We start from the raw sequence: 63,786 nt of genomic DNA, 5'->3' as shown, positions 1-63,786 counted from the left end.
AATAGATGAATGGATAAAGAAAGTATGGTACACACACACACACACACACACACACACACACACACGGGAATATTACTCAGCCATAAAAAAAGAATGAAATCTTGCCATTTATGACAACATGGATGGGTCTTAATGGCGTTATGCTAAGTGAAGTAAGTCAGACAGAGAAAGGCAAATACCATATAATTTCATTTATATGTGGAATATAAAAAATGAAACAAAACAAATAAACAAAACAAAACAAAAACAGACTTGCAGATGCAGGAAAAAACCTGTTGATTACCAGAGAGAAGAGAGATGAGGGGGGTGGGTAAGATACGTAAGGTAATTAAGAGGTGCAAACTTCTTTTTTTTTTTAATTTTTTTTTCAACGTTTATTTATTTTTGGGACAGAGAGAGACAGAGCATGAACAGGGGAGGGGCAGAGAGAGGGAGACACAGAATTGGAAACAGGCTCCAGGCTCTGAGCCATCAGCCCAGAGCCCGACGCGGGGCTCGAACTCACGGACCGCGAGATCGTGACCTGGCTGAAGTCGGACGCTTCACCGACTGCGCCACCCAGGAGCCCCAAGAGGTGCAAACTTCTAGTAATAAAATAAGTAAGTCATGGGTATGTAATGTACAACATAGGGAATATAGTCAATACTATTGTAATAACTTTGTGTGATGACAGATTGTAACTAGATTTCTTGTGAGAATTATTGTGTAATGTATAAAAGCACAGAATCAATATGATGTGCACCTAAAACTAATAGGATACTGTATGTCAGTTATTCAATTAAAACAAACAAAAAACCCAAAATACAACATCAACTTACAAGCAGATTTAAAATGCTTAAAATCACACAGACACACAGATGCATGTATAGACCAAATCTTCATTTTATGCTAAATGTCAAGGAAAAGATGTTCACCTGTCTCTTGGTTGTGAAAAGAGATGGAAGACATATCCTAGCAAAGAAAAAGAACAGAGATATTTTGTTTCTTCATAACCCTAATATTTTTGCTTCTTAGGTTGGTTTCCCAGTTTGTGTTTCTTAGAAACAGAACCTAAAACAGGGATTTGAGTTTGAGTAATTTATCTGGGGGTGAAGGAAACACCAGTGAGGAATTGAGGAACTGAGTGGGGGTGAAGGAAACACCAGCGAGTGAGGAACTGAGACAGAAAAAGGAGGTTGTCCAATAAAAGGCTACTACTGTGGACACCCGGAGCTTGCAATAGTTGAGGAGACTCTGAAAGTGTGTTCAGAACACAGACGTCAGAGGTGAACTACCTGAGTGACCAGGGACTGGGGTACTTCTATACCAATTCCTATCAGTCACAGGCTGAAGGCAGCTTTTGGAGGTTGTTAATTCCCCCAGTACTTTGGGCCTTCCAGGCAGGTAGCAGTGAATGCTCTCAGGCAAAGAAATGCAACGTCCATCAGTCTTCAATTTGAAGTGGTAGGAAACATAAACTCACCAAGTGGGTCTTTGTGTTGAAGATAGGGGCTACTTCTTTCGTCTTTTGGATTCCGCTATCAATGTTGGTATTCTAGCTCTCAGGGACATTGCATACCATATAATGACCATTGGTTCAAAGTATACAGAGAATTGTGAAAAGGTGTCCTAACCATGCCAGGTATCATCTCCAAAATGTTTTCTGAACACTACTCATAAGCCCATTACAACATTCAGTCAGCCAGTAGCTTCTGGATGATGTGACATATGGGAGGTCATGTTGGCTTCATGGTCACATGATTTTTCTCCCCAGTCACCGTAAGTGTGTCCCTTAGCCTGAAATGCTGTTAGACAGAAACCCATGATGTTAAAGTAAACATTCTGTGACCTGTAAGTTACTAATAGCCAACGCATTATAGTCCAGAGAGCAAATCTGCATTTGAAACTTGTGTTAATCCCAGTAAGATCAAAACATTAATTGCTTATTACAATATGGAAGGTGTCTGATATAATCTACTTAGTACCAGGTGGCTGGTTAGTTTCCTCAAGGGATGGGGCCACATCAATGGCCCAGAATCAGTTTCTCAGTGACAAGATAAACATTCAGCAGTAGCAGCCCCAGCATTGCAGTAACGGCAAGGTTATCCCATCAGCCATGGTGAGGGAGAGCTCAAGCTGTTGGGTTTTTGCATAGCCTTCTTCCCTGTACCGTGGCTGCTCTGTTCATGGGTCCATTGTGCCGGCACTGAAATGACTGAGGACACAGGCTGGCTGACATCCTGTCTACCTGGTCAGTGATGTCTGCAGCAGGTGATATTGTGGCATTGATATAAGACACAAAGATCTGCATCTATTGAACACACACCCATAACTCCATCCATGTCCTTCCTTCCCAGAGCTCTTTGTCTGTGTTCTTCCAGTCTTCATCTTCTGGGTTCCTGAACAACAGTCAGGCCATTTGCAACATCTCAGAAGTCCGAGTGTACTTTTACCTCAGACCATGTCCACTTGTAGTAGAAACTATAGTGCTTTCACCTCTCTAATTATTGATGTTGGTAATTTGTTTCTTTTCTTTTTTTCTGATCAGTATGGTAAATTTATTGATTGTACTGATCTCCTCAAAGGACCTGGTTTTGATTCCACTGCTTTAAAGAAAGTGTTTCTTTGTTTTTGCTTTTTACTTAATTGATTCCCACTCCAATATTTATTGTTTCTTTTCTTCTGTGTCTTAGTTTACTGTGGCTACTGTAACACATTGCCATGAAGCGGGTCCACATCAAGATGGCGGAAGGGCCACCCTTCCTCTACAGGCTCTAGGGGAGAATTCATTTCTTGCTTCTCCCAGTTTTGTCAGAATTCCTTGGCTCAGGGAACACACCACTCCATGCTACCTCTGTCTGCATATTGTCTTCTTGTCTCTCTCTTTTTCCCTTTCTCTCTGATCTCCTCTACATCTCTTTCTCTTATAAGAATACTTTATTGCATTTAGATCCCACCTAGATACCCAGGATAACCTCTTTATCTCAGGTCTTCAATTTAATTATACCAGAGAAAATGTTTAACCAAATCAAGAAACATTTACAGCTTCCAGGGATCAGGACTTGTAAGCTTTGGAAGGGGGCATGATTCTAGTTACCACATTTTGCTTACTTGGTTTTTTTTTTTTATTTTCAATTCTTTTTCTAGCTTCTCTCAGGTAGAATCTGAAGTCATTGATTGAAGACTTTTCATCTTGTTCTTTGTTGGTGGTGAGTGCTAGACATCTCCTGTAAGTGCAACTTTATATTATCTTATTAATTTTGATATGCTGTTTTCATTCTGTTAAAAATAATTGCTACAGTTATTTTTAAAAATTTAACTCAGAGGTTATTTTTACTCATAGATTATTTTATTTATTTTTCAAATATGTGGGAATTTTCCAAAGATCTTTGTTTTCTAATTTAATTACATTCAGGTCAGAGAATATACTTTCTGTGGTGAATTTGAGACTTTTTGTGGCAATGGATCTTGGTAAATTTTCTAAGTACATTTAATAACAATATGTGTTCTGCTATTGCTGGCCAGAGTCTTCTACAAGTGCTAATTTTTGTGTTCATGGTGTTGTCTAAGTCTTCTATACCCTTACTGATATTCTTCTACTTATTTTGTCAATTACTGACATAACAGTGTTGAAATCCCAACTTTAATTGTGAACTCATTCATATTTCCTTAGTTATATTGGTATTCACTTTAGATATTTTGAAGCTATGTTATCAAGTGTATAAATGTATACAGTTGCTATATCTTCTCGACAAATTGACCCCTTATCATTATGAGCTTATCTTCTTTATCTTGGTAATTTTCTTTGCTCTAACATATATTTGGTGTGATATAATACAGCCACACCATCTAACTTTGTTAGTACCATACTACCTTTGTTAGTATTAGCAATGCTTATCTTTCTCCAGCCTTTCAATCTTAAACTATTTGTGTCTTCCTATTTAAAGTAGGTTTCTCATAGGTGGCATATTGTTGATCTTGCTTTGTGCACAATATGAAGCTTACACTTTATTTATTACACTTTATTTGGAGCTATTTACATGTAGAGTGATTGATATGCTTGGGTTAAAACCTACCATCTTGCTTTTTTCTTTTTGTCTCATTTGCTTTTTATACATTTTTGCTTCCTTTTCTCATTTCTTTGAATCAGTCTTTGGTTGAAAACTACTCCTAGGGAGTGCTAATTTTTAGGGGTCACTTCTGGCTTTCTGGGTAGTAGAAAAGTAGTAGAGAAAGACATCTTCAGGCAAAGAAATGCAGGTGATGGCCGTGAAAGTTGGCTGGTAAGAGTGGGACACAACAGAATCAGCCACGCTATGCAGTGTAACAGAGAGAAACAGTGCACACACTACACTTTCTGAAGTGCCTAAAGCTTAGTGAAGATATGTCCTTAAAGCCTCTTTCTTGCTGACGGTAGTGGAGAGGCCATCTCATAATGCGGTAGGAGTGCCCAGTGAGTAAGTGGCTAAGGCTCATTTTGAATGACTGTTTCTAGGTCAGAGGAAACTACAAATATGACTCAACAGCTGGGAATATGAGGGTAAGGTATTATATTTTCATTTATCGAGACAGCAGTACCTTATAAATCTACCTCTTTGCTACCTCCCAAAGATTAAATGGTGGACACAAAAGGGATTATGCAGCAGTGAATTGAAGAAGGTAGGTGGGACATCAATAATCCGAAGCCACTTCAAGTTAGACCACAGTTACCCACACCTGTATTATTCCTGATGAAATGCATATACATTTTCTAGAGAAGTAAATTTTTTTGCTTTATGGCTAGTGGCTTACATGTTACTTTTTAAAAAAACTTTAGGTAGAATTTGAAATTATAATAGAGGTATAGAGATAAGAGGTATAGAGGTATAGAGGTAAAAACATGGATAAAATAGTAGATTTGAATATAATTCCTTAGTCATATCATGCATGCTATATATACTTTTTATATTCTTTTTTAGACTAATAAAAATATGAATGTTTTTTCATCTGATTAAATATTCCTTCCAACATAATTTCTAAGGTTTGTTATTTTCCAAGTATAAATATGACTGTGAGTAGTGCAAAATTTACATTGCATAATGAAAATACAAATCAATGTAAATTTCACTTTCATTTCAAACAGATTCCTATGAAGAGATTTCTTGTCAACAGATTTTTCTCTGCATATAAAAGCATGCATATTTGAACATATGTATGCACTTTTACAAATAACATAAAGGAAAGCTTACCTTATACACATCTTTACTCCTCACATTTAATTTATTGAATGAATCTGACATATAACATTTTATAAATTTAGGATGGACAATGTGTTAATTTGATACATTTTTATATTGTAATATGACTGCCATGTGGTGCTATTTATCACATTACATAATTATAGCAGGACATTGTTATCTATGTTCATTATACTGAGCATGGGTAAAATACTAGTCTATCCATGTTGTTGCAAATGGCAGGATATTCTTCTTTCTCATGGCTGAATAATATTCCATTGTGTGTATATACCATATCTCTTTTTATCCATTTATCTATTGATGAGCATTTAGGTGTTTCCGTATATAACTTGGTTATTGTAAATAATGCTGCAATAAACACGGGAGTACAGATATCTTCTCAAAGTCCTGTTTTCATTTCCTTTAGGTGTATGTATACCCAGCAATGCAATTCTAGATTGTACGGTAGATCTATTTTTAATTCGGGAGGAGCCTCCATACTGTTTTTCTTGGTGGTTGGACCAAATTACATTCTCACCAACAATGTATAAGGGTTCCCTTTTCTCTAATCCTCACCAGCACCTGTTGCCTCTTTTCGTCTTGATGATATAGCCATTCTAACAAGTATGAGGTGGTATCTGCTTATGGTTTTGATTTTTATTTTCCTGACAATTAGTGATGCTGAGCATCTTTCCACTTGTCTTGTGGTCTTCTTGGAAAAATGTCTATTTAGTTCTTATGCCCATTTAAAATTTTATTTATTTATTTATTTATTTATTTATTTATTTATTTATATTAAGTTTTAATTCCAGTGTAGTTTACATCACGGTGTTATATTAGTTTCAGGTATACAATATAGGGATTCAACAATTCCATATAGTATTCAGCGCTCATCAAGATAAGTGTACTCTTAATCCCCTTCACCTAGTTCACTCATCCCCCACCCACTCTGGTGGGTAAATATAATATATCAAAATCAGCCTATGGAAGGAAAATAAAAAATATAAATATAAGAAAAGTCTCATATTAACTAATTAACTAATATTAACATCTTTAATACTGATATAGTTTTAAAGCAATAATTCAAAAAACTTTAGTGTATACAACTCTAAACATTAACTTCAGAAATTATGAAAATGAATTATACCACTTTCTGTGGTAAATATTCTGTATAACTAAGAGTCTGGTTTTTTGATTTGTCTCTCTTTTTATTTTGTTCATTTTTTTGTATCTTAAATTACACATATAAGTTAAATCACATGGTATTTGTCTTTCTTAGACTTATTTGCTTAGCATTATACTCTCTAGATGCAGTCATGTTGTTGCAAATGGCAAGATTTAATTCTTTTTGTAATATTCCATTGCACATATATATACCATATCTTTATCCATTCATCTGTCAATGGACACTTGGGCTGCATCCATAGTTTAGTTAACAATATTCTTCTGATCCATGAACACGGAGTGTCTTTTTATTTGTATTTTCTTTGACTTCTTTCGGCAGTCTTGTATTTTTTCATTGCCATGTCTTTCACCTCCTTGGTTGATTTTATTCAACCAAGTATTTGATTGTTTTTGATGCTATTGTGAATGGGATATTTTTATTTCTTTTTCACATGTTTCTCATTAGTGTAAAGGAATTCAACTGATTCCTGTATGTTGCTTTAGTATCCTCTGACTTTACTGAGTTGTTGATTAGCTCTTAATTTTTTAATGGCATCTTTGGGATTTTCTACATATAAAGGCATTTAATCAACAAACCCAGAGACAATTCAGTTCTTTCTTTCCAATTTGGATGTCTTGTATTTCTGTCTTGTCTAATTGGTATAACTAGGCCTTCCAGTACTATGTTGAATAAAGGTGGTGTAAGTGAGCATTGTTGTCTTGTTCCTGATCTTAGAGGAAAACTTTCCATATTTCTTCATGGAGTATAATATTAGCTGTGAGTTTGTTATATATGGTCTTCATTATGTTGCTGTATGTTCCTTCTGTAACAAATATGTTAAGAGATTTCATTTGGAAAGGATGTTGTATTTTGTGAAATGTTGTGTGTGTGTGTGTGTGTGTGTGTGTGTGTGTGTGTGTTTATGAGATGATCATGTGATTTAGCTCCTTGATTTTTTTTAAGTTGAATATTTTATAGGTATGTGTCACTTCAAAACACATAGCTCTAACTTATTTAAAAAATTATGTAGCTAACCTTTGAAATATTGATAAAGAGTTATTTCCAATCTTTTGCTATTTTAACTAATGCTGCAACAATAAAGAGGTTTCATGTTAGCTGTGCCATTCCATTCTTAAGACTTTCTTCTTTTAATATTTCTTTAAAAATATTTTACTTTATAGTGTGACTTTTCATGTTTTGAGGCATCTGTAACATATTTACATTTATTCTAATAATTTGCAAGTGGTATAATTCATTTTCGTAATTTCTGAAGTTAATGTTTAGAATTGCATAAAGTTTCTTGAATTATTGCTTTAAAACTATATCAGTATTAAAGATGTTAATATTAGTTAATTAGTTAATATGGGACTTTTCTTATATTTATATTTTTTATTTTCCTTCCATAGGCTGATTTGATATATTATATTATTATCTTTAATACTCCTAGTGGCAAATTCCCTATGTCGCAGAATATACCTACATATAAAATACTGTGATTATCACATTTAATCAGTATTTAATAACTCTCTATACTGAGATGAAGAGTTTGGTGGGCAAGAGAACCTGTAAAACTATGTTTTCTTTCATTTCAATTTTGTGTTAATTATATTACTATATTATTATTAATCATATTAATGTCATTATTGATTATATTATTATTGTCATATCACCATTTCCTGTAAGTCCAACAGCTGTCCAATATTGGGTCCATTTATAAGACCATTTACTGTAATGAATGTAGGGTGGAATGAAATTATGGAGCATTTTGAGAATAATCAGATTGTTTTTCACTTCAGTTAAGAAAAAAAGTCCAGCCACTTTACTAGAATTTTATTCCTTAAGACATATTGTGTACTTTTACCCCATAAATACAGATTATCTTATGTTTTAGTAATTTTTTTACATATGATATCTATCTTCTTCAGAGATATCAAATATTTGTATGTTAGATCTTTATTCCTTAGTAATCATGTTTTGTATAAATATTTTGAATTTGTAGCTTATTCTTATTTTTTAAGTTTTTACTTATTTTGAGAGAGAGAGAGAGAGAGAGAGAGAGAGGGAGAGAGAGAGAGAGAAAGAGTGGGGGAGGGGCAGAGAGAGAATCCCAAGTAGTCTTTGTGCTGTCAGCACAGGACCTGATGCAGGGCTTGAACTCATGAACCATGAGATCATGACCTGAGCCTGAATCAAGAGTTGGACACTTAATGGACTGAGCCACCTGGCACCTCAGTTATACCTTATTTTTAAATTTTATCTTTTTAACCTTCTCAAACATCTTCATGATTCCTTTATGTAGTGTCTATATTACTTTTTTGGTTTATACTTTATTTTTAAATTTTATCTTTTTAACCTTCTCAAACATCTTCATGATTCCTTTATGTAGTGTCTATATTACTTTTTTGGTACCACCACGAAGGAAGTTGAGTGTTCCATTCTTGTAGAAAATGATAATTTGCTTTGAAGCAGGTAAAGGAGCTACATGAAGGATGTCCTTAAAGAAGTGAATACATAGCATTTTGGATAGTATGAAGTTTTTGAAATCTGGTGGAGGAACATCAGGATGAGTTTGAATGTCAGGAAAATAACCTTCCTAGCACAGGCTCTCTAGAGAGAGCAGACTTTGGCGTTTTGCTCACATTCTCAGGAGACTAAACAGCTGGTTTGTGTGACTTTTTTTAAAACTGAATTTCCTGTTTATTTGTGTATAATACAGAGATACTGCAATGTCCATGAGGATTTCTAAGATCACAGAATGTAGGTATGAAAGGGGCATAAAGATCATCCTCCTTGTCTTGTAAAAGACTCAAAATGACTTATATTCAAATAAATAAGAAAGAAAAGAAAGAAAGAAAGAAAGAAAGAAAGAAAGAAAGAAAGAAAGAAAGAAAGAAAAAGTGAGGGAGGAAGGAAGGAAGGAAAGAAGGAAGAAAGAAAGAAAGAAGAAAAGAAAGAAAAAAAGGAAAGAGTGGTTGTACCAAAACTAGAAGCAACCTCTCTATACTAGCCCCTAACCCTCATACCTATATTAGTATATTTAGACAGGCATAAATGAAGACATTTATACCATAGCTGATGCTCCTAACATAAGCCTAGAATTGTCTATATAACTACTGAAAACTTACTGGTATAGCATAGAGCAAATAATCATGACAACGATAAAATAATCACCTGAATACAGTCACTATTTAAATTTTTTTTTAACGTTTATTTATCTTTGAGACAGAGAGAGACAGAGCATGAATGGGGGAGGGTCAGACAGAGAGGGAGACACAGAATCCGAAACAGGCTCCAGGCTCTGAGCAGTCAGCACAGAGCCTGATGCGGGGCTCGAACTCACATACCGCGAGATCGTGACCTGAGCCGAAGTCAGACGCTTAACCGACTGAGCCACCCAGGCGCCCCAGTCACTATTTATATATCAAGCTTCACATATAATTATTGTGTAATATAAGTAGTATATTGCTTTTATTCTATTTAAAGAGAACATAATTGAAGTGATAATAAATGTTATTTAAAACCAGATCTTGGGGCGCCTGGGTGGCGCAGTCGGTTAAGCGTCCGACTTCAGCCAGGTCACGATCTCGCGGTCCGGGAGTTCGAGCCCCGCGTCGGGCTCTGGGCTGATGGCTCAGAGCCTGGAGGCTGTTTCCGATTCTGTGTCTCCCTCTCTCTCTGCCCCTCCCCCGTTCATGCTTTGTCTCTCTCTGTCCCAAAAATAAATAAACGTTGAAAAAAAAAAATTAAAAATAAATAAATAAATAAATAAATAAATAAATAAAACCAGATCTTTTTCATATAAATTATCCTACATAGTGATTGTCACCTTCGAAAACGTTTGATATTTTCTTCCTGAACTAATGAGACAAAAAGTAATATTTTCTTCATGGTGCTCCCTGTATAAAGTATTCCGTATTTGGCATTTTTTATTTCTTATTACTATAATTAATATTTCTTACCAGACTTCAGGGTATCTTAAAAGTAGTTTATATAATGTATAGGAATCACATAAAATAATAATATCTTATTTGGGTTCAAGAGATGTCTAATTTTCTATAAACTTGTCATCACATTTCCACTTTGCTGTCCACCATTTACCAGATTACTTGTTATCAAAGCCAAGACATCAGTTCAGAGTACCACAAACAATATTAAAAAGGGAAATAATAAAGCAAGAGAAAATGTTTGTGCACATATGCCAAACAATGAGGTAATATCCCTAATAAATTGGACAACAGTCTAAAATTCAAAGAAAAAGAAACTAGATAAATGGGCAAAAAAATGAACAGGCAACTCACAGAAATGGGGATCCATATGCCAGAAAAGTATGTCAAAAAGTTTCACTATCATCATTGGTGAAGTAAAGGAAATGAAATTAAAATGCCATTGCAGTGCCTTACAATGTAGATGAAATATTGTTAATTTTCAATGATGGTGAAGTTCCTATTAGGCTTGTACACTCTTATTTTCTGCTGATAGTACGAATACTCCATTTCCTCAAAGAAACTGGTAATATATATATATATATATATATATATATATATATATATGTATGTATAAATTTATATGGCAACTTATAAATCCTTCTTTAGAAATCTGGTCTGGAGAAATATAAATGCAAAAGAATAAGATTACATATATTTCAGCATTATGCATGGAAAATTAAAAGAAATGGTCTATATGTCTATCATTATAATAAAAGTAAATTTTCATGTGTATGTGTGTGTGAAATGCACAGCAAATTAAAAGACCAGATTAGGTAATAATGGACTAACCTGGAGAGAACTATCATATGTAGTCACTGTTAGTAGGAAAAAAACTCAAGCTGAAGATCAAAGTGTAGCTATAATCATTAAGAACAAGGACCAAAGATATATAATAAAATGTGCATGTGCATGCAGGTGTTGTAAATGAGCATAGGGAGAACTCTAAAGGATGCACAGCAAGCTGTTGACATTGATTACTTCAATAGGAGTTGCATTGGAGATAGGAAAGGGGAGGTTTTCTTCATACACATATGCATTGCAGCTTAATCATCCCTTGGGTCCTACTTGGGATCCACTAGGATGTACCATTTTCATCTTATGATAGGTTGCTGCTTTTCCCATTTTACTTTATTTATTGGAGTATCTGATGGGACGCAGGGCCCTAGGGAAATCTTGGATTCATGCTCACATGGTGGCTCTGGGCAAGACTTCGCTCTTTATTACGGCCCACAAACATACCAGGAGCTCTTTCTCAAAAGCCATAGCATTCTTTTTGCCAATGGTATAGAATGGCTTCTGAAGCTCAGGACCAGCAGCATTCCCACTGAGGTTTGTAATAAGCTCCATGTTGCTTTTTTCCCATGACCATCACTTTCCTTATAGATCCTCTTGTATCACGTGGCCCAAGGGGCAGGGCTGCTTGTACTATGCCTGGATCTGCTGCAGAGCCTCTCCTGTTCTGCATCCCACTTAATGCCTACAGCCTTCTGTGCCATTTGGTATCCTCGTTGGAGATCTATTCCTAGCTGTGGAATATGCTGCCTCCAAGACCCAAAGAGGCCTACTGGGACCCTCTGGTTCTTTCTTCATAAATTTTACTTCGAATGGAGTATTCTAGCATACCCCTAACCACTGGACCTGTAAAACTCACCCAACATTTCAAGTTCCTGAATCCTAACAGGTGTTTGTGTGTTTGTGTTCTGTCTCCCACCCTCTGGAGCACAGGTGTGTTGTTTTTTTGTTTTTGTTTTAATACGAAATTTATTGTCAAATTGTCTTCCATACAACACCCAGTGTTCATCCCAACAGGTGCCCTCCTCAATGCCCATCACCCACTTTCCCCTCCCTCCCACCCCCCATCAACCCAAGTTTATTCTCAGTCTTTAAGAGTCTCTTATGGTTTGCCTCCCTCCATCTCTAACTTTTTTTTCTACCTTCCCCTCCCCCATGGTCTTCTGTTAAGTTTCTCAGGATCCACATAAGAGTGAAAACATATGGTATCTGTCTTTCTCTGTATGACTTATTTCACTTAGCATTAACACTTTCCAGTTCCATCCACGTTACTACAAAAGGCCATATTTCATTCTTTCTCATTGCCAAGTAGTATTCCATTGTATATATAAACCACAACTTCTTTATCCATTCATCAGTTGGTGAACATTTAGGCTCTTTCCTTAATTTGGCTGTTGTTGAAAGTGCTGCTATAAACATTGGGGTACAAGTGCCCCTATGCATCAGCACTCCTGTATCCCTTGGGTAAATTCCTAGCAGTAGAACACAGGTGTTTTATCAAGGTCTCCCATGTTCCAGCATCTGCTTGTGTAACCTTCTCTAGCAGCATGATATTATCAACGTAGTAGACATTACAATTAGTATCCACTAAATGTAGTAGGTAGGAGGCCAAATACCTTAGGGGCCACATACCTGGAGACTATATTAAGGAGGGGAGGTGAGTTAATATAGCCTTGAGGAAAAATTGTAAATCAATATTGTTGTTCATCTCATATGAATGTAAATTGTTTCTCATCCTCCATTCTAGGCAGAATAGAAAAGAATACATTTCCCAAGTCATTAACTGCATACCATGTATGGGAGACCTTGTAAACAATCCCATGTAAGGTATGGAGCTGCTATTGGGCCACTATTTGGTTGAACTTTAAGCAGTCTACAGCCATTCTCTAAGAGCCATCTAATTTCTGGATGGCCAGACTGCTGACTTAAATAGAGAGATAATATGATTACTTCTGCTGTATCCTCTATGTCTTTGGTGGTGGCATTAATTTCTTTATTCACGTGTTCTGGAATCCTATCATTCTCCTTGGCTCTGGGAAGCCTGGATGCATAACAACATCTCATACCACTGGCTTCCCACCAGCTGGAGCCCCTCTTATTAGTGCCTCTCTTTATTGTTTCAGTGGAAGAAGTGTCCTCTCAGGGAACACAGTCACATGATACCTTCTTTAGTGGATACCTGATAGCATCATTATTATATCTGTTTTCTTATAACATAAACCCTTTCAACCATCCTAACGTCTTTGAGTCTTTGGGCCCCTTCTTTAATAATCTCCGTTGACAATAATGGTATGTCTACCTCACTTCCTGTCAGTTTTTCCAAGGCTCAAGGAGCCACCCTGATAGTACATTAGGATCCACTCCTGGTGTCTTGCCTACAAGGAAATTTTTGAGTCACTGGAGTTCTGCATCAGTAAATTCTTCCTTATCCTGCTTTATATTCCTCCCTCCCTAAGCACATTACCGTCAAGCTGTATACCATGTTTTCTGGTTCTGGCTGGTACTTGTTAGTCAAGTCCTATAACTCTTTTGGTGAATCATAGGCCAATTCTCCTTAGTAATCAGACAAAACCATCCTGGGTCTTGCCTTTGGTTTAGGTCTAGAAGCTAAGAGGGGAGGTGGGACAAGATCTTGAGAAAAATAGTTATTATCTTGTGCCACACCTCACTCAGGTGAGGGCTCTTTATTGTCTCTGGCAGAGGAAGTTTGGTCTCTTCCAGCAAGGTGGAGAGGGCTACTTTACAGGGTCAGAAGATTTGGGAAAAATGGACTATCTCAAACACATCAGATGTCTTATTCCCTATTCTCAGTGTCCAACTCCTTCCCTATCAGAGCCCTGACTTTTATACAGGAAACTTGCAGAGATTTTTAATTCAGCTTCTTTCTTATTCTATGCCCAATATCAGGTTGTTAGTTTGTGTTATATGCAGCCTGGTCTCTAACTGTAGGAGATGAGGATCTTTTTAAAAATTTTTTTAAATGTGTATTTATTTTTGAGAGAGAGAGAGAGGGAGAGAGAGAGAGAGAGAGAGAGAGAGAGCAAGTGGGGCAGGGGCAGAGAGAGAGGGAGACACAGAATCTGAAATAGGCTCCAAGCTCTGGCTGTCAGCACAGAGCCTAACACAGGGTTCAAACCCATGAACCACGAGATCATGACCTGAGCTGAAGTTGGATGCTTAACTGACTGAGCCACCCAGGCTCCCCACTGAGTATCTTTTTAAATGCTGCCTAACTGACTTTGACATCATAGCATGAATTGGAAATTGTCTCGTCCGACTCTGTTATTTTCATTCTTTGGCATGTGAGAGGCATTTAACAACAACAACTTCATAGTCCAAAAGTTACTATTGCTTCCCACATCTCTCATACCTAGAGATAATTGCATTAGCCAATGGAGGGTTTTTAGCTGTGCCCCATTCTAATTCACTGTTGGCGAGTCTTAGTAATTGCAATGCTTGGGCATGCTAGTGGTTATGACTGCCCCATTCCACCAGCAATGGACTCTTGCTGCCATCTGTCCAGTGAGTGATCTGATTCCAGAATTCTATTCAAGAATCTGCTGAATTCATTGATCAAGTAAGTTACTAAGGTCAGCCTACATTCAAAGACAGGGAAAATAATTCAGTCTTTCAATGGAGCAAGTGCACTCATTTATAAGAAAGGGGTAATTAACTATGTCAAATAAGAGATAACCTAACAAAAGTTGTCAGAATTGCAAAACATAAACAAAATTTAGTACCTATATTATAAATAAACAAAAAAACCTCTTCATTTAATATGATGCAAACATCTGAATGGACTCAATCCACTTGCATGTAGTTCAGTGAATTTATAATATAACATCTATGGAAAATAATTCCCAATAAAATTTTGGATAATTATATTACATGAAGGTATCTTTTAGAAACTGCTTGCCCCAGGGGGCGCCTGGGTGGCGCAGTCGGTTGAGCGTCCGACTTCAACCAGGTCACGATCTCACAGTCCGCGAGTTCGAGCCCCGCGTCGGGCTCTGGGCTGATGGCTCAGAGCCTGGAGCCTGTTTCCCATTCTGTGTCTCCCTCTCTCTCTGCCCCTCCCCCGTTCATGCTCTGTCTCTCTCTGTCCGAAAAATAAATAAACGTTGAAAAAAAAAATTAAAAAAAAAAAAAAAAAGAGAAACTGCTTGCCCCAGGAGTTTTTTTTTTATATATTAATTTATATTAATTTTGTTTTTTTTTTTTTTGAGAGAGAGAGAGAGCACAAGCAGGAGAGGGGTGGAGGGAGAAGGAAGGAGATAATCTCAAGCAGGCTCTGTGTCCAGCATAGAGCCCCGGCAGGGCTCAATCTCATGACTCCAAGATCATGACCTGAGCTAAAATCAAGTGTCAGATGCTTAACAGATTGACCCACCCAGGCACTTCTGATTGCCCTAGGAATTTTAACCCTTGCTTAACTCTTAGAAGTCAAGAGAGAACTCCATTAAGAACAAACTCAGTCTCTCTAAAACTTGAACCTAGAATAGAGTTCTTTAAAGAGTCTGGCTACCAGACTAAAAGTCAGTTCACTTAAGAAAGTACAGCATTTGTAGTATACATATAGGTGAAATATTACTCAGCCATAAAAAAGGAAAGTTTTCCGTTAGCAATGAAATAGGTAGATCTGGAGGGTATAATGCCAAGTGAAATAAGTCTATCAGAGAAAGACAAATACTATATGATTTCACTCATATGTGGAATTTAAGAACCAAAACAAATGAACAAAGAAAAAGGGAGGTAAACAAAAAAAACCCAAAGTGTCATAGACTGTAAGTTCTAAAGTTCTCTCTTGTCTAGCAAGAGAGTGGGACGCAGGAGTCCAGGAAAAGACAAGAGCCCCGAATAAGGGTCCATGTCCCATTGTTATTGGGATCAGAAGGCTTACAAACATGGTGATGGACGTGCACAAAGGGACAATGAATCTGTGAACGTTAACTTGTGGACGTGAGGGAAAGGGGGTGTTGAAGCTATTTGGGGTGGGCAGTTGGGAGGAAGGTTGTTTACAGTGGACAGGAGGCAGCACCTCTGTTTATCTTAGCTAGCTTTGGGGATGAGACAGATAGGAGGAATAATCTCAGGGTTGACAAGGCACCTTTTCTTTTGTTAACCATCTCCACTCTGAACGGCTTTGCCTGCAGCGCAGGGGTCCATAGTCCAATTCACAATTTACCTAACCTGGCCCTATCCTCCTGTGAAAGCAGCTTTTCTGCTGTAGTTCTAAATTGGGAGTGCTTCCACCCTGAATATCTAATCTTATTTATTTCATATACCTATGTATTGGGCACCATTTTGCCGTTCCTATTTGGGGTCTTTGCCCTACCCTCTGCAATCCCCCTGTATTCCTGGCGCCTTTGCACCTCCCTATTCTTGGGGTGCCCCTGCACCCCCTATTTTTGGGGTGCCAATCTGGTTTACCCAAACTTGGGTGTGAGCATTTTATGGCTTTGTATTCTTTATGCCTTGTTAACCCATTGGTGTAAGCCTGGGGGATTCCTAAGCTTATCCCCCGCAACAAAGTTTTATATGTAGACAACAAACTGGTGGTTGCCAGAGTGGAGGTGGGTGGGGGAATGAGTGAAATAGGTGGAGGAGATTAAGAGTACACTTATCATGGTGAGAGAACTGAGTAATGTATAAAATTGCTGAATCATTAAAATGAACACCTGAAACTAAGAAAGCATGCATGTTAATTATACTTGAATTGAAAAAAAAATAGTAATAATACATAATGTGAATTAAAATGTGAGTTAAAAAGTTATAATTATGAAAAAGTAACTAGGCAGAATAAAAACACTGAAAGAAAATTGGCTCAAAATGTTATTATTGCTTGTCTTTGGACGGTAAGATTCTGGGGAATATTTTTTCCTCTTCCTTTTTTATTTTCTGAAATTTATTTATTTATTTATTTATTTATTTATTTTGTTGTTGTTGTTGTTGTTGTTGTTGTTTGGGGAATATTTATTTATTTTTTCAATATATGAAATTTATTGTCAAATTGGTTTCCATACAACACCCAGTGCTCATCCCAAAAGGTGCCCTCTTCAATGCCCATCACCTATCCTTCCCTCCTTCCCACCCCCCATCAACCCTTAGTTTGTTCTCAGTTTTTAAGAGTCTCTTATGCTTTGGGTCTCTCCCACTCTAACCTCTTTTTTTTTTTCCTTCCCCTCCCTCATGGGTTTCTGTTAAGTTTCTCAGGATCCACATAAGAGTGCAAACATATGGCATCTGTCTTTCTCTGTATGGCTTATTTCACTTAGCATAACACTCTCCAGTTCCATCCATGTTGCTACAAAGGGCCATATTTCATTTTTTCTCATTGCCACGTAGTACTCCATTGTGTATATAAAACCACAATTTCTTTATCCATTCATCAGTTGATGGACATTTAGGCTCTTTGCATAATTTGGCTATTGTTGAGAGTGCTGCTATAAACATTGGGGTACAAGTGCCCCTATGCATCAGTACTCCTGTATCCCTTGGGTAAATTCCTAGCAGTGCTACTGCTGGGTCATAGGGTAGGTGTATTTTTAATTTTTTGAGGAACCTCCACACTGTTTTCCAGAGTGGCTGCACCAGTTTGCATTCCCACCAACAGTGCAAGAGGGTTCCCGTTTCTCCACATCCTCTCCAGCATCTATAGTCTCCTGATTTGTTCATTTTGGCCACTCTGACTGGCGTGAGGTGATATCTGAGTGTGGCTTTGATTTGTATTTCCCTGATGAGGAGCGATGTTGAGCATCTTTTCATGTGCCTGTTGGCCATCCGGATGTCTTCTTTAGAGAAGTGTCTATTCATGTTTTCTGCCCATTTCTTCACTGAGTTATTTGTTTTTCAGGTGTGGAGTTTGGTGAGCTCTTTGTAGATTTTGGATACTAGCCCTTTGTGCGATATGTCATTTGCAAATATCTTTTTCCATTCCGTTGGTTGCCTTTTAGTTTTGTTGGTTGTTTCCTTTGCTGTGCAGAAGCTTTTTATCTTCATATGAAATTTATAAGACAAAGATATTTTCCTTTGGGAAAAAAATGAAGTGCAGCATAAGAAATTTAGTGAATAGTGTATGGTGACAGGTGGTGACTACACTTACCATGGTGGTCAGTGAAAATGTATAGAATGTTGAAATAATGTGTTGTACACCTGAAACTAATATAACATTATATGTCAATTATACCTCAATAATAAACAAAAATAAAAATAATGTAAAATTAAAATTTAAAAACAATAAACAACAACAACAACAACAAAAACAAAAGAGATCTGGATCTCAAGTGGTGTCTGTTCGGAATAAAATTCAGAAGCAACTTCCTTTCCAAATGCAAAGAATTCATGACCACTGACCTCTTAGGTGCTTTACTGGGCAGAGAACAGGACTCTGCCCAAATACTGTGCTGAAGTTCCACAGATCAAGTCAAGGCAAGGTTGGCCTTTCAGTGGTTTGAAGTTTCACATAACTGTTTCCCTGAGCACCTTAAAAAATAAATCCACTCTCGGAATATAGCATTTTTCAAAGATGTACAAGTCTTTTATTTAACTCTAAAAACTTGGTGTTGACCAAGGAAACAGGCAAAGCTAAAATAAAACCAAGCATTATATTTGGGGGTCTCAGAACTGCAATTTGAGGGACACAGATTTGGGTAGCAGCCCAAACTGTGTCCTCTCAGAGAACAAAAGTCAAGAGGTTTTGAAGACATAAGAGATGGCTTGTATTTGTTGTTTACAAAGAATTTTGATTGGTGTTGGAGGCAGAAAACCAAACTGAATATAATTTGTTGCTAAGGCTATCACTTAGCAAAGTTGCCTAGTGTAGCAAGTTACAGGTGTTTGGGCTGAATCCTTGGAATATTTGTGGTTTGGCCCCATCCAAAAGTTGATGGTTTCACTGCTGAGGACGCACAAAAGGCCCATCTCCTTTCTGGCCTCCTGGCTCCATTTAAAAACCCCTGGACATACGTGACCTCATTTCATCTCCCATTTCAGTGTCAAAGGGTAAGACTACACATTTTTCGGCCTTCTTCTAACTGTGAGGGTAAAAAATGCTCCGTTATTACTTGTATCCTAATGGCAGAGGCTTACGTGGCAAGAAAGGACCTGGTTTGTTTCTAGAGGCTTGACACAGAAATCTCTAACAAGAAGTCTATAAAATTCCCTTTCAAAAATGCCGGCAAGCAACACGGAGATGTGTATCAGTAAAGAAACAATGGCCTGAAATCTGCAACACTGTGTGGTATCACCAAGGAAAATAATAATTTAAGCATCAGCATAATTTGCGTTTTCATTTCAGTTTACTGCTGGCAATGTGCCCTACTGTTGGGTTTGCTCTAGCCTCAAAAAGTTTACTGTTCCACTGTGATTGTTCCAAGTCACTCCTAATTATTGGCGGTTTCCTTTCCTAGGCTTCATCATCATCATCATCGTCATCATCGTCATCGTCATCATCGTCATCGTCATCCTCCGATGAAATCAGCTACAAATGTTTTTAATTATTGGAAGCATCAGTATTACTACCGTTTATGGAGGAACTGCTATGAAGCCTGTTCTCTGCTAAAATGTTGGCTAACATTTTATGTTTACAACTCTTTAAGGTAAATCCTACACCGAAAGAAAGAAAATATCAACCCAAAGTCTTTAATCAAGCATGTATTAAGAGTGCTAAAATATGGGGAGTAGCTTAAGATGAGTGTTCTGCGGGGAGCAAGTAGCTGAACGATTTTAAGGCTGATTGGGGATGGTCATTTGAAACTTAATTTTCTTCTAAGAATTATTCCCTGTGCAAATTCTTGGAAAGTAGAAGGAAATGAGTCATCTTAGTCATGGGACAGAAGGTAGGAACAGGAAGCTGGAATCTCAGGGTAACAGTTATTGGCTGCTTAAGTGCATTTAGGGATAAGAGGTTGTGGGAACATTTGGAAGCTACGAATTTTGCAGGATAGCTAATGTTTAGTATTGTGATTGGCTGGGATGATTGCAATTATCTCTTGAGTTAGCAGTTAGCAGATACACAGAGGCATTTACACTCTAGGCACTATAAAATATGGGATTACAGTGGTAAGGAACCCACGAAATGGTATCATTGGTAGACTGTGACACGTCTCTTTAGTCCCCCCACTTATCTTTCCTAGTCTCAACCGAGAAAGCACATCCGAAGGATTGAAGGCAATTGTTTAAAATGCATTTGCATGGTGCCCGGGTGGCTCAATCAGTTAAGCATCCGACTTCGGCTCAGGTCATGATCTCCCAGCCTGTGAGTTCGAGCCCCGAGTCGGGCCCTGTGCTGACAGCTTGGAGCGTGGAGCCTGCCTCAGATTCTGTGTCTCCCTCTCTCCCTGTCCCTTCCCTGCTCGCTCTCTCTCTCTCTCTCTCTCTCAAATAAGTAAACTTTAAAAGATAGAAATAAAACAAAATGCATTTGCGATGTTCACATGATCTTTCTGCATTGGTTCTTGCCTGTGCTCTACCTTTACACTTTTATCAGGGCTATAAGTTTGGCTAATGGAACATGTTATAGCAATATTCTCAATAATTTTAAGTGAAATTGTCCTATCAATGCTGATCTAAGATCTTAGTCAATTTTCCTCTATTGTTTTGAGAACCAGCAATAAAGCAAAGACAGTATAGAATCCTCTGTTGAGGGATAACACATAATTAACCAAGAATTAGTCAGTGATTACCCTGAAAGTAGCCACATATAATAAACACGGAGGACACTGACCATTCTCCAAAGCCTCTGATGGAGTAATAAAACATCCACACACGATTGCCACTAACTGCTTACTTTTGAGATGTGATTAGAAACAAAATTAACCAGTAGACAGTTCTTGTACCAATTTGTATACTTGAACCTGAGGACGTTCTTTTCACCTAAGATGTATACAAGCATTGAAACACATTTATGTTTATATCTCTTACTTTCACTAATAAAACATGGAGGACATTATTTTTCTGATAGTCTCTTAGTTTTTTCCTGTAAGTCTAGTAAAGATGGATTCTTAAGTAATCAAACACTTGATAGAGACAACAGAAAGCAAGGAAATAATTCTGATAAAGCCCAGATGACTTAGAAGAGAAAGAAAAACTCTCACAATCTTATCCAGATAGAGCAATAGTCCAAGACACCTTCATGGCTTAGCAGATGAAGGAAAATTAAGTTTTAGTTCTTCGTAAGCACACCTCGTCTGCCAGCCCCGAAGACAGCAGGGGGTGGACACCTGCCCTTTCTTCTCTAACCTCAGCTCTTCTCACTTTCTAACACAAGCGTCAGTCTCTAGCTGTGCGTAGGTGACTAGGCAGGCTTCCCACAGCAGAGGCCAGCCCACCATGCAGCCACTTCTTCCGTACTTTGCAGCAGTCCCACAAACAGGGGCATCGAGGCAGCTGGCATCTGGGGGCATCTCCGCACTCAAGCGGCGGTCCACCAGCATCTACACACAGGCCACCCCTCCCCATACGGAGGTCACGGGCCAACTTGAGATTTCCCTCCTGATGCCTGTTTCCCGAGTCTCCATTCGTAGGTCTCCTAGCTGGCTCACCAATTGTTGGTTCCTAAACTTGGGAATTACCTAGGTAACCTCTAAAACTGGCCGCTGTCGTCAGAGGACAGGAGAGACTGAGGAAAGAGGCAGCCCACATCGTATGGCAGGTGGCAAGTTTAACAAAGAAGAAAACTTCCAGATAATGCTCCTTTGGGACAGCAGCATGATGAGCATCTCTCCACCCTGCCTGCCGGAATCTTTTAAGTTTATTAATTTTTTTTTTTTTGAGAGAGAGAGAGAGAGAGAGAGAGAGAGCATGAGCAGTGGAGGGTTAGAGAAAGAGAGAGGAAGACAGAAGATCTCAAGTGGGCTCCATGCGGTCAGTGCAGGGCCGGATGCGGGGCTCGAACCCAGGAACCATGAGATCATGACCTGAGCTAAAATCAAGAGTTGCACACTTAACCGACAGAGCCTCCCAGGCGCCCCCTTAAACATTTATAAAGGGACCTTAACTGGATCCAGTCACATACGCCATCCAGATCGTCTCAACAACACATTACTCCCTTGAGGCTGCCTCCTTGAAAACAGCTCCCGCTGTGGACAGGTGGGCAGAGTGTACATTCCAAGGACGGTGGGTGGGGGCCTCAGAGCCTCTGATTGCCCAGGTCCAGCTAGACGGTCAATGGGTAGCTACATCCTCTTGACGACCACCTCTAGTCAGCCAGTTAGCTAGCCATTATATTAAGCAATTATATCTTTTTTTTTAGTGTTTATATTCTTCAGAGGGAAAATTTTTCTCAATGTCAAAGTGAAGCCTTTTCCTATAATAGAATTTGCTTTATCATCTTTTTCATATCATATCCTTTCCTTCTCTTGAAGTTTCATAAAGTGTCATTTTCTTTATCTTTTCTTGTTGTTATTGTCTGTTTCCTTACAGTTTTGGTTGGTTTCAAGTAGAAGAAAAGGGCAAAATGACTTTATACTACTTGATTAAAAAAATTAAGTTCATTTATTTATTTTGAGAGAGAGAGAGAGAGAGAGAGAGAGCTGAGGAGGGGCAGCAAAAGAGGGAGAATCTCAAACAGGCTCCACAGTTAGCACGGAGCCTGATGCAGGGCATGAACCCACAAACCCTGAGGTCATGACCTGAGCTGGAATCAAGAATCAGATGCTTAACTAACTGAACTAACTAACGCATGTGCCCCTATTCTACCTCCTTTAAGCAAAGTGTATGATATAATTTAAATGCTACATTCAAATTATTATGGATTGTGAAATATTTTTGCTTTAATTTACACATCGCTCAAAAATGCTTACAGAATATGTCTTCTCTGCAACTCTCTGACACCAGGACTTCATAGGATATAGACCATTGTAAGACCATGTCCTTGACTCTAAAAGTCAGATGACAATGGAGATGAGCTACTGGGGAAATGCTATGGCAGTTTCAGAGGTGGGAGATCATAACTCTTTTAGGGGATCATAGAAGGTTTTTGAGAGAAAGTGGTGACTGAGGTCATCCAACCCATGTGTATTAGTTTCTGAATGCCGTCCTGACAAATTACCACAAGTTTAGTGGCTAAAACAACACAATGTTGTATACACAAATGTATTGATTTAATGCTCTGCAGGCTAAGGAGTCCTACATGGATCTCACCAGGCTACAATCAGGTGTTGGCAGGATTGCATTGCTTCCTGGAATCTCTAGAGGAAAATGTTTCCCGCTTTCTCCAGCTATTAAACCCTGCCCACATTTCTTAGCTGATGGCCCCTTCCTTCATCTTCAAAACCCGCAAAGTTGCATATCTGCCCATGTTCCCTACTTACATCTCCTGAGGAGGGCTCACAGATAATCTTCTCATTCCAAGGTCCTTAAGTTAATAACATGGGTAAAATCACTTTTTACCACGCAAGGTGACATGATCACTGGTCCCTGGGGTTAAGAGGTGGACATCACTGGAGACCATTATTCTGCCTATGCCACTATTCCCTCAATGTGATATTTTCTTGTCTCCTTCATGAAGCTTTATTCCAATCCATTTGAATGTTCCTGCCTCCCTGCCTCTGTTCATCTCCTTAGTTCTACCCGAAATGTCCTTTCAATTTCAGGTCATCTCAAACTTGTCCACCTTTCCAAACCAATCTGCCCATGAAATATTTCCCAACCATTTTTGTGCACAATGACATTTCCTTCTTTGAAAAGTCTGTGCTTTGATTTACCATGAACTCAGCCAGAGGTACTATGAACTTAAAGAAATGAATATCCCGCATATTGATTAACAGCAAGTTTTGAAATACACTAGCAAGACTTCAGAATGAACCTGGTCTGTGGGAACATAAACTCATTGTCCGAGGTACCCCAGAGAGAGTGGTCTTTGGTTTAGTCCAGCTCTTCAGGTCACTAAATAACTGAGGTTTTGATCCCGATTTTAAGCCGGATCTTCTTCTCTCTTTCTGATACTTCAACGTCCAGGTAAATTCTCGAGTCACAGAATGTAGAAATGCAAAGGTCAGGGGCGCCTGGGTGGCGCAGTCGGTTAAGCGTCCAACTTCAGCCAGGTCACGATCTCGCGGTCCGTGAGTTCGAGCCCCGCGTCAGGCTCTGGGCTGATGGCTCAGAGCCTGGAGCCTGCTTCCGATTCTGTGTCTCCCTCTCTCTCTGCCCTTCCCCCGTTCATGCTCTCTCTCTGTCCCAAAAATAAATAAACGTTGAAAAAAAAATTTAAAAAAAATGCAAAGGTCATAGAAATCGTCCCCCTTACGGGAGAGGTGGAGTCTTATTCCTGTTTGCTTGCTGAGCAATGGAAGGATGGAAGCACGTTCCCCTCACCAAACGCCCTCACCTGGTAGGTCCACAAATGTCCACAACCATGCCTGCCATTGCACATAGATTTTGAACTGTTAGGCATGAAATGAAAGCAGTGTTTTTCCAACCACTTCAGCTCTCAGTGAAGAAGGGAGCTTTCTCTGAAATGCTGCGGCATATGTCGTCTTGGATTTATCAAACACTGCTTTGAAAAGTGGGCTTTCTTTTTATGCCTAGGCACTAGTTCCCGCGACTGATTTTAGTGCTGCCATTAATAAGCAATTGCCCTGTGGAAAATGCATTCTACAGATAATTCTCAAGTAATGATAAACGCAGGGGGCACAAACATTATATTAACTATTGTTTTGTCACTGTAGCATTTCAGGGTTCACATCTTGATCACTCTATCTTCAAAGTGTGAATATTTTTTTTTAATGTAGGAAATTATTTGACCTCGTAACACATATGAATCTGGAATCTTTCTTACTGATAATCCCACACCTTGTGTTTCTTACTGTCATTTAAACAGCTTGATGTGTTTTTACTCAGTCGATGAGTCAGAAAAATACTTAAAAATTTTGTAACAATAAAAATGGTAAGCATTTCACGCATTGTGTTGATAAAATAGAGATCACCTGTCAGAATTTATGCCTTAAATAGGTTTATAAACATTACAGGGAATTAGGGGAAATAATTTTATTTCAATGAACAAAATATATTCATCTATTCATGGAAATGTATGGTAACATTGCCGCTAATGATCACGTCAGTTGAGACTAGAGTGGATACTTATTTTTCTTTTGATTTCCATGGGAAGTTCCTATACAATATTTGATAGATTAATTAATCTCAAACGAAGGGCATCTCAGTGCCTCCCAAACCATTATATTTCATTTTTTGTATTATATGATATGATTATATGAATTACACGATCGGGAAATTTCTTCTGCTTCATTTAACCCCAAACATGAATCCTCTGTTCCTATTTCTTTCTGCCATTTCTGTATTAATGATGGTTAAAGAGTAAATGTATCCAATCTCTCATTTGCAGGCCTGTCCTTTATAAACATAAAAATGACTATTATGTGTTTCCATAGAACTCCCCCTTGTAAATAATGCTACCGACATTTGTTGACATTTCTCTTTGTAAGCCTTTTATAAGGGGAAAAGATTAATATACACAGATATGAATGTTGTCTTCATTTCATATGAATGGCACTATCCTCTCCATCCAAACAGGAACTGAAAGGGCTTTATTTCTGTTCTGTTTAGCCGATCCCAAATGTCTATTATCAGGGTCTGAATTTTTCATCATTTCTTACAATCTCACTGGTTACGGTATTCCTAGGTAGGCATTGTTATTCTATCATGTGGTAAAGATGAAATACAGATACTGTTCCCGTTTCAAACACAATTTTAGAACCCCTGGGAAATTTAGATTTGATATTTCGACTGCTCTTTTGATGGCAGAGGGTGCCGAATCCAAAAAGATCAAGTATAAATCGGGCAAGTTTGCACGGTGTCCCAACGGACAGGAACTGTTCCTCAGGAATACCGTTGCCAGTCCAGTGCTGTTTTCCTAACTGCCTCCTTTACAGATTAAAAAACACTTGTAATACATTGAAGAAGCTGTGATAAATATGGGGCGCCTGGGTGGCTCAGTCAGCTGAGCGACTACTTCAGGTCAGGTCAGGATCTTATGGTTTGTGGTTTCAAGCCCCGTGTCAGGCTCTGTGCGGAAGCAGGAGCCTGCTTCAGGTTGTCTGTTCCCCATCTCTCTCTACTCCTCCCCTTTTTGTGTTCTGTCTCTCTCTCTCAAAATAAATAAACATTAAAATTTTTTTTAAAGAAGCAATTTTGTATATGCTAATTAACATTGTAAAACTAAAATGTACTCTTAAATTTCTTACACAGGTTACAACTGACCAGTGAATGACTATGTATTTTTCTTAGCCCCTCGTCCTTTTAGGTATTGTTCCTCTTCTTCCATTGCCCCCAAGATGCTGTGTGATATCTTTCCAGAGAAACAAGTCACCTCTCTCAGGGTTGTACCACACAGATGTGGTTCTCTGCTTTCTTTGTGGTATCTGAATGTTTCTTCCTGACATCCATGGCACATGACTGGTATTTGGCCATCGGTAAGCCCTTGTTGCATGCCCTCATTATGTCCCAGAGGGTCTCTGTGCAGCTGGTTGTAAGGCCTTATGGCATGGCTCTTCTAAGGAGCATGACCTATATGACATTGACTTTTTGCTTACCCTTGTGTGGTCCAAATATCATCAATCATTTTTTCTGTGATATTTCCCATCTGCTTTCTCTTACATGTGCAGACACTTCCGTGACTCAACTTACATTTTCTTTTTGGCTGGATCTACAGGAATCTTCAGTGGCCTGATCATGATGGTCTCCCATGTTTGCATCCTGGTGGCCATCTGGAAGATCCAGATTGCTCATGGGAGGCAGAACGCTTTGTCCACCTGCTCCTCTCACCTGGTAGTTGTCTCCATCCTGTATGGGACTCTTTTCTTATCTCTGTTCGGCCTGGCTCAAGTCCCTCCCTGGATCTCAATAAAGTGATTTCTCTGTTGTACACTGTGGTGATGCCCATGTGGAACCCCCTCGTCTACAGCTTGGGGAATAAGGAGGTAAGATACACATTTGGGACTAAATTTGAAAGGAAAACTTCTCCAGCAGTTTTGGTAATTAGAATTCTGTTGTGTTGTACCTTAGACATTGGTTTATAACATGTCAAAAGAACACTGGGCTGAGAACTAGAAGTTCCCTTTATTCCTGAGTAGTTACCAGGTTACTTATAGACTACTTATATTTTTTCATTAGTCTTCTCCATTATAAAGTGAAGGGGAATACAAAATAATTTACAGATATATTAAAGGTACAAATGTACTATATGCCAACAGAAAGTACAGAGGAACATTTATATAGTCTCATATGTGGGAGGACATTTATTCCAGATTAGCAGAGCAAATGTTGTAAGAGAAAGGTCAACAGTGTTCATTAATAAAGGTTCATACACCTTGTTCTGTTGAACAATGGAAAGTGAGAGGGCTTTTGCAAAACAGGTGACTTACAATAAGGTAATGTCCCGATGAGAAAGTCCTGAACCCAAGTGTACATGTGTATGACACACAGTAGAGACATGGACCAATAAATGGCTGGATGAGCAATGGGTACAGCTGGAAATGGGAATGGCCAAAAATATAAATATACTAAAAATTGCTGAACTTCACAATGGCTGGGAAAAATGAAATCACAATGAGAAGACAGTGTTTCTTTTTCATTTGTCACGTTAGCGGACATCACAACGATTTGTGCAATGCTGGTAAGGTTGCCAACGAATGTTGACCACGACATTGCACTTAGTGACAGTGGCTAAGTATAGAACAGCTACATTTTTAGAAAGTAATTTGATGATTTCTGTTAAAATTCACATACTCGTTGACCTGGCTGTCTTACATTTGGAAATCTGTGCTGTCGCAATATCAACACCAGACATAAATGTTGCAACATCATTTGTAGTGTGGGGGAAAGGAAACAACCTCAATTTGTATCATTAGGAGAAACATACATTCTCTCCTTGAAGTGTTGGGTGGCTAATTATTAAAAAAAGTAAATTAAATATTAGTGTTTTGGTTCGGAGGAAACGTCCTGATACGATCATTGATAGATAAGAAAAAAAATCAAGTCAAACCTTAATCTGTAGAACCTATCACAGTTTATGTGGGTTTGCAACTTCCTCGGGAGCTTCCGCTGAAATCGGCAACCGGCCCCCATCACCAAAGGCAGGGAGAGACCAAAGAGAGAAGCAGGCCACTCCGGAATGGTAGGGAGCAGGTTGAACAGACAAGAGAACTTACTGACGAGGTTGCCCTGGGCGAAGCAGTAAGACCATAGCCCTTCTGCCTCCCGCCCAATCTTGAAAGACTAGATAGAGGCAGTCACACATGCCGTCCGAGCGTCCAAGAACACATCACTGTCTCAAGGCTGTGTCCTTGGGGCAGCTTTTGGGAGCCGAGAAGGCAGGCAGAATGCACGTTCCAAGGACAGGGTCTGGGAGAGGAGCCTCCAGTTGCCAGGGTCCAGATCACAGATCAACCAGAGGTCAGATCTTCTCATTGACCAACCCCCCAACATGTAAAACAAAGGTGAAAAGGTGGGGGTAAAACCTACCTCATGTGTAAAAGACATCGGTGTGTGCCTATGGACATGATCATAGAGAGAATTGTGCAAAGTCACTGGCCACGCTGTTAACATTGGTTACTTTAGTAACATGACATTGAAAGGAGCCAAAGAGAGTGGGGGTGCTTCGTGCTTGTCTGAGTTGTCGGACTTGTTTTGCAACAAATATGCTTAATTTCATAACTAAAATTTACTCTGAAAAGCTGCCATCTGTGTCAAAACTGAAGTCATGAATAAGTGAATGAATGAAAATATGCATAAGTAAATAGATTTAGGCAGATGGACTCAATGACTTCTGGTAAAGCTATTTCTCCATCCTAACACTCTCTGGTTTAATGAAACACTGTTACCTACTGGTGAATGAAATCATTGTCAAAAACTAAGTAAACGCGAGAGATTCTTAGCAACTCTCTGCTCCCATCTCACTTTTTCCCTCTGAGGACCTGTATCTCCCCTCATCCCTCACCCTTCACCCCAGAATCTGTCATTTTTATACAAGGTGGTATGTTTTCTCCTTATTAAACACTTTGAAATGATAAAAAAAAATGCTGAATTCAAAATGACACAATGCAAATGACGCAATTTGAAAAGTAAACTACTAAGTCAATTAATTATTAATATTCAGGTACATTTTATAGTTTATGTAGCACAGCATTTCATACAAAGAATGTATGCTTCTCCTAGTGATACCCCTTCAGCTGGTTTCCTTTTATTCTCCCTACAAATGATGTTGCCACATGTGTATCTGAGATTTATATTTCTGTAGCACAGATTTCCAAATGTAAGAGAGCTAGGTCCCGGATTATGAATGGTTAACTTTGTTAGTTGTTGGGGCGCCGGGGTGGCTGGGTCGGTTGAGCGTCCGACTTCGGCTCAGGTCATGATCTCACAGCTCGTGAGATGGAGCCCCGCGTCAGGCTCTGTGCTGACAGCTCGGAGCCTGGAGCCTGCTTCAGATTCTGTGCCTCCCTCTCTCTGCCCCAACCCACTCACATTCTGTCTCTGTCGCTCTCAAAAATAAATAAACATTAGAAAAATTATAATTTGTTAGTTGCCAGTTTGGTGACATTTCCCAGCACCATTTTACTAAGACCTGATAAAACTTGGGCTTAGGTGAGTCACAGGGAATGTATTTTCATCTAGAAAGATCAACAGTTTCTTCCCGGTCACACTTTGCCTTAAAATGACTCTATCCTGCATCTTCATTATATGACAGGTGTCAGATCTGTCACCTATTGAGATATGCATTGCCTAGTAGGAGAGCTGAAGTGTTTTCTTTGGTCCCAATTGCTTGGTAAACATTCGTGGTGCAGGTGCTATTGAACGGGGATTGGGAGGAGAACAGCAGGAGGCAAGTGATAATTATAAATTTCCTGAATTGCTGTAAGGTCCTTGTCTAAGCGTATGCAAATATATTCAAACCAACTGTCTTCCTCTAGCTCTGGTTATTGCTGTTCTGATCTGCTCCTGTATTCTGCCTACAATTCTCTTCCTGCCATATTCACACGGATTAACTACTTGCTTTTCATATACTGTTTCAGTGTTACCTCCACTGGGGACTCACCCTAAGGGATGATTAGAGACAGTGTCAGTTAGAGCCCGTGTATTGTCCTCTTACAGCACCATCTTCTTTTCCCTTAGACTTTATAGCTGTAACACAGTGCATCTTAAAATAGGTTTCTGTTTTGTTTTTATTAGTAGGAAATGTTCCCAACTGATTCTTCCTAGAGGGCAGGGACAGAAATTCAAGTGCAGGTGCATTTTGCCATTCATTTGTTTGTTCACCCCGGAAGTCGTTAAGTGGTTCTGCCTATTTTGTAAAGAATCGCCAGTTAGTCCCAGTATCAGAGGGAAATTGCCTGTCAGTTAAGGCCTCCACTCACTGAAGTCTCCCCATTTGTAAATTTGGCGCCCAGTAGAAGGCCACTGACTTGTAGGAGGTGCGGTTTCTGAGAGATTAACTGTGATCCTTTGTTCCTCTGTAGGTGATGTGTCTTTCTGATTCTGCCTTCTTTGAAGGTTGTTGTCTTTATTCTTGATTTTCTGTACTTTAAAAAGTGTATGCCTAGGGGTGGTCTTTGCTGGCATTTATTCTGCTTAGCGTTCTTTATGTTGTCATGCGGGGTGGGAACTTGGGGACGGTCACCCTGATGTGGATGGATTCCTGACTCCAGAAACCCATGTAGTTTTTCCTTGAAACGTTGTCCTTCGTGGGTGTATGCTCCTCTTCTTCCGTTGCTCCATCGATGTGGTGTGATCCCTTTCGGGAGAGAAAAGTCATCTCCTTTGTGAGCTGTGCTGAACTGATGTGGTTCTTGGTCAGCTTGTAGTGACTAGCCTGTTTCCTCATGGCCGCCAAGCATGTGACCGGTACGCAGCCATCTGCAAACCCTTGCCGCATACAGTCATCATGTGCCAAAGGGCCCGTGTGCAGCTGGTGGCGGGGCCCTGTGCCACGGGTCCTCAAAGTGCCACTGTCCATGAGACCTTCACTTTTGCTTAGGCTTCTGTGGTCCAAATGTGGTCAACCACCTTTTCTGTGACATTCCCCCTTTTCCCTCCCTGGCATGTGCTGCTACCCAGAAGACTAAGTTGGTTCTTTCCATGACGGCTGGATTCATAGGAATCCTGTGTGCCCTCATCATCCCGGCCTCCTGTATTTTTATCCTTCAAGCCTTCTGAATATCCAATCTGCTAAATGCAGGCAGCAAGTTTTCCCTACCTGCTCCTCCTGCTTGGCTGCTCTAGCCATCATGCATGGGACACTTTTCTTCCTTTGCATACTTCCTCGTTCAAGTTCATCTCAGTACGCTAATAAATTCGATTTTGCATTCTATTCCACATGGATGCCCACGTTGAGTCTGCTCCTTTACTGCCTGAGGAAGACGGATGTAAAAGAGGCATTTAGGGGGACATTTGTTAGGAAGAATTTTCTGCTGGGGAGGGAATTCGGACGGTGCTTTTACCAGTGTTCAGGTGGAATTGCAAAACGTGTACTAAGAAAGAGGTGGACTAGACTTAAGGAGTTGTCAGTTTGAACCTTGACTCTTCCCATTAGAAAGAGGATTAAAAGTTAACGTGCAGCGTTGGGTTCGTTTCCCGTGTACAACCTGGTAATGCGACAGTCTTCAATTTGTGTGTACCTGGATATTAATTGGTAGTTACACTTTAATCATTCTTATTTCAGAGTGTACAGAATCATGACATGCTGGAGTTCTATTTCAGATCTAAATAATTTTTAGACTAAAACCGTGCCATTTAAAATAAATTTCTGTGGAATTTCAAAAAGAAAAAAAGGATTAAAAGAGGATAAATTCTATACCATTTCTGGTTCTCAATGTCTTACTTTGTAAACTGAGGGTAATAGACTCAATGTCATTTATATTACTTTTTTTTTTTAATTTTTTTTCAACGTTTTTATTTTTATTTTTGGGACAGAGAGAGACAGAGCATGAACGGGGGAGGGGCAGAGAGAGAGGGAAACACAGAATCGGAAACAGGCTCCAGGCTCGGAGCCATCAGCCCAGAGCCCGACGCGGGGCTGGAACTCACGGACCGCTAGATCGTGACATGGCTGAAGTCGGACGCTTAACCCACTGCGCCACCCAGGCGCCCCTATATTACTTTTTTATCTAAAGTTCTGTGATTGTACACAATATGTCAACTCCTATGAATGCCATCTTTTTATACACTGGGAAGAAAAGAAAAAAAGAATTTCCTGGCAAGGATACCACCCGTTTTTCTAGTTTTCCTTTCTAGGGACTTGTTCTCCCTTTCCATTCCTTGATTCAATATATCAAATGCAAGACTTTACAACTCAGTATCTTATAGTATCACACATCTTTGTTAAAAATAACCGAGCGCAAAAAAGTGTAATGAAACGATAACCCTTTAACAACAATACATTGAAGCCTTAGGTGGAAAATTGCAAGGAGGCCAATGTCATGTGTGGTTTGTACACAGATTAATCGATGATACATATAAGAGCACCTAACACATAGGAAGTTCTCAAGAAAACATGTTAAGTGAGCGAGTGCACAAAACAAATATAAGGCGCATAGTTACTTTAAGTCCTAATTATCATCTTTCTTAACAACCTGGACCCAGGTGTGGTTTAAGGTCATACTTCTTTCCATATCAACTTCATCTCATTCTTTTTCTGCTCACTGATGTCTTACCTCTTTTAAATGTTTTCCAGCTTTATTGAGGCATATTGACAAATATAATTGTAAGATATTTAAATTGCAAATAATGTAAGAAGGAAGATTTGATATACGTATACCCTGTGACGGGATTCTCCCCATCGAGTTAAATCGCACATACCTCACCTCACATAGTTGTCTTTCGGGGGTGGCGAGAACCTTTAAGTTCTACTCTCTTTGCACATTTCACTTAATACAATACAGTGTTGTCAACCACAGTCACCATGTTTTCCATTAGATCCTCAGGCCTTATTCATGTTACAAGGGAAAGTGTGTGCCTTTGATGTCTTTTGAACCCAAGCTGTCGGAGGACCCTCATCACTCCTCTGGGAAGGATCACGCGCCAGGATTACTCTGCGTGCAAGTGCTTCTAGTTCACAGTCGAGTGTATTCCTGGCGATTTTTATTTCCCCTGCTCTAGCTGCTGTGGTACTAGCAGCCTACTCTGCTCTTACATGGGATTTTGAAACTAAAGTTGTCTGTCCTTTCTTCCACTCTTCAAAGGCCAGCCATGGCCATTCGTCTCCTGAAGCAACATTTGTTCCTCTTTGCCCTCTGCCTCTTTTCCCTCTGTTCCCATCCTTTCCCTTTCTTATCTTTCTCATGAGATTGGTGTATGAGACATGATGTAGATTGCCCTTGATTTTCTTTTCTTTGTTGTTGTTTTTTTTTTTTTGCCCTTGACTTTTGAGGAACTATCTCACTTCTAAACTGAGTCCTCCACAAATAGCCCAAATCATTGGCTCTATTTTTCTTTTTAATGTTACAGCATCTTGCATCTTCCTATGAGGAAACTCTTTTGTTTTTGCTTTTCTGAAGTTTTCTCTGAGACCTCAGATCAATTTCTTGGGTATTCGGAATGGTTTGATATTTATCTCCCTGTGTTTGAAGGAAAAGGCAAGCCTAGGGTCCTGCTGGTACTCTGCCAACCTTATCCCCCTCCCCATTTTTTGTTTTTGTTTTTTGTCCTTTGATGTCCTGAAAATAGAAAGTTTTCTCACTAAATGGTCCATGATTAGACTTCAACTCTCTCATGTTTGTCATGAGACCCTTCTTCTTTGAGGCTGGCACTCTTCTCAGAAAAATCACATGCATACTATGGCCATTTGCATTAGTGCCTGTGGATTTGTAGGCTGGCTAAATCTAGGAAGGACCGGAAAATACTTTTATCGAGTTTTAAACTCAGTCTTTTGCTTTCTTCCACATCAGGGTCACACTTATGGGTTGTTTCTTCTGATGGTTCATGGAATGATAATAAACGTACAATGTCAAATTTATTTATAGACTCTTAAGTCTATAGAGAAAAATAATGAGTTTTCAGGGAAGAGGAGTGGGCCTATTTTAGATGTCGTAACAGGAGGACCTGTGATGCAATGTTTATCTAATCCAGCAATTTGACTAGGTCGCAAACAAGCTCATGTGATTGTTGATGAAGTTAGTTGTCCTGTTTCTTAGGAGGTTGATCATATTTTCAGAAGAGGCTTTTGTGAAAGCTGACACGAGGACTGACACATTCAACATACATGGAGCCCCAAATATTTTCATGGCTGTGATGTTGAGGATTTAATCACATCAACAAATGTTGATGTATTGAATGAATAAATACAAGGGTTTCATATGGAGCCAAAATATAATCCAGCATTTTCCTCTTAACCCCTTGTTCAATCTGCTTCCACCTCTGTCCCCTTCATTGCTGTGACAACAGGGGAAATAAGAGGGGAAGTTCTGGGTCAACCTCCAAGATTATCTGGTCTATCATCAATATGTTGTGATGTATTCATTTAAATAGTCATTTAACCTCAGAAATCTCTGGTATTCTCAGAGTTCTCAGCTGTCATACTGTGCTGTCTATGGCTTCTTGAATTCTACACCTCATAATTCAGATATATTAAATTCTGTTAACCTTACATAGTGGAAGCAAGAAATACCAAAGTGTAGAGAGTGAGAGAAGATACTCTCTCCCATAAAAAATGAATTCCTTACCAAGACACTAGCTGTCATGATGGTAGAACCGAAAAAAAAAACCCCAATATAACAGAAAAGGATATCTAAAAACAGATAGATGAGTAGTTTGGGAATTTATGCATGATATGCTTAGCACTTCACATTCCATTTTTCAGTTTTCTTGTATAGGAAATTCACACCAGACATGACAATTGGAAAGATAACTATGGAGAATCACCCTATTAGATAGAAAATATAAGATAACACATTAGCAATTAGAAATGTGGCAGTAAATTCCTTATTGTAGTATAACTGGGATGGCAGGAAAATAGTAAAGCATTCAAGTAAATACTAGAGAAGATGGGAGAATAAAAGATTTATGTTCTTTTAGTTAGATCGTCTCTGCCTGCTTTCTGGTAGTTTAGTGTACAGACTGGTCTTTACTGTCTGGGGATCCTATTATCACCACGGACATTAGTTATCTCTGTACTTCTGTAACATTGTCTCCTACTGCCAGTCTGGTATAGAGAGAAGAGATACCACTAATCATATCAGTGAGACTAGTGTCCCATGGCTTTTCCAAAGACAGTAGAAATGGACTTGTATCTCTAAAGCCCAGTGATCTGTGCGGTGAGACCAAGTTTTGGTCTTTTGGGCCAGTCATGATCTTGGTGGAAAATAATCCCAGAAGGTGTATAAGGGAAGAAGTCGAAGTTCAGCTAGGCAGTTGAGGCCAAGGAAGATAGATAAGCATTGTCCCAAATCTGGCTTTAGGATTGAACCTTGGCTCATCTCTCTCTCATCCAGCTGCAAACATATCCATTCAGGTTTGATCTCCCAGGATGGTCTCTCAAGGAAATAATTTAATTCCTTTCCATTCTCACAGAAAGGTCACATTACCCAACACCTAGAAGAAGTTAATCTCCTAATTTCTCTTCCTGCAGCCACATTCTTAAAATTATGTGTCCACTTATTAATGTCCTCATTTGTTTAAAATTATTAATTGAACACTTACTCCTTAAAGCACTATTCCAGAAGCTGGAGGTGTATTGTGGAAAAACGAAACAAAATTTATACTTGTTGTGATAGAGTGCTATGATGCAATACAAATTCAATGGTATGTAACGGTAATTGAAGAAAAATAAACTAGATAAAGAGGGGAACTGTAGGAGGGCTGGGGTGTGGTTAACTGTACTCTTTTACAAAGGATGATTAAAGGTGGCCTCCACGATGAGCAGAAATCTGAAGAAAATTGCACAGATACCTGGAGGAAAATACAACAGGAGCCGAAGGAAAAGAGAGGAAGATTCTGAGGTAGAATCCTGTTCTGCCTGTTCCGAGAATAGCAAGTGGACTACATGAGGTGATGGCAGGTGAGAATCTAGATCTTTCTATTCATCCCCTCCATTGAGTCTTAGGAGGACTAAATGGGTTAATACTCTCAAAGCACTTTGAAGAATGCCTTGCATATAGTAAACTTCTCCTGTGACCAGACTGATGTTCTGTGGCAACTTTTCTTGTGTGTGTGTGAATAAATAGATGTCACCTGTTTCCTGAAATTCCTTGAAAGATTCCTTACTGCTTGCAGATATAAATTCAAACTGCTTTGCTTCATGAAGTGTTTATGAAGTTTGATCCCAAACCCAGTTTTCTACCTTTGTAGTTGAGATTTTTGTACCTCCAATGTCGACTGCTTTTGTCTCTCAAAAATTCTGTCCAAAGTTATAGCTCTCCTTTGCTGCATAACACCCCAATCCACCTTATTTTTATGTGCCTATAGCTTCCTTCCCTTTGAGATTAGTCACAACTAAGAGACTCTTTTCAACATCTCTGGTCACAACGATCCTACCATCCTCGTCACTCATGGACTGATCACGGGGTCCCTCGTGCTGCTGTGTGCCCAGACTCACCTTCTGATTACAAGCTTTCTGAGACAAGGCTTTATTTTAGATTCTCCGACCTGCACAGCACCAAGGGCCAGTGCTCATTATGCAACAGGGAAGGCTCAAAATGGGATTTTGAAGTGTGTGAGGGGGTAGTCTCAAAGGGAGAGGTAGGTTTATTTTGTACAATGACAATGGATTCAAGTCACAGTACTGTTCTCTTGAGAGAACTTTAATATCTTCTCTATAGACCCAATCTCCTGAGCTTTTGATTCCCTGAGGGAGTTGGCTCCAATTTACACACAGCCCTTTAGAAAAATCTCTCTGATGTGTTGTGCAGAATGGAGTCAATGAACCCCGTTTTAAAGCGCTATTGGAATGCCCAGGCTTCAAGATGGTATCATTGTATTGTTTATCTTCCTAGACACCTGAAGAAGCTGAGAAGAATGACCAGTCTACTACGTTTGTAGGGTAATTCATTTTTATGTCAGGGAATGCTACTTTCATAATTTACTATGACATAAACAGGCAACGGCTGTAGGGATGTTTCTTCAGATAGGTACATTGAGTGAATTCCTAAATGGCTTTCAGGAGCCTAGGTATCAAAAAATATCAAAAATGATTTTAGATGTCTGGAAAAGCCTCATCTCTAAGCTTACCACGAAGAATAATTTGGTGCAAGTGAAATATTCCATCCGTGTCTCTTGCTTTAAATGACCTAACTTGAATGAACATGTTGGTTGAATTCTGTGTTTGGCATAGAGATAGAGAAATATGCTGCAAGATTTATGGCTAATGGGACGCTCATGGGAACGAAGAAGAGGCCTTGACCTCTTTGGCTTTTAATTTCTTCACTTGCCCTACATGGAGTTTTAGAAGCAGAAAACAAACCACTGAATCTGCTGACCTGAATTCCATGCTGCTCTTACCCTAAGTCACATGCATATCTAGGATCACGATGGCTCTATGCTAGAATTTTTGCATTAAGCAAGGTTGGAAAAAAGAAAGCAACATGCATTTTGACAGTCAGAAACTATTGCTTTCACACGATAGTTTGAGTTGGTTGAGATCATAGATGGGGAAATTCTAGTTTCATCCTCATAAAATGTTTTCATAACCCAAATCTACTGTGGCACTGAAAACACTTTGTTTATATCTTCTTTGAGCAAATAGCAAATACACACATAAATGACCTGCAATGGCTTTGCATGTTTAGAAAATACTAAACTCTGGAAGCATGTCACTAACTACAGTACAGCTTTTCTGACTGTTCTTAAATTCTGCCCCACCAGGCCTTTCCTTTCCAAGCTCCATTGCTTCTGGGACAACGGGAGTGGGTTTTCATTTCATTACTTCCTGTTATTCAACTTCCCGTTAAGCACAACCCCTTTCAAGCTTTCTTACCAGGGAAAAATGTTAGATTTCTGTCGATACTTCTCCTGCCGCACAGCCCATTGGTATTTTTGTGTGATTGTGCTGTTGTAATCATTACGATTATTTTAACGTCCAGAATGTGCGTTTGTCTTCCTCAGTTTCCCGTTTTATTTGGGTATTACCCTTACTTCATGTTTCTCTCACTTCCCGTTCATTCACCCCCCTTTTCTTTTATAAAAGAGTTATTCTGAGATAAATTTTCATAAGCAGGTTCAGAGGTAGTACAGAGAGGCTCCCATCCCCTTCACCCAGGTTTCCCCAATGGCTACATCTTACCAACTACAGCACAGCATCAAATACAGGAAATGGAGATTGGTGTGATGTGTGGATTGCTCTATACCATTTTACTTCGTGTGGAGAGAGATTTGCTTAACCAACTCAACCATCAAGGTACGGAATTCTTCCATCTCTACATGGATGTCCCTGTGCTACACCTTTACAGTCGCACCTTCACCCTCCCTGCCTGTCCCAATCTCAGACAACTACTAACCTGTTCTTCCTTTCTATAATTTTACCATTCTGAGGAGATAATGTAAAAATAGAGTTCTGAACTTTGAGATGGGCTTTTTTTCAACTCAGTGTAATGACCTTGAGACCCATTCAAGCTTGTATCTGTATCATATATTTTCCTCTTTCTTACGGAATAGTATTCCCCGGTATGGACATTCCAGATTGTTTAACCATTTATGTATGGTAGGAATTTGCGTTGTTCCAGATATCTGGCCATTATGAATAGAGCTTGTGTCAATAAATTTACAGGCTTTTGTGTGGGCATAAATTTTCATTTCTTTGGGATAAATACTCATGTGTGTCCTTTTCATCCCTAAATTATTGATTTTCTTTCCCAGCTCCTATTAGTACTTAATTGGTTACAACACTCACTCAATATTTAAGAACTAGTTTATTCTTTGATGAACTAACAAATTTGATGGACTTTGATGACATTAATGGGTACATCCACCAATGACTGGAGGAATGTAGCTGTTTGTAAGGTGTCACCAAGGAGATCCTGTGGAAGATTTTAATCCCTGGTCAAAGCCATCCTCCCAGGTATGAGCTTGCCCTCCTTTCTGGAATCACAAGTCTGTCTTTTCCACACCACAACTGACTGTTTATCTAGAGTCTAAAGGAATCGGCAAAGAAGTTACATTTCTAATACCCTGAACCTACAGTTAGGGTAGATAAGGTATTTGCCTGAGTTCAGAAAAATTCACATAATGCTTTTTGTCTAGAAGATGTTTCTTAAAGGATACTCTGTGCAATGTAGGAATTTTAAAAAATGGGATCTGGCACAGTTAGAGGACTTGCTTTAGAAGGTCACCAAAGGTCACATCTGGGTCTAAACTTCTGTGATTTTCTTCAAAAATCTTGTGATCGGGAATAAACTGAAGTGCTGAGAGAGGTTCAGTGTTTAGTATCACACAGATAGCAAATACTGAGGATGGCCATTTGGAGGTAGAAGTCAAGAGTGTGATCTCTCAGTCTACCCTATGAACTTGAAAAATGTTGGAAGTTAAATTCATTTTCTTACATCGATTTGTTTATTTTGAGAGAGAGGGTGCACACCCAAGAGTGAGGGAGGGGCCAAGTGAGAGGCGAGGGAGGGAGTCCCAGGAGGGTCCATGCTGTCAGCTTGGAGCCTGACTAGGTGCTCAAATCCAAGCACCATGAAATCATGACCTGAGCCAAAATTAGGAGTCAGACACTTAGCCAACTACTTAGTCAACTACTTAGCCAACCACTTAGCCAACTACCAGCTACCCAGGTGCCCCAAAGAAGTTAAATTCATTTTTAAAAACAATTTAATTATAAATTAATTGTAATGAAAAATCTTTCTCTCATTACAGATTAAATCAGAGAAATGGAATTTAGAAATCAAACTTTGGTCACTGAGTTTTTATTTGTGGGCTTAACAAATTACTTCCAGCACCAGGTTGTTCTGTTTGTGATGTTTCTCTTGGCTTATCTGGTCACTCTTCTGGGAAATGTGGGGATGATCACCCTCATTTGGATGGATTCCCGGCTCCACACTCCCATGTACTTTTTTCTCAGCCACTTGTCCTTTGTGGATGTCTGCTCCTCTTCTGTCATTGGTCCCAAGATGTTGACAGACATCTTTGTGAAAAAAAAAGTAATCTCTTTCTTGGGTTGTGCTTCCCAGTTATGGTTTTTTGGTCAGTTTGTAGTGACAGAGTGTTTCCTGTTGGCCTCCATGGCTTATGACAGGTATATGGCCATCTGTAAGCCCTTGTTGTATACACTCATTATGTCCCGGCGAATCTGTGTGCAGCTGGTGGTAGGGCCTTATACCATGGGTCTTATAAGCGCCATAACGCATACGACGTTTGCCTTTCGCCTGCCTTACTGTGGTCCAAATACCATCAATCACTTCTTCTGTGACCTTCTTCCTGTTCTCTCCCTGGCATGTGCAGACACCCAGGTCAATCAGGTTTTACTTTTCATCTTGGCTGGAGCTCTAGGAGTGCTCAGTGGTGTGATCATCCTGGTTTCCTACATTTACATCGTGGTCACTATCTTGAGGATCCGCTCTGCTGAGGGGAGGCGCAAAGCCTTCTCCACCTGCTCTTCACACCTGACTGCTGTCTCCATCCTGTATGGGACACTCTTCTTTATCTACGTACGCCCCAGTTCTAGTTTCTCGCTGGACATCAATAAAGTGGTTTCTGTGTTCTACACAGCCGTGATCCCCATGTTGAACCCCCTTATCTACAGCCTGAGAAACAGAGAGGTCAAGGATTCATTCAGAAGGACGTTTGAGAAGAAGAATCTTCTTCTGAGTAGGTAAACTAGATGCCATTTGCACTACAGATTGAGAGGTGATATAGACACAAGATGCAGGGCATGGGCTGGGTGATGGGAGTCCTACTTTTGTGTTGAGATTCAATTTTTATACTGTGTGTCATTGAGAAGTGATATATCTTCAGATTACAATTTTCTCACTTGTCATTGAACAGAAATGAGTTTTAAAGTGTTAAACTGAAGTACATGGATTATTGAACCCCAATGCTTTAAGAATACGGTCCGTGTTGGGGCGCCTGGGTGGCTCGGTTAGTTCAGCGTCCAACTCTTGGTTTTGGCTCAGGTCATGATCTCATGGTTTGTGTTCAAGCCCTACATCAGGCTCTGCACTGGTAGTGCTGAGCCTGTTTGGGATTCTTTCTCTCTCCCTCTCTTTCTGTCTTTCCCGTGCCTTCTTTCTCTTTCCTCTGTCATAATAAATAAAATAAAAAATATTCTCAGTGTTTGTGACTAGGGTATGAGAGGCTCTTTGCTAAGTCCTGTTAAATTATTATTATGTTAGAATCATAATCAGTGACTTGACGCTACTTCTGTTTAGCTCACAAGGTGTTGAGATCCCTCAATTTTCTGGAAGCTTAGCCTTGACTCTTTAAACAAAAGCCAATAACAAGTATATTATGGTTAAAGATAGAAACTTCTACTTGCAAGGTAAATATGTCTTGGGAATGTAATATAAACATGGTGACTATAGTTAAAAATACTGTACATTTGTTAGTTGTTAAAAGAGCAGATCTTAAAAGTTCTCTTCACAAGAAAAAAATTAATAACTACATAAGGTTATTTATGTTAACTAAACTTATTGTGGTTATCATTTTGCAATATATATGTATATCAAACAATTATGTTGTACACCTGGGACTAATACAATGTGATATGTCAACTATGTATCAACAAAATGAGAAAAAGTTAATTATTCAGGAAGTATGTAGCCATAGCACTCTCTAATACCACCTTCACATTTGGAGTAGACAATTTGCAAAGGGCCTTTTACATCCCTGATCCTCTCTACTCATATAATACCTTGCTGAGATTTTGTCACGGCATTTACACTTATGCATGTAAAATTCAGAATGCATTGCAAGTCTTTAATAAAGTGTTGGCTATGCTCTAGTGATTTATTTATTTTTTTGTCCTAAGAAGGAGGTGAATTCTATTTTTACAGATGTTCAGCCTGGCACACATGAAGAATCAATGTCATGACCTCATAACTTGGGTCACACTCTTATTTTTTCCAGGTACAATACTCTTTCAACCATACTTCTGTGTTTTGTTTTCTGGAATGTAGCAACAAATCCAAGAAATTAGCAGATAAACCATGTTTTGTGTAACCTATGACTCATTGAAAGCCACACTCTGTCCTCTCTTGAAGGCCTTTTTAAAAAAAGCATTTAATACGGCTCAAATTAACAACTCAAAACAACAGATGTTGGCAATGATGCAGAGAAAGGGGAACACTTCTGCACTGTTGGTAGGAATGCAAAGGGGTGTAGCCACTCTGGTAAAGAGTATGGAGGTTCCTCAAAAAATTAAGAGTAGAACTACCATATGACCCAGCAATTGTACTACTAGGAATTTATCCAAAGGGTACAGGTGTGCTCTTTTGAAGGGACACATGTACCCCAATGTTTATAGCAGCATTATTGACAATAGCCAAAGTATGGAAGGAGCCCAAATATCCATCGACTGATAAATGTATAAAGAAAATGTGGTAAAGAAGATATTGCAACAACATGAATGGAACTAGAGTGTATTATGCTAAGCAAAGTAAGTCAGTCAGAGAAAGACAAATATCATATGATTTTACTCATATGTGCAATTTAAGAAACAAAACAGATGAACATAAGGGAAAGGAATGAAAAAATAAAAAGAGAGACAGAGGCAAACAATAAGAGACTCTTAAATACAAAGAACAAACTGACGGTTTCTGGAGGAGAGGTGGATAGAGGGATGAGCTAAATGAGCTAAATGAGGTGGGTAGAGGGATGAGCTTAATGATGGGCATTAAGGAGGGCATTTTTTGGGATGAGCACTGAGTGTTTTCTATAAATGATGAATCACTGGGTTCTACTACTAAAACCAATGCTACACTGTATGGTAACTAACTTGAATTTAAATAAATAAAACCTTTAAAAAAGCATTTAATTTTAGTCCACTGACTTTGAAGGAGGTCAATTGCCTCTAAGACCTTAGAATATTTTGGCTTGTCTTTATTGTTTTCATCACGATTTCTGCCAGTTTTTGTGTCTGTGTTGGGTTATGACATGGGTCAAGATGCTATTTAATAAATAGGAAATGGGAGTCAAAGAATGTTACAATCAATAATTAATTCAACAAATTTTTACATATGCCTCTCACGTGCCTGACACTTTACTGGGTACTGTTCACATTGAGAGGCAAAGTCCTCCTGGAGGTCAGGCTAGTGCAGTTGAAAGACAAACAAAGAGATTAAAAATGGTTATATACCCATGTTTATTTCGGTGATAAAGATAATCAAGGAACCAAGAGAGAATGTAACAGAATATTTTAGCCAGGGTAATAAAAAAATAAAAGCCTCTTTAAAGAAAGTAGGGATTGAGAAAGATGAAAGAAATTATTTTTATAGTACAGCTTTCCAAGGAGTCCAGAGGTCACTATTTGGATCATAAATGAAGAAAGGGCCCAGCAAAATAGTAACAGACCCTACTGGGGTGCCTGGGTGGCTCAGTTGGTTAAGCATCTGACTTCGGCTCAAGGTCATGATCTTGTGGTTTGCGAGTTCAGGTTCTGTGTCAGGCTCTCCCTGTAGATGAGATTAATGAAAAAGGATGTTCATGGTCATCACTTAATGCTTGATGCCCCAGCCTGGCACGTAATCTGTGTTCAATGTATGTTTGGTGATTGAATGAACAATAAATATATAGTCAAAACTATATTGTTTTATTCCATGAGTGCTATAGCTTGACAGACATAGGCTCAATTATCAACTCTGGCCATGTTTCTTTGCATAGTTTATGGCTTATATGCAGATTTAAAAATGCATCTGAATTGAATAATATACATATGCACATAAATACATGTAATTATCTTCTGTTTGTTTTACTTCCTTGCCTTTCCCATCTGATCTCCAGGCCAGCAGGAGTTCATTAGTATGTGTTGTGAAATGCGGTAATATTCCACTTGTTTTCCACGAAGTACTTAGAAATGACACCATAGTATATCATTCTGTTTTTCCATTATTTCCTTTGCTTACCACACGTTGGTAGGGAAACTATCATATTTTAGGATTTAACAGGCATTATCAAAGTCAGTTATAGGTGTATACTTGTATGTTCTGAGTCATCATGTATATGAGGATGCTACTTATGTAGGGAGAAACCTGTTGTCAGGCAACCAAGCCACTCAAAGTGTACCTGCATTTCCAAAGAAAAATACACTAAAATTCACAAAACATATTTATTAGAACCAGTCTGCAAAAACTGTCTTCCCAAAGTGTACTGCAAGACTTGGAAAAACTGATAACCTTTGGTCCTTTAAACAGAATTCTTTTATTTTTATCTTTCAATGGACATTTATTTGTTCCCTTATCTTGGTTATTTTGAATCACGCTGCAATAAACACGAGAGTATAGGTATTGTTTTGAGATCTTATTACAATTCTTTTGAATAAACACTCAGAAGTGGGATTGCTGGAAAATACGGTAGTTCTATTTGTCATTTTTTGAGGAACCTGCATATTGTTTCCCAAGATGACTGCACAAATGCACATTCCCATCAATAATATAACAGAGTTTCCTTTGCTGTATATCCTCACAAATATTTCTTAAATATTGACTTTTTCAAGCCTTCTAGCAAGCCCAAGATGACATTTCACTATGGCTTTTTTTTCTTTTTTCTTTTTGTATTTCCCCCCATATTTTGTGTTATCTTTAAGTTTTTATTTAAATTTCAGTTAGAGTGCACTTTCAAGAAATGATAGAGGGAAGAGCCAAGATGGTGGAATAGCATGGAAGTTTCTTGTGTGTCTCACATCCATGCAATATAGCCAGACCAAAACTAAACCATCCTACACACCTAGAAAACTGACTGGAGGATTAACACAACAATTTGCACAACCTGAACTACAGAATTCAGCAGGTATGCAGCACGAAGAAGTGAACTGGGGAGTGAGAAGGTACAGGAAGGGAGGTGCTTTAGTGAATGGAGAGAGGATGGAGATGGGGGGGGGGCGGGGAGAGAATACAGAAAATCTCTCCCCAAAAGCAGCTGGAGAAAAAGTGGAAAATTGGAAACAGCTGCAGTGACTAAAATAAAAAGGGAGAAAGGAAAAAGGAGAAAGGAGAGGGTTTAAATTCCATTAAGACTGTAAACAAGGGGAGAGCAGTCTGCAACTCCACAGCTCAATACCTGGCGGTGCTCTGGTAGGAAGGGCAAATCCCCAGGAGCAGAATGGGGTCCAGGAGGTTCTCAGGCCACAGGGGGAAAAGCGGTTCCACTGCTGGAAGGACATTCCATTGAGACTGTTGAAGCCACCTGGTCCCAGCAGACCCCAGAAAATGGCCACATTCGCTAGTGCTGGAACAAGGTCATTAAGGGTGAAGCCTGGTGCCAGATGTGTGTTGTGATTTTCCATAATCCTTCAAACGCTGCTGCTACATTATCTCATGAACTTTTTCTGGGGCAGGCTGGCATCTGGCCGTAGTTTTGGGACACCGGCAGCAGCAGGGTCCAGCAAGTGTTCCTGGGTGCAGCCAAAATTTGGCCATGGCTCATTCGGCCATTGTTCGGTGAGACCCTCTAGCACAGGGGCAGAACAGGTCAAAGCCACAGTCCCTCAGAAATAAGGGGCCAGAGAAAACAGCCACATCTGAGACAAAACTTGGGAGAAGGTACTGCCTGGGGCCTGGTCATGGAGAGTGAAAAAGCGGGGAGTGGATGAAAGCTGAAGACAGAGGACGGGTACTTGATTGCTGATCTGGGAAAACAGAATGGGTAGCTGGGTGGTGCCATTTTCACCACTCCCACGCATGTGCATACGCATCTACAAGCGTGGCAACAATCTGCCCCAGTAGGCTAGCAGCGACATCTAGTGGAGAGCCGAGCCGTTACACTGAGCTCCGCCCACCTGGGCCAACTTCACTTTCAAGAACACAAGTCTCACCGCCGGCTTAGTTTATGGACTATAAAGTGCTACATAGACTGACTTCTAGGGGAAAACGAAATAATTTCAGTCCTACTTCAATCTGTTAGCGGGTCCATCTATTCAATTTTCTTTCTTCCCTTTTTTTCTCTTTTACATTTCTTTTCTTTTTCTTGAATACAGAAAGAGAAAAACCTCATTTTTATTTTCAATTTTTATTAAAAATATTTTTCTTTAATTTTTATTACCATATTTTTACTTTTGTGTAAATTTTTCAAATTCTACTTTGCTTCCATCATTTTATTTTAATCTACTTCAGTGTATTCACCTTTTCAAATTTTCACACAATTTCCTTTTTTTTCTTTTTTACTCTTTTTTTCTCTTTTTTGTTTCTTTTCTTTTTCTTGAATGCAGAAAGAGAAAAACTTCATTTTTAATTTCAATTTCTATTAAAAATATTTTTCTTTAATTTTTTTATGATATTTTTTGTTTTATGTAAATTTTTTCAAATTCTATTTACTTCCATCACTTTATTTTAGTCTATTACAGTGTAATCACTTTTTCAAATTTTCAAACGATTTCCTTTTTCTTCTTTTTTAAATCTATTTTCTCTTTTGTTTCTTTTCTTGAATACAGAAAAAGAAAATATTCATATTTATTTTTAATTTTTTAAATTTTCTTTAATTTTTCTACCTTATTATTTACTTTTTCATATATTTTTTCAAATTCCATTTTACTCCCATCATCTCATTTTGATCTACTTCAGTGCATTCATTCTTCAAATTCTCAAACGATTTCCTTTTTTCAATTTTTTAATTTTTTTTCTTCCCCCACTTTTTTTCTTTATTTTTTTCTTTTCCTCTAATCTGTCAAATCATTTTCAACACTGAGACAAAACACACATAGAATTTAGCATCATTTATTTGATTTTTGTGTGTATGTGTGTGTTTAATTTTTTAATTTTAATATTTCTTTAATTTTAATATTTTGTCATTTTAATTTTTCTACCTCCTTTATTCCTTTTCTTCCTTCAAAATGACAAAATGAAGGCATTCACTCCCCAAAAAAGAGCATGAAGAAATGACAGCCAGGGATTTAACCAACACAGATACAAGCAAGATGTCTGAAACAAAATTTAGAATCATGATAATAATAATACTAGCTGGAGTCAAAACTGGATTAGAGTCCCTTTCTGCAGAGATAAAAGAAGTAAAAAAAATAGCCAGAATGAAATTAAAATGCTATAAATGAGCTGCAGTCATGGATGGATGCAGTGGTGGCAAGGATGGATGAGACAGAACAGAGAATCAGTGATATAGAGGACAAACTTATAGAGAATAATGAAGCAGAAAAAAAGAGAGATTAAGGCAAAAGAGCACAATTTAAGAATTAGAGAAATCAGTGACTCATTAGAAAGGAACAACATCAGAATCATAAGAGTCCCAGAAGAGGAAGAGAGGAAATAGGGGTAGAAGGGTGATGTGAGCAAATCATAACAGAAAAGTTTCCTAACCTGGGGAAAGACACAGGCATCAAAACCCAGGAAGCACAAAGGTCCCCCATTAGATTCAACAAAAACCGGCCATAAACAAGGCATATTATAGTCAAATTCACAAAATACTCAGGCAAGGAGAGAATCATGAAAGCAGCAAGGGGAAAAAGTCCCTACCTACAAGGGAAGACAGATCAGGTTTGCACCAGACCTATCCACAGAAACTTGGCAGGCCAGAAAGCAGTGGCAGGATATATTCAATGAGCTGAATCAGAAAAATATGCAGCCAAGAATTATTTATCCAGAAAGTCTGTCATTCAAAATAGAAGGAGAGATCAAAATTTTCCCAGACAAACGAAAATTAAAGGAGTTTGTAACCACTAAACCAGCCCTGCAAGAAATTTCAAGGGGGACTCTCTGAGGGGAGAAAAGATGAATATATATATATATATATATATATATATATATAGTAACAAAGTACTAAATATATATATATATATATATATATATATATATATATATAGTAACAAAGATTAGAAAAGACCAGAGAACACCACCAGAAACTCCAACTCTACAAGTATCATAATGGCAATAAATTCATATGTTTCAGTATTCACTGCAAATGTCAATGGACTCAATGCTCCAGTCAAAAGACATAGGGTAACAGAATGGATAAGAAAACAATATCCTTCGATATACTGTTTACAAGAGAACCACTTTAGACCTAAAGACACCTTCAGATTGAAAACAAGGGGATGGAGAACCATCTATCATGCTAATGGTCAACAAAAGAAAGCCAAAGTAGCCACACTTATATCAGACAATCTAGACTTTAAAATATAGACTGTATCAAGGGATGCAGAAGGGCATTATATCATAATCAAGGGGTCTATCCACCAAGAAGACCTAACAATTGTAAACATTTATGCGCCAAATGTGAGAGCACCCAAATATATAAATCAATTAATCACAAACATTAAGAAACTCATCGATAGTAATACCTTAATAGTAGGAGACTTCAACATCCCACTCACAGCAATGGACAGATCATCTAATCAAAAAATCCACAAGGAAACAATGGCTTTGAATGACACACTGGACCAGATGGACTTAACAGATATATTCAGAACATTTCATCCTAAAGCAGCAGAATATACATTCTTCTCCAGTGCACATGGAACGTTCTCCACAATAGACCATATACTGGGACACAAACCAGCCCTAAGTAAGTGCCAAAAGATCGAGATCATACCGTGCATATTTTCAGACCACAACGCTGTAAAACTCAAATCAACCACAAGAAAAAAAAATTGGAAAGTTAACAAATACTTGGAGACTGAAGAATGTCGTACCAAAGAATGAATGGGCTAATCAAGAAATTAAAGAGGAAATTAAAAAGTATATGGAGGTCAATGAAAATGATAACACCACAACCCAAAACCTCTGGGACACAGCAAAGGTGGTCATAAGAGGAAAGTATATAGCAATCCAGGAAGAAAGATCTCAGATACACAACCTAACCTTACACCATAAGTAGCTGGGAAAAAGAACAGCAAATAAAGCCCAAAACCAGCAGAAGATTGGAAATTACAAAGATGAGAGCAAAAATTAATGCTATCAAAACCCAAAAACCAGTAGAACCAATCAATGAAACCAGAAGCTTGCTCATTGAAAGAATTAACAAAATTGATAAACCACTAGCCAGTTTGATGAAAAAGAAAAAGGAAAGGACTCAAATAAATAAAACCAAGAATGAAAGAGGAGAGATCACAACCAGCACAACAGAAATAAAAACAATAATAAGAGAATATTATGAGAAATCATATGCCAATAAAATGGGCAATCTGGAAAAAGTGGACAAATTGCTAGAAACATATATGCTACCAAAACTGAAACAGGAAGAAATAGAAAATTTGAACAGACCCATAACCAGCAAGGAAATCGAATTAGTAATCAAAAATCTGCCAAAAAACAAGAGTCCAGGGCCAGATAGATTTCTAGGGGAATTCTACCAAACATTTAAGGAAGAGTTAACACCTATTCTCTTGAAACTGTTCCAAAAAATAGAAATGGAAGGAAAACTTCCAAACTCTTTCTATGAAGCCAGCATTACCTTGATTCCAAAACCAGACAGAGACCCCACGAAAAAAGAGAACTATAGACCAATTTCCCTGATGAACATGGATGCAAAAATCCTCAACAAGATATTAGCCAATCGGCTCCAACAATACAGTAAAAATTATTCACCACGACCAAGTGGGATTTATACCTGGGATGCAGGGCAGGTGCAATGTCTGCAAAACAATTAACGTGATTCATCATATCAATAAAAGAAAGGACACGAATCATGTGATCCTCTCAATAGATGCAGAGAAAGCATTTGACAAAATACAGCATCCTTTCTTGATAATAACCCTCAAGAAAGTAGGGATATAAGGAAATACCTCAAGATCATAAAAGCCAGCTATGAACAACCCAACACTAATATCATCCTCAATGGGGAAGAACTGAGTGCTTTTCCTAACGTCAGGAATGAGACCGGGATGTCCACTCTCATCACTGTCATTCAACATTGTATTTGAAGTCTTAGCCTCTGCAGTCAGACAACACAAAGAAATAAAAGGCATCCAAATCAGCCAGGAGGAGGTCACACTTTCACTCTTTGCAGATGGCGTGATATTCTATATGGAAAACCCCAAAGATTCCACCAAAAAACTGCTAGAACTGATTCATGAATTCAGCAGTCTCAGGATATAAAATCAACGCACAGAAATTGGTTGCATTCCTATACACCAACAATGTAGAAACAGAGAAATCAAGGAATCAATCCCATTTACAATTGCACCAAAAACTATAAAATACCTAGGAATAAATATAACCAAAGAGGTGACAAATCTATACACTGAAAACTATAGAAAGCTTAGGAAAGAAATTGAAGAAGATACAAAAAAATGGAAAAAGATTCCATGCTACTGGATAGGAAGAATAAATATTGTTAAAATGTCTATACTGCCCAAAGCAATCTTCATATTCAATGCAATCCCTATCAAAATAACACCAGCATTCTTCACAGAGCTAGAACAAATAATCCTAAAATTTTTAAGGAACCAGGTAAGACCCCGAATAGCCAAAGTGATCTTGAAAAAGAAAACCAAAGCAGGAAGTATCACAATCCCAGACTTCAACTATGCTACAAAGCTGTAATCATCATGACAGTATGGTACTGGCACAAGAACAGACACTCACATCAATGGAACAGAATGGAAAACCCAGAAATGGACCCACAAATGTGTGGGAAACTAATCTTTGACAAAGCTGGAAAGAATATCCAATGGAATAAAGACAGTCTCTTCAGCAAGGGGTGCTGGGAAAACTGGACAGCGACATGCAGAAGAATGAACCTGGACCACTTTCTTACACCATCCACAAAAATAAACTCAAAATGGATGAAAGACCTCAATGTGAGACAGGAAGCCATCAAAATCCTTGAAGAGAAAGCAGGCAAAAACCTCTTTGATCTTGCCCGCAGCAATTTCTTACTCAACACGTCTCTGGAGGCAAGGGAAACAAAAGCAAAAATGAACTATTGGGACCTCATCAAAATAAAAAGCTTCTGCACAGCAAAGGAAACAATCAGCAAAACTAAAAGGCAACCGACAGAATGGGAGAAGATATTTGCAAACGACATATTAGATAAAGGGTTAGTATTCAAAATCTATAAAGAACTTATCAAACTCAACACCCAAAAAAACAAAGAATCTAGTGAAGAAATGGGCAAAAAACATGAACAGACACTTCTCCAAGGAAGACATCCAGATGGCCAACTAACACATGAAAAAATGATCAACATCACTCATCATCAGGGAAATACAAATCAAAACCACAATGAGATACCACCTTATACCTGTCAGAATGGCTAACATTAACAACTCAGTCAACAACAGATGTTGGCGAGGATTCAGAGAAAGAGGATCTCTTTTTCATTGTTGGTGGGAATGCAAGCTGTTGCAGCTACTCTGGAAAAGAGTATGGAGGTTCCTCAAAAAACTAAAAATAGAACTACCCTACAACCCAGCAATTGCACTACTAGGAATTTATCCAAGGGATACAGGTGTGCTGTTTTGAAGGGACACATGCACCCCCATGTTTATAGCAGCACTATCAACAATAACCAAAGTATGGAAAGCCCAAATGTCCATCGATAGATGAGTGGATAAAGAAGATGTGGTATATATATCTATAATGGAGTATTACTCGGCAACCAACAAGAATGAAATCTTGCCATTTGCAACTACGCGGATGGAACTGGAGGGTATTATGCTAAGTGAAATTAGTCAGAGAAAGACAAAAATCATAGGATTTCACTCATATGAGGACTTTAAGAGACAAAACAGATGAACACAAGGGAAGGGAAGCCAAATGAATATAAAAACAGGGAGGGCAACAAATCATGAGAGACTCATAAATATGGAGAACAAACAGAGGGTTACTGGAGGGGTTGTGGGAGGGGGGATGGCTAAATGGGTAAGAGGCACTAAGGAATCTACTCCTGAAATCAATGTTGCACTATATGCTAATTTGGAATAAATTAAAAATAAAATTAAAAAAACAAAAAAAATCAACAAAAAAAGAAATATAAATAAATAAATAGATAAATAAATAAATAAATTGCAGTTAGCATGCAGTGTAATATTAGTTTTAAATGTGCAATATAGCGATTCTACACTTCCATACAATTTCCGGTGCTCATCACAGTGCACTCCTTAATCTCCATCACCTATTCCACCCATCCTCCAACCAATTTACCCTCCAATAACCATCATTGTGTTCTCTATAGTTAAAAGTCTGTTTCTTGGTTTGTCTCTCTCTCTTTTCATGTGCCCCTTTCTTCTGTCTCTTAAATTCCACATATAAGTGAAATCATATGCTATTTGTCTGTCGTAGACTCTGGGTCTAGAGTTCTTTCTTGTCCAGCAAGAAAGCAGGACACAGGATTAAAATGTGAGAGATGGCTAACATCTGGGAGAAGACAAGAGTCCCGATTAAAGGTACTTGCTCCATTTTTATTAGGATCAGAAAACTTACAAACAAGGTGATGGATGTGCACAAATAGACAATAAAACTGTGAACATTAACTCAGGGGGGTGATGGAATGGAGGTTTTGAAAATATGCAGCGTTAGGGGTTTGGGTTAATATAAAACAAAACCCTGGCACTGGGTGGAAGGTTGTTTATAGCAGGTTGTTTACCTCTGTTTACCTAAACTGGCCTAAGGGACAAGAAAGACAGAGCTTGCAACCCCAGGGTCAACAAGGCACCTTTCTGTTGTTAATTAGCTCCATTCTGGGCAACTTCCCCAGCAGCAGTCTATAGCCTATTTACGTGTTTACCTACTTTGGTCCTTCCTTCCTGTGAAAGCAGCTTTCTGTTATTGTACTAAGCTGGGGAGTGTGTGTGTGTGTTGGGGGGGGAGGTGGGATATCTGCCTTGAATACCTAATCTTGTTTACCTCATATACCTTTGTACTATATTGGGGTCTTGCCTGCTGTCTCTACACTGGGGCCTTTGCCCTGCCCTCTCTATACCTATTCACCTATTCTTGTTTACCCAAACTTGGGTGTGAGCATCCTATGGCTTTCTAATTCTTTATGCCTTGTTAACCCATCAGTGCAGGCTCAGGGAATTCCAAAGCTTATTCCCCACATTTGTTTTTCTCTGACTGACTTCATTTAGCATTATACTCTGTAACTTCATCCATATTGTTCCAACTGGCAAGATTCTATTCCTTTTATTGCATAGTTTTACAAAATATTATCAGAATATTATTCAAGAATATTTTCTAAATCATTTTGTCTTCATTTTGTCTGGAACAATAAATGTATGAAAAATTTTGAGGGAAAAATACAAACCTCCTATACTACTGAATGACATTACTCTGTCTACATGAAACGACTCAGACTTTGGAGGACACAAGTATAGTTAAAAACCACCTGTTCTATTCAGAAGATCTCCTACCTAAAGCATGTGCTAAAGCTTTCCGACGCCCCAGTTTCTCCAGCTCTAATGAGGACCTAAGAAACCAACCACAAATGACGACTAAAATATTCACTGAGATGTTAATAAAACCTTTACCACAGTGTGTATGATATAGCAAATCCTCACCAAATGGATGAAATAGCATTACTATTATGAAATAAATATTCTGTATTAATGAGTGCTTCAAATATTATATTAGCATAAATTTAAATTTTATATTAGCATAAAAGTAAAAATAACACAACTGCATGCTCAGGAAGGAAAATACACACACACACACACACACACACACACACACACACACACACACATCACAAATTAGCAAGAACAACCTCAAATGTCAATTCTACCCCTTACAGACTACTGTTCTTTAGCATAATGTTTATTCTGTGAGTATGAGGGTGGGTGGCAGAATTCCTAAAATGGTCCTGTTAAGATCCCTAATCTTTGCCCTGATCCCAGGAATCTGCATATGATGAAATACCACTCATATGATTATGTTACACTATGAGGCACAGTTAACCTTCAAAGAGACATGAACCTAGATGAGCTGGTGGGTCCCAAGCTTTCTCCAGCTGAGAGCAGAAGAGTCAGAGAGGCTGGAAATATGGGAAGGGCTAGACAAGTCCCTGCTAGTCTGAAGCTGGAGGGACCACAAAAGGAAAGCAGGACGACCTAAGGAGCTGAGAGAGGCACCTGGCTGACAGCTCCTGGGGAACCAGGCACCACAGCCCTACAACCACAAGGACTGAATTTCCTCAAACACACCAGTGAGCTTGGAAACGAGTCTTCCCCACAACCTCCAGAAAGAAGCCAGGCCCTGCCAACATGTTGATTTCAGCCTTGTGAGATCCTGAGCAGATAATCAGACCACGATGGATCCAGACCCAAGGCCAAGGGAAAATGAGAGGTGGTACCTTCGTGTAGTTAGGACTTACTAGCTTTGTGGCCATTTGTTATGCAGCAGTAGAAACTGACTACAGGAGCATGTTCATCTTTAAAATAATGGAAACAGCCACATTTTACTTGAGTGCGTATCTATACTAACAGAGATATCAGAGATGACAATTCTGGAAAGAACATAGTATGCTTCCTCCTACACTGTGGAAGTTCAATCAATGATATTTGTTATCAGGACTTTTCCACAAGTGGAATTATGCTACCTATCAAAACAGAATCATTTAAACATGACCGAGAGCCTCAATTAACATTTTAATTGAAATAAAATCCCAATTTAATCTAGTCCCCCCTCCTGAGGTATGCTAAATAATGAATGCTAAGCTTAGATCATATGGAAGACGTTATTACAGAGAAGGACAATAAATACTGAATACTTTGGTAATCAAAGAAAAATTAAACAATATATCAGAGTTCCTCAGTTGTGAGCAACAGACCTAGGAAATTCACCAGAAGTATATTGGGTAGCTTGGAGCATCACCTAGATGAGAACCAAGAAAGCTCTGGGCATAGCAGAGACCATTTGTTTACTCAGGAGACCTTGGCCAGAATGAATGAGCTCCAATCATTTCCCTGCCATTGTGTCATTCTCCTGACCTCTCAAAATCCAAGTAGAAGTAGTTCAAGTTTAGTTCATATGCTGTTAACTTGCTATAGGAAGGCAGGGACCTGAGTTACAATCCTATCATGACTGTTATCTATAGGTAAGAGATAAATCTCCAAAAGGAAATCAGGTATCTACTATTGTAGACATAAATAGAGTGAATGGATGTCTGTAAGGGAGAAACAACTATGAATTATAGGAAAAAATTGCAACATATGACACTTCACCGAATATCATACTTAAATCATATCACTATAACTTCCATACAGTGAAAAATGGAATAAAATCATAATTTTTAAAAATATGCTCCAGAAAGTTACCACTCTTGTTACTGTTGCTTGCCAAACTCTGTGTTAGGTCACACACGTGCATATGTATGCTTATTTCGAATGATGAAACATTATTCATCCTTCGGACAAGCCTTGCATCCACGGAAACAGAGCTAGAGTGGATACTTGAACATAGGCCTGTTGAACTATAATGGGCAGAGCATAAAGAATATTGTTTTCACCACATATCTATTGTTCAATCCACTAACACATCGGACACCCATTATGTGCTGGGCTATGGAGGCATGGATAAAGCAGTGAACGTAAACATCCTTCTCTCGTGAATCTCATGCGCTGCAAGGAGAGACATAAAATAATGAAACAAGTAAATAGACAATAATGAGTAGGTATAAGTATTTCAAAAAATATGAAAGAAAAAAGGGGAAATTTTTGGAATATGATAGGAGCAGAGAATTGTTTTAGTGTAAGAGGTCCAAATGGCCTCTTCGATGGCATCACATTTGAGCAGAGATGCAGAGGAGGTAAAGACTGACCTGCAACACTGCCCCAGGATGAGGAAAACAGAAAATGGAAAGGACACATAAGACCCCGAGAATGACTGAAGATATCCCACAGAGGAAGCCTCTGGATGGTGCACAGATCACTGTATGGGAATGTGCCCTAAGGGATGTGGCCCTCTCAAAAACAGCAATCAGACTGTGCTGTTAAAGGCTAACAAGGCAATCTGCTCAGCTTTCTGTTTGGTTTTACATTCGTGGTGCATGGAAACTCGGAGTGAGGAGGAACTAGACCACAATGAACCCAGCATCAAATGCCTGGAAGATCTTACAGATTGATGCAGCAAAGAGTCACCTGGTGAGAGATAACAAGTATTTCACTCTATTCTCAAAAGTGATCGTTTGCGTCAGCACTCATACCGCTCATAATTAGTCCCTTCTCCCAATAGGCACTATGTGCTATGCAAACTTGCCCATCCCATAACCTGCATATCATAAGGGAATGAGGAAAAATACCTTGAGAGTCAGAACAAATTAGCTCTCAGTCTTTGCCCGCAGCCTTGGAAAACTTGGTTACTTATTTGGGGAGGGCTCTTTTCCTTTCTTGACCTAACTCATGGTATCCATACTCTGCGGAAAATTTAACCTAAAACACAACTTATTCCTGTTTTCTAGCCCCTTCCTCTTTACAGAGTTATCTGTACCACCCTTTTCTAAAGATACCCTAAATCTCTATGTTGGCTCCTGGATTGGTTTTGTCATAAAAATCACCATGGATATACACTGAATTATTTATTTATTTATTTATTTATTTATTTATTTATTTATTTATTTATCATACTGAATTTTATTTTTGTTTGTTCACAAGCCTCTAACTTCCATGAAGATATTTTCACTCAATATGAATACCACCCAATAAAGTGTCAGGCACATAAGAGGCATATGTAGCAATTAGTTGTTAATTAAATGTTGCACCATTAACTGAGTTCCATTCATTCTTAATTAAATGGCATCTTACTGCATTTCATCCTGAGTCATTAGCCATTACAGGCACCATTACTGGCAGAAAGCATGGGGAAGAAATGTGGAAAAAAATAAAGACAAAATTCTAGGCATTAGAAGCTATTTACATTCTTCAAAGTCAGCAGATTAAAATTAAATGCCTCTGGAAGAAGACCTTCAAGAGAAGGCACTAAAATTCTGTGTGAGTTTTCAATATATACAAGACACATGCTCCATCACATCATTCTAGCATTTGTTGCTGTGTTAAAAACAAAACAAAACAAAAACAAAACAGGAGAGTTACAAGAATATTGTATGCACAGAGAAAAAATGTGGGAACAAAGTATGAAGTCATGGGCAATCCACTGAGTCTTCTTATCTATCAGGCCCATCATCTATAAAATGGAAATTAATTCCCTGCTGATGACATAAAAAATCAACAAATAACAGTAATAATTACTACCACTTTCCTAAAGATGTGCAATACAGTCTTCACTTTACATTCATGAATCACATGAATACAGTGGCAAAGCCTCAACAAGTTGTTACTATGAGCAGAAACTATAGCAGGTGTACAAAGCCTTTCTCAAACATCTACTTCAAGCATGCAGGTGTCATTAGGGAGTGCTATGGTTACATATCACCAGAAAAATACCCTTTATACCATTTTTATTAAAATATGAAAGGTAAACTTACAAAGAATTGACAGTTCTCAACATCTCGTAAAAGGAAAACAGAGATACTGTTAGGTGTTTTGGTTAACATTTTTCCACTTATTTCATATATAACAAAGCATATCTCATTTTCCACTATAAAATATATTTTCTAAAGCTTTGGAGTTCTCTAAGCCACTCATTGCACTTTAAAGCTCATCATTTTAGTCCTGTGAATTGAGAAATAAAAACATTGAATGAGAACATTGTGACTTGCAGCTGCTGTGTGACTTCTCAATGACACACAGTAATAAAAAGTGAATCTCAACATAAAAGTAGGACTCCCATCACCCAGCCCATGCTCCTGCATCTTGTGTCTATATCACCTCTCAATCTGTAGTGCAAATGGCATCTAGTTTACCTACTCAGAAGAAGATTCTTCTTCTCAAACGTCCTTCTGAATGAATCCTTGACCTCTCTGTTTCTCAGGCTGTAGATAAGGGGGTTCAACATGGGGATCACGGCTGTGTAGAACACAGAAACCACTTTATTGATGTCCAGCGAGAAACTAGAACTGGGGCGTACGTAGATAAAGAAGAGTGTCCCATACAGGATGGAGACAGCAGTCAGGTGTGAAGAGCAGGTGGAGAAGGCTTTGCGCCTCCCCTCAGCAGAGCGGATCCTCAAGATAGTGACCACGATGTAAATGTAGGAAACCAGGATGATCACACCACTGAGCACTCCTAGAGCTCCAGCCAAGATGAAAAGTAAAACCTGATTGACCTGGGTGTCTGCACATGCCAGGGAGAGAACAGGAAGAAGGTCACAGAAGAAGTGATTGATGGTATTTGGACCACAGTAAGGCAGGCGAAAGGTGAACGTCGTGTGGATCATGGTGCTCATAAGACCCATGGTATAAGGCCCTACCACCAGCTGCATGCAGATTCGCCGGGACATAATGAGTGTATACAACAAGGGCTTACAGATGGCCATATACCTGTCATAAGCCATGGAGGCCAACAGGAAACACTCTGTCACTACAAACTGACCAAAAAACCAGATCTGGGCAGCACAACCCAAGAAAGAGATTACTTTTTTTTTCACAAAGATGTCTGTCAACATCTTGGGACCAATGACAGAAGAGGAGCAGACATCCACAAAGGACAAGTGGCTGAGAAAAAAGTACATGGGAGTGTGGAGCCGGGAATCCATCCAAATGAGGGTGATCATCCCCACATTTCCCAGAAGAGTGACCAGATAAGCCAAGAGAAACATCACAAACAGAACAACCTGGTGCTGGAAGTAATTTGTTAAGCCCACAAATAAAAACTCAGTGACCAAAGTTTGATTCCTAAATTCCATTTCTCTGATTTAATCTGTAATGAGAGAAAGATTTTTCATTACAATTAATTTATAATTAAATTGTTTTTAAAAATGAATTTAACTTCTTTGGGGCACCTGGGTAGCTGGTAGTTGGCTAAGTAGTTGGCTAAGTAGTTGGCTAAGTGTCTGACTCTTAATTTTGGCTCAGGTCATGATTTCATGGTGCTTGGATTTGAGCACCTAGTCAGGCTCCAAGCTGACAGCATGGACCCTCCTGGGACTCCCTCCCTCGCCTCTCTCTTGGCCCCTCCCTCACTCTTGGGCATGCACCCTCTCTCTCAAAATAAATAAATCAATGTAAAAAAAAATGAATTTAACTTCCAACATTTTTCAAGTTCATAGGGTAGACTGAGAGATCACACTCTTGACTTCTACCTCCAAATGGCCATCCTCAGTATTTGCTATCTGTGTGATACTAAACACTGAACCTCTCTCAGCACTTCAGTTTATTCCCGATCACAAGATTTTTGAAGAAAATCACAGAAGTTTAGACCCAGATGTGACCTTTGGTGACCTTCTAAAGCAAGTCCTCTAACTGTGCCAGATCCCATTTTTTAAAATTCCTACATTGCACAGAGTATCCTTTAAGAAACATCTTCTAGACAAAAAGCATTATGTGAATTTTTCTGAACTCAGGCAAATACCTTATCTACCCTAACTGTAGGTTCAGGGTATTAGAAATGTAACTTCTTTGCCGATTCCTTTAGACTCTAGATAAACAGTCAGTTGTGGTGTGGAAAAGACAGACTTGTGATTCCAAAAAGGAGGGCAAGCTCATACCTGGGAGGATGGATTTGACCAGGGATTAAAATCTTCCACAGGATCTCCTTGGTGACACCTTACAAACAGCTACATTCCTCCAGTCATTGGTGGATGTACCCATTAATGTCATCAAAGTCCATCAAATTTGTTAGTTCATCAAAGAATAAACTAGTTCTTAAATACTGAGTAAGTGTTGTAACCAATTAAGTACTAATAGGAGCTGGGGAAAAAAATCAATAATTTAGGGATGAAAAGGACACACATGAGCATTTATCCCAAAGAAATGAAAATTTATGCCCACACAAAAGCCTGTAAATTTTGTTGACACAAGCTCTATTCATAATGGCCAGATATCTGGAACAATGCAAATTCCTACCATACATAAATGGTTAAACAATCTGGAATGTCCATACCGGGGAATACTATTCCATAAGAAAGAGGAAAAAATATGATACAGATACAAGCTTGAATGGGTCTCAAGGTCATTACACTGAGTTGAAAAAAAAAGCCCATCTCAAAGTTCAGAACTCTATTTTTACATTATCTTCTCAGAATGGTAAAATTATAGAAAGGAAGAACAGGTTAGTAGTTGTCTGAGATTGGGACAGGCAGGGAGGGTGAAGGTGCGACTGTAAAGGTGTAGCACAGGGACATCCATGTAGAGATGGAAGAATTCCGTACCTTGATGGTTGAGTTGGTTAAACAAATCTCTCTCCACACGAAGTAAAATGGTATAGAGCAATCCACACATCACACCAATCTCCATTTCCTGTATTTGATGCTGTGCTGTAGTTGGTAAGATGTAGCCATTGGGGAAACCTGGGTGAAGGGGATGGGAGCCTCTCTGTACTACCTTTGAAGCTGCTTATGAAAATTTATCTCAGAATAACTCTTTTATAAAAGAAAAGGGGGGTGAATGAACGGGAAGTGAGAGAAACATGAAGTAAGGGTAATACCCAAATAAAACGGGAAACTGAGGAAGACAAACGCACATTCTGGACGTTGAAATAATCGTAATGATTACAACAGCACAATCACACAAAAATACCAATGGGCTGTGCGGCAGGAGAAGTATCGACAGAAATCTAACATTTTTCCCTGGTAAGAAAGCTTGAAAGGGGTTGTGCTTAACAGGAAGTTGAATAACAGGAAGTAATGAAATGAAAACCCACTCCCGTTGTCCCAGAAGCAATGGAGCTTGGAAAGGAAAGGCCTGGTGGGGCAGAATTTAAGAACAGTCAGAAAAGCTGTACTGTAGTTAGTGACATGCTTCCAGAGTTTAGTATTTTCTAAACATGCAAAGCCATTGCAGGTCATTTATGTGTGTATTTGCTATTTGCTCAAAGAAGATATAAACAAAGTGTTTTCAGTGCCACAGTAGATTTGGGTTATGAAAACATTTTATGAGGATGAAACTAGAATTTCCCCATCTATGATCTCAACCAACTCAAACTATCGTGTGAAAGCAATAGTTTCTGACTGTCAAAATGCATGTTGCTTTCTTTTTTCCAACCTTGCTTCATGCAAAAATTCTAGCATAGAGCCATCGTGATCCTAGATATGCATGTGACTTAGGGTAAGAGCAACATGGAATTCAGGTCAGCAGATTCAGTGGTTTGTTTTCTGCTTCTAAAACTCCATGTAGGGCAAGTGAAGAAATTAAAAGCCAAAGAGGTCAAGGCCTTTTCTTCGTTCCCATGAGCATCCATTTGGCCATAAATCTTGCAGCATATTTCACTATCTCTATGCCAAACACAGAATTCAACCAACATGTTCATTCAAGTTAGGTCATTTAAAGCAAGAGACACGGATGGAATATTTCACTTGCACCAAATTATTCTTCGTGGTAAGCTTAGAGATGAGGCTTTTCCAGACATCTAAAATCATTTTTGATATTTTTTGATACCTAGGCTCCTGAAAGCCATTTAGGAATTCACTCAATGTACCTATCTGAAGAAACATCCCTACAGCCGTTGCCTGTTTATGTCATAGTAAATTATGAAAGTAGTATTCCCTGACATAAAAATGAATTACCCTACAAACGTAGTAGACTGGTCATTCTTCTCAGCTTCTTCAGGTGTCTAGGAAGATAAACAATACAATGATACCATCTTGAAGCCTGGGCATTCCAATAGCGCTTTAAAACGGGGTTCATTGACTCCATTCTGCACAACACATCAGAGAGATTTTTCTAAAGGGCTGTGTGTAAATTGGAGCCAACTCCCTCAGGGAATCAAAAGCTCAGGAGATTGGGCCTATAGAGAAGATATTAAAGTTCTCTCAAGAGAACAGTACTGTGACTTGAATCCATTGTCATTGTACAAAATAAACCTACCTCTCCCTTTGAGACTACCCCCTCACACACTTCAAAATCCCATTTTGAGCCTTCCCTGTTGCATAATGAGCACTGGCCCTTGGTGCTGTGCAGGTCGGAGAATCTAAAATAAAGCCTTGTCTCAGAAAGCTTGTAATCAGAAGGTGAGTCTGGGCACACAGCAGCACGAGGGACCCCGTGATCAGTCCATGAGTGACGAGGATGGTAGGATCGTTGTGACCAGAGATGTTGAAAAGAGTCTCTTAGTTGTGACTAATCTCAAAGGGAAGGAAGCTATAGGCACATAAAAATAAGGTGGATTGGGGTGTTATGCAGCAAAGGAGAGCTATAACTTTGGACAGAATTTTTGAGAGACAAAAGCAGTCGACATTGGAGGTACAAAAATCTCAACTACAAAGGTAGAAAACTGGGTTTGGGATCAAACTTCATAAACACTTCATGAAGCAAAGCAGTTTGAATTTATATCTGCAAGCAGTAAGGAATCTTTCAAGGAATTTCAGAAAACAGGTGACATGTATTTATTCACACACACACAAGAAAAGTTGCCACAGAACATCAGTCTGGTCACAGGAGAAGTTTACTATATGCAAGGCATTCTTCAAAGTGCTTTGAGAGTATTAACCCATTTAGTCCTCCTAAGACTCAATGGAGGGGATGAATAGAAAGATCTAGATTCTCACCTGCCATCACCTCATGTAGTCCACTTGCTATTCTTGGAACAGGCAGAACAGGATTCTACCTCAGAATCTTCCTCTCTTTTCCTTCGGCTCCTGTTGTATTTTCCTCCAGGTATCTGTGCAATTTTCTTCAGATTTCTGCTCATCGTGGAGGCCACCTTTAATCATCCTTTGTAAAAGAGTACAGTTAACCACACCCCAGCCCTCCTACACTTCCCCTCTTTATCTAGTTTATTTTTCTTCATTTACCGTTACATACCATTGAATTTGTATTGCATCATAGCACTCTATCACAACAAGTATAAATTTTGTTTCATTTTTCCACAATACACCTCCAGCTTCTGGAATAGTGCTTTAAGGAGTAAGTGTTCAATTAATAATTTTAAACAAATGAGGACATTAATAAGTGGACACATAATTTTAAGAATGTGGCTGCAGGAAGAGAAATTAGGAGATTAACTTCTTCTAGGTGTTGGGTAATGTGACCTTTCTGTGAGAATGGAAAGGAATTAAATTATTTCCTTGAGAGACCATCCTGGGAGATCAAACCTGAATGGATATGTTTGCAGCTGGATGAGAGAGAGATGAGCCAAGGTTCAATCCTAAAGCCAGATTTGGGACAATGCTTATCTATCTTCCTTGGCCTCAACTGCCTAGCTGAACTTCGACTTCTTCCCTTATACACCTTCTGGGATTATTTTCCACCAAGATCATGACTGGCCCAAAGGACCAAAACTTGGTCTCACCGCACAGATCACTGGGCTTTAGAGATACAAGTCCATTTCTACTGTCTTTGGAAAAGCCATGGGACACTAGTCTCACTGATATGATTAGTGGTATCTCTTCTCTCTATACCAGACTGGCAGTAGGAGACAATGTTACAGAAGTACAGAGATAACTAATGTCCGTGGTGATAATAGGATCCCCAGACAGTAAAGACCAGTCTGTACACTAAACTACCAGAAAGCAGGCAGAGACGATCTAACTAAAAGAACATAAATCTTTTATTCTCCCATCTTCTCTAGTATTTACTTGAATGCTTTACTATTTTTCTGCCATCCCAGTTATACTACAAT

At 38.9% G+C, this 63,786-nt stretch overlaps 2 protein-coding genes across 4 annotated transcripts; one reads left to right on the top strand and one right to left on the bottom strand.

Annotated features, from left to right (window-relative positions):
* The first annotated feature begins 3,072 nt into the window (after window positions 1–3,072).
* Window positions 3,073–42,018, top strand: LOC101100549 (olfactory receptor 1002-like). Of its 3 annotated transcripts, XM_045039303.1 has the most exons (5): window positions 3,073–3,208; window positions 19,547–19,735; window positions 26,382–26,566; window positions 26,806–27,073; window positions 35,979–42,018. In XM_045039303.1, exon 5 carries the CDS (start codon window positions 39,950–39,952, stop codon window positions 40,892–40,894), a length of 945 nt encoding a protein of 314 aa, XP_044895238.1. In that variant the 5' UTR covers window positions 3,073–3,208; window positions 19,547–19,735; window positions 26,382–26,566; window positions 26,806–27,073; window positions 35,979–39,949; the 3' UTR covers window positions 40,895–42,018. The 3 variants fall into 3 exon arrangements, with proteins under 3 accessions (XP_044895238.1, XP_044895239.1, XP_044895240.1); XM_045039304.1 differs by lacking the exon at window positions 26,382–26,566; XM_045039305.1 differs by lacking the exons at window positions 3,073–3,208; window positions 19,547–19,735; window positions 26,382–26,566 and adding an exon at window positions 24,307–24,468.
* Window positions 42,019–57,841: 15,823 nt separating this feature from the next.
* LOC105259999 (olfactory receptor 1002-like) lies at window positions 57,842–59,019 on the bottom strand. The gene has a single exon (XM_011286870.4). The coding sequence runs from the start codon at window positions 58,913–58,915 to the stop codon at window positions 57,971–57,973; it is 945 nt and encodes a 314-aa protein (XP_011285172.1). The 5' UTR covers window positions 58,916–59,019; the 3' UTR covers window positions 57,842–57,970.
* Window positions 59,020–63,786: the final 4,767 nt, after the last annotated feature.

The sequence above is a fragment of the Felis catus genome, chromosome D1 (assembly GCF_018350175.1).
Source record: "Felis catus isolate Fca126 chromosome D1, F.catus_Fca126_mat1.0, whole genome shotgun sequence".
NCBI lineage: Eukaryota > Metazoa > Chordata > Mammalia > Carnivora > Felidae > Felis > Felis catus.
Note: the sequence above shows the minus strand (reverse complement) of the source record. Positions and strands in the feature narration are given on the sequence as shown.

Bases quoted from the DNA above. Each gene is read 5' to 3' on its own strand.
- LOC105259999 (XM_011286870.4), bottom strand. From the start codon at position 58,915: ATGGAATTTAGGAATCAAACTTTGGTCACTGAGTTTTTATTTGTGGGC.
- LOC101100549 (XM_045039304.1), top strand. From the start codon at position 39,950: ATGGAATTTAGAAATCAAACTTTGGTCACTGAGTTTTTATTTGTGGGC.